General features: G+C 33.1%; 7 protein-coding genes across 11 annotated transcripts; 3 read left to right on the top strand and 4 right to left on the bottom strand.

The window, feature by feature from the left end:
• Positions 1-9,032: 9,032 nt before the first annotated feature.
• Positions 9,033-16,222, bottom strand: LOC145601554 (cyclin-D1-1-like). Of its 2 annotated transcripts, none has more exons than XM_081657591.1 (6): positions 15,790-16,222; positions 13,601-13,687; positions 11,385-11,483; positions 11,039-11,240; positions 10,781-10,914; positions 9,033-10,329 (listed from the first exon to the last, which is right to left on the bottom strand). In XM_081657591.1, exons 1-6 carry the CDS (start codon positions 16,096-16,098, stop codon positions 10,096-10,098), a joined length of 1,065 nt encoding a protein of 354 aa, XP_081513717.1. In that variant the 5' UTR covers positions 16,099-16,222; the 3' UTR covers positions 9,033-10,095. The 2 variants fall into 2 exon arrangements, with proteins under 2 accessions (XP_081513717.1, XP_081513718.1); XM_081657592.1 differs by having other exon boundaries at positions 10,781-10,911; positions 15,790-16,221.
• Positions 16,223-31,347: 15,125 nt separating this feature from the next.
• LOC145603040 (uncharacterized) lies at positions 31,348-39,925 on the top strand. Of its 3 annotated transcripts, none has more exons than XR_014104666.1 (10): positions 31,348-32,271; positions 33,609-33,767; positions 33,896-33,979; positions 37,078-37,146; positions 37,414-37,506; positions 37,591-37,734; positions 38,342-38,475; positions 39,176-39,227; positions 39,306-39,322; positions 39,450-39,925. XR_014104666.1 is itself a non-coding variant. In XM_081659170.1 (10 exons), the coding sequence occupies exons 1-10, from the start codon at positions 31,897-31,899 to the stop codon at positions 39,480-39,482; spliced, it is 1,134 nt and encodes a 377-aa protein (XP_081515296.1). In that variant the 5' UTR covers positions 31,348-31,896; the 3' UTR covers positions 39,483-39,922. The 3 variants fall into 3 exon arrangements, 1 of the variants encoding a protein (XP_081515296.1); XM_081659170.1 differs by having other exon boundaries at positions 38,368-38,475; positions 39,450-39,922; XR_014104665.1 differs by having other exon boundaries at positions 39,306-39,923.
• Positions 39,926-40,741: 816 nt separating this feature from the next.
• Positions 40,742-43,237, top strand: LOC145603042 (uncharacterized). Its single transcript, XM_081659171.1, has 3 exons — positions 40,742-41,203; positions 41,879-42,046; positions 42,789-43,237. Exons 1-3 carry the CDS (start codon positions 40,903-40,905, stop codon positions 43,010-43,012), a joined length of 693 nt encoding a protein of 230 aa, XP_081515297.1. The 5' UTR covers positions 40,742-40,902; the 3' UTR covers positions 43,013-43,237.
• Positions 43,238-43,598: 361 nt separating this feature from the next.
• Positions 43,599-45,536, bottom strand: LOC145602324 (protein PLASTID REDOX INSENSITIVE 2, chloroplastic-like). Its single transcript, XM_081658512.1, has 3 exons — positions 45,234-45,536; positions 45,047-45,142; positions 43,599-43,979 (listed from the first exon to the last, which is right to left on the bottom strand). Exons 1-3 carry the CDS (start codon positions 45,477-45,479, stop codon positions 43,785-43,787), a joined length of 537 nt encoding a protein of 178 aa, XP_081514638.1. The 5' UTR covers positions 45,480-45,536; the 3' UTR covers positions 43,599-43,784.
• A 712-nt stretch (positions 45,537-46,248) lies between these two features.
• Positions 46,249-55,611, bottom strand: LOC145603039 (DNA polymerase lambda-like). Of its 2 annotated transcripts, XM_081659168.1 has the most exons (14): positions 55,397-55,603; positions 55,138-55,275; positions 53,739-54,128; positions 53,328-53,403; positions 53,105-53,235; positions 52,471-52,533; positions 49,161-49,340; positions 49,001-49,054; positions 48,033-48,121; positions 47,693-47,783; positions 47,370-47,450; positions 47,098-47,165; positions 46,748-46,832; positions 46,249-46,654 (listed from the first exon to the last, which is right to left on the bottom strand). In XM_081659168.1, exons 1-14 carry the CDS (start codon positions 55,502-55,504, stop codon positions 46,556-46,558), a joined length of 1,653 nt encoding a protein of 550 aa, XP_081515294.1. In that variant the 5' UTR covers positions 55,505-55,603; the 3' UTR covers positions 46,249-46,555. The 2 variants fall into 2 exon arrangements, with proteins under 2 accessions (XP_081515294.1, XP_081515295.1); XM_081659169.1 differs by lacking the exon at positions 46,748-46,832 and having other exon boundaries at positions 55,397-55,611.
• A 1,815-nt stretch (positions 55,612-57,426) lies between these two features.
• LOC145601675 (DEAD-box ATP-dependent RNA helicase 22-like) lies at positions 57,427-64,155 on the top strand. The gene is made up of 8 exons (XM_081657730.1): positions 57,427-57,878; positions 59,418-59,705; positions 59,946-60,068; positions 60,159-60,598; positions 60,832-61,159; positions 62,619-62,771; positions 63,460-63,511; positions 63,969-64,155. The coding sequence occupies exons 1-8, from the start codon at positions 57,570-57,572 to the stop codon at positions 64,013-64,015; spliced, it is 1,740 nt and encodes a 579-aa protein (XP_081513856.1). The 5' UTR covers positions 57,427-57,569; the 3' UTR covers positions 64,016-64,155.
• Positions 64,156-67,764: 3,609 nt separating this feature from the next.
• On the bottom strand, positions 67,765-70,410 carry LOC145602304 (UDP-glycosyltransferase 74B1-like). The gene is made up of 2 exons (XM_081658494.1): positions 69,736-70,410; positions 67,765-68,612 (listed from the first exon to the last, which is right to left on the bottom strand). The coding sequence occupies exons 1-2, from the start codon at positions 70,393-70,395 to the stop codon at positions 67,839-67,841; spliced, it is 1,434 nt and encodes a 477-aa protein (XP_081514620.1). The 5' UTR covers positions 70,396-70,410; the 3' UTR covers positions 67,765-67,838.
• Positions 70,411-71,247: the final 837 nt, after the last annotated feature.

Genomic DNA, 71,247 nt, shown 5'->3' with positions numbered 1-71,247 from the left:
AAAATTTTTTACTTTCAGCCTTAAAGCAGTAAAAATTATGGAAACAATTTCGGAATAGGAAGTACTCGTATATAATTTTGTGGGGCAAAATTGTTTACAATGATGCCTTTCAAATTGGAAGCAAATTACTAAAGTCATGTACATGTAAATGTAAACGTACATGCAAATGATTCTCTTCGGCTTAATTTTAGTTTAGTTTAGTTCAGTTCAGTTCAGCTCAAATTAGTTCAGTTCAGTTCAGTTTAGTTCACTTCAATTCAGCTCTTAATTTCCTTCTCTCATAAACAATTCATTTAAGCACCATTCTGTTTAGTTCAGTCCAGCTCCAATTAATCCAATTCAGTTCATTTCAGCGCCAATCAGTTCAGCTCAGCTTCAATCAGTTTAGTTCAGCAAATCAGAATATGCCTTAACTTATACGTAGTATATATAATATATTGAGTAACAATGCTTCTCTTTTCATTTTTTTAGATTTGTCAATACGTGATTTCAATCAAAGTATCACATATATCTAGTCAATTATTGATAAGTAAAAATATAATTTTTGAAAGGATATTACTTGAGACAATTTTCACAGGACCCACATAACTAAATATATTCTTAATTATGTAAAAATCATTAATAAAAAGTCAAAGTTAAATATGAATAGTATATAAGAGTAAATCAACTCATTTTAATTTTAAAACTTGAAAAATATATACTACTCTACTACAGTACTATATATACTACCTCCGTTTCTTTTTAGTTGACACGTATTCCTTTTAGAAAGTTTTTTTTTAGTTGACACATTTCCTTTTTGGGTAAATTTTTTATATTGTATTTGCAAGCTACCCCACTTGCTTTTTCATTCTCTCTCACTCTCTCTCCTCTCGTTAATATATGTGCCTAAATTAAACGCGTCAACTAAATAGAAACGGAGGAAGTATCTCCTAATCTCTTATTGGTACTTCTTATTTTCCTTAAGATGGTGTGCTTTTAGTTGTTGATTTATTTCACCATTTCATCTTATGCCATAACTAACTTTATGAAAACACTGAAAAGTATACGTTCACAGGAATCACAACCCAACAACTTTTTTTTTTTGGTTTTTTGGAACAACATACTGTATATTAGTATATACTTAGAGAATTGTATCATGAGATGGGGACACAAAGTGCTTATATAATCACTGTATTGTGGTGCTGTCTTACATATCTATCTATATAATATATGATTCACGAACCATATATATTATTAATAGACATATTTTTTTTATTTTTAGACCTTTTTCTTTTTAAAGAATCATATCAACTTTTGAACTCTTTATTTGAGAATCTGACCTATTACAAGCCTTTCTTCCAAAACCCCACGAGATTTTTTTTTAATATTGTACAACCAAAATATAGTATATGTTTAGCTTTAAATGTTGTATTTTTTTTAATTAAGTGGACTGATCTCCCATCTTTTTCATGGCCAACTTATAAAGTTGATATATCTTGAATAAAGAAAAGTAACAGCATAGGAAAAGAACTAGATTATTCCCACTTTATAGAATATATATATTGACCTCTTTTTAAAAAAAATTAAAACAAAAACATTCTCTTATATATGTCGACTGAATAAATAATAGATAGTGTTTTTGGCATTTGGGTTAGTTTTTGTATATTCATAGGATTCCAACATAACTTTTGACTTTACAGCAATTTTTTTGTGAAAAAATAAAGTGAAGGGATAAATATAATGCTACAAATCCTATAATATAGAGTTAAGATTAGATGGATAAGGATTACATAATATGAGTTGCCCTTGAATATATGACAAGAGAGAATGTTTCCAATAAAATATAAAGTTCAATGTTGGAGTATGTTATGTGATCACATAAGGCAATAACTTAATTAGCCATCACCAATTCACCACCTATGTGTTTTTGGAATTAAAATTATTTAGTTATTAATGTTATTATATATACATTATTAATCTTCTCTTGTGTGTAGTAGAGTAAGATTGTTCACAATGTCGTCTTCAATTATGATTAATTAAAAGCTAAGAGCATCCACGTAAAATGGCTATCTACATGAATATGTTGCTTTGGGTTGCCACATCATAAATCTCCAGGCTACATGATTTAAGCTACAACTTCTACAATGATAAGCTACAATCTTTGTAATAAATAAACCATAAAAAAATAAAAATAATAAATTAAACAAACAAACAAATACATAAAATATATTAGACAAATGAATATAATATATAGCGGTGGTGGAGTGAAACTACATAGGTCTATAGAAAATAGAGATATGTTGTTTGGCTTAGCTACAAGAGGTTGTAGCTTCACAATGGCTAGCATGTAGCTATCAATTATTTAGAAATTGCTAGTAGGTCCTTATACACAACCATTCTGGATGCTCTAAGACAGCATACATGTTTGAGGCTGAGGCCATGTGAAACTGAAGCGTTATTATTGAATGGAGATTTTAATGTATTTTGTATATATATGGTTGCTAGTCAATACTATTTCATATTTGTATATCTGCTAGCTTGATTATTGACAGAATATTTTCCGAGTGTTTATTATTCTTTCATCCATTGAGAGTTTGTGATGGTCTTATTATAACATGTAATAATTGACAAGTTTAAATCAAATAATCCTAGATAATTCACTCATGCATAGCTTAGCTACAGTCATCCCAACTCCCAAGACCTAGCGTTTATGTATGTACATATGCTTAATTTTTTAGAGCTTATATACCAAAGTCATGAATCTCATGATCGTAAAAGAAACTACGTAGTACTTTTTGATTAAAAGTAATGAGACAACATGCAGTGAATTTATCAATTTAGGGAATTAAAGTATATTACAATTAAAGTGATATGGTTGAATCCCAAAAATTCTTTTATCGAACAGAAAGCAAAACCAAAAAAAATAAATAAATAAATAAATAATAATAAAGGGAAATAAAAAGGGTGTGATCACAATAAAGAGATCCAAGCCTTTACAACGGCATGCAATTACTTTAATTCCTTATGAGTTGTGATTTTATCTAATTACTTAAAAATTCATTAAGTACCCAACCCTTTTCATATTAAAAAAAAAAAAAAAAAAAAAGCCATTTTTGATATTCTAGAACATGATATAATTACTTAGTGCTTGTTCTTTTCAAATTATTCAGTTCAGTTCTTAATTTTCTTCTCTTATAAAACATTCAGTTCAGTTCAGTTCGATTCTTAATTTTCTTCTCTTATAAAACATTCAGTTCAGTTCAGTTCGATTCTTAATTTTCTTCTCTTATAAAACATTCAGTTCAGTTCAGTTCAGCTCCAATAAGTTCAGTTCAGATCAGCTTAGTCCAGTCAATCAAACAGGCCCTTAGGGCTTGTTCACTTCTGCTTAATTTCAGTTTAGTTCAGTTCAATTCAACTCCAATCAGTTTAATTCAGTTCAGTTCAGTTCAGTTTAGTTCAACTCCTAATTTCCTTCTCTCATAAAATATTCGTTTCAGCTCCAATCAGTTCAGTTCAGTTCAGTTAAGCTATAATCAGTTCATCTCAATTTAATAAATGTGAATAGACCCTAATTACTATAAAATACTACTTCATACTTCGTATAATGTAAAGCATACTATACACTCCGTATTATAATGACATTATGATTTATAAAATGTGTAGTTGAATTCAACACGTACAATATAAAAGAAAGAAATAATAATCTACATACTTATAAATCTATATTTTTTATTGTGGGAACCACATTATAAAAAATTTATGGGAACAAAACTATTGATTGATTACTGAAAGAGCTGCTACAAAGAAGTAATATTCCATAGCAGTATTGAGTCTTTGTCATCATAGATTACAATTTTGTCTCTGCAACACTTATTCATTTTGCCAATTCAGTGGTCCTCAAATAGTCAAATAAAACTTGAAATTAAAATAAAGAAAATTTAGAATTTGTGGAAATATATACTAGGTAGTACGGAGTACTGGTGTTTAAAGAAAGAAAAAAACTATAGAGTATTGATATATGTAATTATTTGGACAATGGTATAAGTTTCAATATTTGTGACAAAGTGCAAACAAACACATGCATCAATAATGTATCATAGTTAATGATTAATTATACTTAATTTTTTTTATATGTTGCTTAGGACTGTGTTTGTTATAATCGAAAACTAAATTTCAAGCATTATAATTTCTTCGATAATTTCCTATGTGCCACAGCAATTATTGCATCACTTTGACTAGACATGCAACATGTTTAGCTTGTCACTATACAATATAGACTATACATTATCTTACAGAATATATTTATCAATCTACACAACAACAACAACAACAACAACAACAACAACAACAAAAAATCATTTTCTAAAAAAACACTTCAAATAAGGCCTGATCATTTCAACTAAAATAGAAATATTCAGTAAAAATAATTTTAGACATGCAACATGTTTAGCTTGTCACTATACAATATAAACTATACATTATCTTACAGAATATATTAATCAATCTACACAACAACAACAAAATCATTTTCTAAGAAAACACTTCAAATAAGGCCCGATCATTTCACCTAAAATAGAAATATTCAGTAAAAATAATTTTAGTTCAGTAAAAAAAAAAAATAGTTTAGTAAAAAATCTAAAAATCAATATACGGTAAAAATAATTTTAGTTTAGTAAAATAAAAAAATTTGTTTAGTAAAAATCAGTAACTTTAAAGAAGAAATACAAAAGAGAATTTGTAAAAATAATTGCAGTTCATCAAAATAAATTTTAGTTTAGTTTAGTTTAGTTTTTTTTTTTTTTTTTTTGAGGAATTTTAGTTTAGTTTAAGTAATTTAAAAATATTTAAGTTCAGTAAAAATAATTTTAGTTCAACAAAAATAAGGTGAACTACAATAACATTTAATTTTTTTGATCACCTGCCCATGGGGCTCTCTATAGGGAAAAAAATAATAAAAATTAAAAACAAAATAAAAAAACAAAAAACTACTAATTAAGAATTACAAGTATGATTTACTATATAATTACTATGTATCTTGTGAACATAAAAAGGACGAAAATTGATGATGTCTTTGATTGTTAAGGATGAGAGATGCCAGATTGCAAGGAGGAATATCAAAAGCAAAATGATTTTATTGTTTGAAGAACTCGATATGCATGGAAAAAAATTGGATTTAATAAGAATTTTTATTTGAAAAAACACGCATGTTTGTTTGTCAATTTTTTTTTTCCGGTGTGGTTTTAACTCTATAGTAACCCTACGTGAACTAAAAGCAAAGAACATGTTGGTTACAAGCTCAAATAAAGAATATTTTGTACTTAATCCAAATGGTGATTATAAAGTTATTAACTAAATTTATTAACAACCCAAACTACCCCAAGATTGTTTGTTCCTTTAGTTTATCCCTATTTAGTTTTTATATATACTATGTATTTAATCCGAATTAGTTTGGTTAATACAAGTATAAGTATATGACTTGCACTTTATCTAAGAAACTTGGGTCTTTGCTCTATTATATGTTGTTATCTCAAATCTCATAGTTTAAAGGAAACACATAGGGATAAGTATAAGTGTTGCCAAAACATCCTTATAGAAATGAAGATCTATATACAACTTACTTTGTATAAAATAATGTCGACAATGAACAACTCAAAAGTGATGGTTCCATATAAACCAACTAATTCCCAAACAAAAATGATACTGCTGAATTAATAATGTAAATAAAATGAAGGGTAGGGCTGGCCAAATCTGATACTCAATCTAATCCAAATTTCTATATATGAATCTGAATAAATAAATCATATATTTAATTTGATGAACATCCAAATAGAGGTTTACTTTGATTTACAGTAAATATACACATAATTCGTTTCATAATGATCTTAAATAGAGGTTTACCATTTGAATATTTAATCATGAAATTATAAAACACGATCTGAATCTGATCTAAAAAATTACAAAACATTCATTTGATGTATCCAAATATATATAGAACTATACAAATAGATTGGATATATGTTTTCTTAAATTAAATCGACCGAATCACAGATTAGGTAGGCTAGATTGAAAAGATGAAGTAGGACCCTTAATCGTCCCTTGAATTGATTATCGACGAATTTTGCATGCATTATTTGGCGCTTCTTTAATTATTTTTAAAGTATTAATAATTTTATTTGTCACTTAGCTTGGGATAATTATTTGATAATAGTATGAAATAGGAAGTTTCATGTAAGGTTGTAACACATTTTTTGTCTCTCAAACTATTGACAAGTTAAAAAGATGTATCACTTGATCGTAAGATTACTAATGAATGGATGATATGATATAGTTGTATGTATCTATAATTGTTGCATTGCTTGGACGTTAACGATGTACGACATTATATTGGCTTGGTTGATTGTTGCTGGCTGGTAGGTGTATTATCAATATGCTAGCTAGCTTAGCTTCATGGTGCATTGGTTGCCTTGCTTCTTAGGGCATCTAAATTGTGGTACGTTGTTGATCTGACCTCGTTGTTCTGGCTTTGCCAAGTGAACATTTAAGGCTATTCTATCTTATAGCTCCAATTTACGCATACATTCATGTACTTCGTCATTGGTGATGTAACGGTATGGCGGTCCCTAGTACGGTAACTCGGATCTCCTATAGTTTTGATTTTCACTAGGTATATTCTAAAGGCGGGAACTGGAGAATTTAAAAAATAAATAAAAAATACAAAAATGAAAAAAGCTTTTTCAGTATGGCATGCTTTTAACAAAAATTATTAATAATTGATATATATGAAAGTATAACTCAAGGCGAATTTAGCAAGATTGTACATGATAATAATTTTATACTTGTATATAACATGGTATCAGAGCCAGCGTGACACAAAGGTTATGGGTTCAAATCTCATACACCCTTCACTTTCAAGTGGAATATTGAGCGCGGAGTATGAAAAGGGTGGCCCATGTTGCATCCACACATCTAGCCCAACGAGCTCTCGTGTGAGGGGGCATGATAGAGTATAAAACATATTCTTGAGGTTCAACTATCCGCTTAAGCTTTTAGTTGAAATAATCCACTAACAATTTATACATATATCACAAAAATTAGGATCCTCATAAAGGTAACAAATACTTTTCCTGTATGTCCAAAAAAAAAAAAATGAATCGTTAAAATAAAGGGATAAAAAAAAATACTAATGGTATATGATAGAGAGTCCACTTTATAAGTCCAAAGGAAAATCTATCCCAAAATCATATGACAGTAGGAGAGCAGGCCCTTAGCCTCTTATAAAGTGTTTAACTCACTTTTCTTTTAGGGTTTTTCTACACAGTAACCCTATTTTTTTTACTTTCAACGTTGTGCCCCAACATATATGACTTTCTACACGGTAACCCCAATATACCTTTTGTTTCCATACGGTAACCTTGCCGTTATCCTGCCGTTAAAAAATTCCGTTAGTGGGGCCCTCTCTCATTTATTGATATTATTTTTATCGAATTGGTATTCCGTCAAAGGTTTCGGGGCCTATTTTGGTCCTTAGGAGTCCAAATTGAGTTCAGATTTGGCAAAAAATAACATAGATGTCTCGTTTTGCTTATTAAGAAATGTCTCGATTTACGTGTTAACATTTAAACACACAAAACGAGGCATCTACGTTATTTTTTTGCCAAATCTGAGCTCAATTTGGTTCCCTAAGACCCAAAATAGCCCTCGAAACCTTTGACCGAATACCAATTCGATAAAAATAATATTAATAAATGGAGAGCGGGCCCCACTAACGGAATTTTTTAACGGCAAGGTTACCGTATGGAAACAAAAGTTATATTGGGGTTACCGTGTAGAAAGTCATATATGTTGGGGCACAACGTAGAAAAGTGAAAAAAAAAACAGGGTTACTGTGTAGAAAAACCCTTTCTTTTATTAATATGGGACTCTTACATGTATTATTTGATGGGATATAGTTCAACAGTGACACTACATTAGATGTATGTATTATTGTCTTGTACTCCGAGCTACTTTTTGAAATGACATTAATAATTCGAGAATGGGGAGGTCATGCACCAAAACCTAACTAACAATCCAAATTAGACTATGTTCAATCCGTTAGTCACCTCTCCAATAACCTCAAAACATCATAAGAATCGCACCTTAATTAATTAGATATAGACATTAATTAGCCCATTAGGTAGAGTTCATAATGATCAAATTAAAGTCATGAATTAAAGCTTACGATGACCATGTATCCTTAAATGATCAACTTTTAGACAGACGAGTTGTAAATCACCATCATAAAATCTAAATCATCCAACCTATTCATGCCAACTACATACATTATTATTATTATGATGTATATGGGGTAGTCCAATATATAGTTGATGTATTATAATTAACGTGGCCTACAAACTACATTGCATGTGCCATAACAAGTCATACTGATATTGTAGCAATGTAACTTGTGTACGTGTTTGTTGATGGAATGATGGGTTATACATACTTGCAGTTAGGAACATAGTCGGCATCGAGGAAACAATTTTAAAGTATCTCAGGCCAGTTTTGGTAGATCTTGAACACAAATTTAATATATTATTCGGGTCAGTTTTGATAGGTCTTGAATACATTATACATGACATAGAGATTATGTTACGTGGTTTTTTTTTTTTTTTTTTTTTCATTGTTACCTTATCTGAATATGATTTTGGTAAGAGGTTTGGAACACGAGTTTTACACTTAGTGAACGAGGTAGCACCAACCGAGTAGGCCTCGCTTGCAGGCGAGGAGACATGGTTACATGGGTAGTCATTCGGTCACGAGAAGGCATGTATACTCTCAAGCAATGTTAAAATTCTATTTCATCCTTTATTGTATGAGGGACCAAAATATGAAGTACTTCCTAGTTCCTACCAAAGTATTTACTGTAGAAGAAGTCGTTAGGTCACAAAAATCAATAGCAAACAATTGACAAAGCTACAAAAATTGCCATTGGGAGTTCACATGCATTGCAGGCTAAACTCAGAAAAGATAGTAAAAATCTAAAGAGAAATTGAAATAATAGAAAGATGATAAACCAAAAACAAATATATACGTCATATTGATGATTCCAAATACAAACATATTAGTAGTACATTAAAGGTCCCCTCCCTCTAGGACCTTTACATGCATTATGGTTTGTTGGCCACATTTTTTTGGGGCCATATTACATAAGGAGTACATAACAAATTGTTTCTTCCTTAACCAAAAACAAAAGAGTTAAATTTTTTTTTTTTAAAAAAAAATTGAAATCAAATGTACACGTGTGACCGTCACACGCTTCACAAATTACATCCCTAAAGGAAAAAAAAAATCAAAATTTATGATTGCTTTTCGCAATTCTCCCGCCAAAAAAATACAGCATACATGCGTCACACTGCTCCATCCATAGATATGTGTAACACATCACTCTAAAGAAGTTTTAGGTGAATTTTTTTTTCCTAGTGTAACAATTCTGAAATAATAATTGACGACCCATCTTATTCATTCTTTGCATATCTCCTTTCTTTTCAACTTTTTCCTCTTCTATCTTTCTTGATTGGATTATAGGCATTAATTGCAACCTAGGTAGAGATTGATATTGAGATTGAGAAAGACTCGGCTTATTTCTCCCAAAATAAAATAAAAATAAATATTTTAAAAAATCAACCAACTTGAAATTTATGAAATTTGGCCCTCACAAACCTCATTTTTCATCACCTATACATAGAAAAGGACCCACTTTCTTCTCCCAAGAGAAAAATCTTCATCTCATTCATTCAATAATCAATGCAACCTTTGAATTTGCAATATCAACACCCCCACTTCCATGACTCCCACTACCAAAACTCCTCCACCTTATTTTTTTTTTTGTTTTTATTATTTTTCTCTCCTAATCTCATCCACCACTATATTTTTTATTTGTTTTGTCACATAAAATCATGTATACATATACATTGTACTAGACAATCTCCCAACACCCTTGGGAGTGTGCAAAAGCCATTTTTTCTTGATTAAATAAATGGCAATGCAAAAAAAAAAAAAAATGCTAATTGAAAATTTACCTAAAAACCCATCCAAGGGAAAAAAAAAAAGAAAAAAGAAAAAAAAAAAAGTTTTTTAGAGATCATGATCATCATCCATCCATGGTTGATTATTGTTTAATCTTCTCCTTTTAATAGAGAAAGGTGATGGTGATGATGTGGAAGATGAAGATGGAGATGAGTCATTAAATGACCTGATTTTTGTGATTTTTGCTGTAACTCTGAGTTGTGGTATTACTTTGATGGATTTCCTTCTCCTATGATCAACCACAAATTGTTGCATTAATTTGTAGCAATCTCTTATCTTTTCCTGCAATAATATTGAAAAATTAATCAATTTATTGTCAAGTTTTTCATCATAATTTATTACAATTTCAATTTTATATAATAACGAAATAGAATGTACGTACTATTTTGTCCCAGATTAACCTATCTAATCCGATCACGAAGAAAAATACAAGTCTTTTAAAGTATCAGCTTTTTATATTGTTACAATATTACAATTACGTAAGCAATGGTACTGACATCGTGGAGAATCATAAAAGACACATAGACTGGGACACAATGAGTACAAATTTTAGAGGAGAGGTAAGGAATCATAAACATTATTATGTATTTTTGAATAGAGAGCTAATGAGGAATAGAATATTTGGGACATTAGAATGAGTAGTCATACATATGCATAGTATTTGTAATTTGTAAGCAGAAATTATTAATGTAGAGAAAATGAAACTAAAATAAAAACAAGTGAATGTGCTTACTTTACAAAGCCCATCACACCATGACTCAGCATGCTCAGGGGTGACAAAGGACAAACTTGGCATTTCACTTGCTGCACAAAGTATGGCAGCTGCTGCTATGCTTGATGGCCAGTATTCCACTAAGCTGCCCTCTGCTACACCCATAAGCCAAAAAATAAAATTAAATTACCTAATTATAATTATAGTCATAATCACTTTTTAAGCTTCATATAGATAAATTGTGACATTGTAACATAAAAAATGTAAATAAGTACGTACCGTGTATATTAGAGAGAATAAGATCAGTTGATCGTGAGATTAAAAGGCCTATGTACGATCCTGTTACATCAACCTTGTACGCGAAGAAACTAATGAAGTTAAAGGGTGTAACAAGTCGTAGTCTCCAATTCAAAACCGTAAGCACGAGGAGTTCCATACGTTGGATCGTCTTAGGCTTGAAAACGAATTTCTTACTTTCAACCTAATTAAAAATAAACCAATCATGATTAGTTAATTAATTAGCTTAGGTTGTTAATAATAGATATTCTTGAAAAGGATTGTTTTGAGGTAACAGAATTCGCTGGAGAAATATGGAAATATATGCTTCAAAAAAAATGATAGTGACCTGAATATCCAATAAGGAAGGAACAAGAGGTTCCTCCATCTTGGCAGCTAGTGACAAGCATGCAACTGATAAAAGTTGTAATGGCCACCCACCTGTTTGCTGCATTTCAAAAAAGCTTCGATCATTTCAATAATTCAACTAAATTTTTAGATTATGTACATATAATTAATTATAGTTAAACATCAATAAATTATTAGGTGCATTATAGAAGATATCGGTCTTAAATAATGTTAATCAATAATTAATCTTTAGGATAATTAATAAGTAAAATTAGAATTAAAGGTTACATGCAAATTATTACATACACTTGAGAATATGATGTATCAATAGCATCTGGGACAGGGATAGACCCCGGGCATACAACAAGCACACGCATGCATGTACACGCACATATACATGCGTATCGAAATGCATACAAATTAGTTAATTAAGGGCTTAAGGGGTATTAGAGTAGTACTATATTATTCTTTAAAAGTTGCTTTATTTGCATCAAATAAAATGTCACGTTTCGTTTTAAAAATTTTAAATGGAAGTGCATGGCTTTTTTTTTTTTTTTTTTTTTTTTTTCCTTTTTTTTAATGCAATTGAGAATTCCATTTACTAATCAATAGTAAGTTATCAACTCATCATCACCAACCAAAAGTCCTAAAAAATACCTACCATTAGTTTGTACGCCAATTATTTACTAGGAGAACATTTTTAGCAATGATTACCTTCATCATTTATTTATTAAATTAGTCAATAAAATGCTACTTTAAGGAAAAAGAACATCAAGTTTGAAGAACATATTTATCCGTTGTTTAATTTCCACTTAAGATCATATGAAACGTTATAAGAAAAAAGTAGTAATTATATCACACGATATGCATGTGAAGTCAAAAGTTCACTTCTTCAACCCTTTAAAGTCTAAAGTTTATGTACATTAACAAAGGTTGGGTATACTGTATAAAATTCATATATAGCAGCTAATATTGATCGTAAAGTTTAGGGAGGTAATGATATCGAGCCAACACCCTTTTGATCGGATATTATGAACTCTATCATTGAACTCTCACTTGATTCATTCTCTTTTAGAGAGTGTGTCTAATGTCTGGCCACTTAAGCATGTATGAATTTGATTGACAAACATTATATTTATGACTATATTTGTCGCAGATTAGGATAGACTTTGTGTAAATTTTGTATATTTATCGTAGTATGTTTCTTAACATGATCAGGATTAGTATTGTAAACACTATATATATATATATATATATATATATATATATATATATATATATATATATATATATATATATTGATTATTGATACATACTCCAATTTGAGAAATTTTCCCGATAATACTCATTAAGTAATGTGTTTTACATTTTTATCGGTCACTATATTGTATACAAGTTGTAGTCCCTAATGTCATAATGGAAATTGACATGTAGGGCAAAAAGACCAGAAATTTTTAAAAAGGGTCGGTGAGTAGCTAGCTCTTTTTCCATGAATACTCTGGTCATCCACTTAAATTCATTGCAGAGATTGGCATAATTGAGACAGATAATATTGGAGCGGGGGGAATTTAATTCAGGAGGAAGAAATGAAAGGGAAGTACTTCAATTATGACCTAGGTCCCATTTTTCGATAACAAATACTACGTACAAACTTACTCCGTCTAAAAATAATACTCATGACAATACTAATATGTGATATATACTTTCTCCGTTTCAAAATAGTTCGTCATGTCATGTACTATAGTATTTTGACCATATTGTACTGTTGCTAACTATAAATTGATGACAAATTAGAAACAGCACATTGAATTGAATCTAAGGAAATCCTACAACTTTGTACTAGTATGAATGTGAATCAATCAATGGTCATAGTTAATGAAATTTGACCAAGAGATAAATCATATAGGACGTCATATTGGTTTTGAAACTAGAGAGGTAGGACCTGTTCTCATACGTTGAAATTCAATTCAGTTCAGTTCAGTTCAGTTCAGTTCAGCTCCGCTCCTAATTTCCTTCTCTTATAAAATATTCATTTCAGTTCATTTTATTTAATTTTAGTTCAGTTCAGCTCTGTTCAGTCAATGAGAACAGGCCCGTACTCCGTACATGCTTGAACCAGTACCGTAGCAACTAAAATCCGACGAATTGAATGTATATATAGTGACAATATATACTTAGTTATATACGTTTGAATATTTCAATGACATAATAACTTACCGGTAAATGATGGCAACTTAGAAAGCGATCTAAGTAGTTGACAGCGAGGTATGCTGTCTCTGCCTGAAATCCATAGAACGCTCTCACCTGTTTATATTAACAAGAAAGAATAAAAACAAAATTAAGCCAAAGTCAATTTAATTTAGAATTATATAAATTAGTTCCTTAAAAACAGAATTGAAATTTTATGATTCAAAGAGAAAATAGATTGGCCACCAACCAATCCATTTCTATATTTGGTCATTTACGTAATATTTTCAATATTATAATTTACAACTAAACTAGCTATTTTTTTTTTTTTTTTTTTTTTTTTTGCATTTGTTCTATACGTTGTATTACTTTACCAACAAATAAATATACCCGAAATAAGTCATAATTAAGTAAAACATTATCAAAAAGTTTGATTGGTTACTTTTACCATCATAATTTAAAGAAATATTATATAAAACAAAAAATAAAAAATATTTACAATGACTTTAAATTATAACTAAAGTACTCGCATATACAAAGTATACTCCATGAATTCATTATCCATAATCAGTAAATTACTCCATAATTCGGAGTATCTACTTATCAAGCTTTGTTTTATAGGTGCCACGTAATTAGTAATTAACCCTCTAGTGTAAGCATTTTCATCTATCCTTTTCATTTCTAGTCAACCTTTTAAATTAAAAAAAAAGAAGTGTTTTTGTTCATATTCATCAAAAAAATTTACAGAGTACCTTTTAATGTATGTAGTACAAAAAAATACGGAGTATTATTGTGTCTATAGCTAAGAAAAACTTTTTCAAACTTTGACTATAACTTCGTGTTATTTTAAAAGCTGCATGTTAAAATATACTTGCAGCTACTCCGTAACATATTAAAAAATACGTAATATGTAGAATTAATAACTATCAAATTAATATTTCCTCCATACAACCATTAATTTAAAGAGACATAGAAACAAAATTCATGTAAAATCTTGTAAAATTAATTTTAATGTAGAGATGAAAATCAAACTTTTACAATCGAAGATATTGGCGATAATACGTCGTAGACTGTACAATGAAAAAGCGAAAACATTAAGTAGTCAAAGAGTAATCTTTATTATTTTTCTATATAAAAAAAAAGTAATCTTTATTATTATTATTAGTAAATATTTTATAATAAACCATTTATTAAAAAAGTATTGCTATGGATAAAGTCATTAAACAATAGGAATAATACTATCCGATAAAGTATTAATTCAACAATAAGTTTAACATCATGGATCAACAAAAATGTATTCATAATATCATACTTCGTACATGTTACTCCGTAACTTAATAGAGTTAATACCCTTTCTCCAAAAAAAAAAAAAAAAAAAAAGAGAGTTAATACCCACTAATAAAAAAAAAAATTAAAAAAAAAGAGTTTATACCCATTAATCCATTATTATAACTAAATTTTGTCGTTTACTAATCCATACTTTGAATTAATATAGAAATCTTAGGAAAGCATCAAAAGCATATTAGTGACAAGTTCTACATATCATACACTTAAATTTTTATTTTTTTTATTTAAAAAAACAAATGTAAAAAGAATATAGTATACTCAATCTTAAGGATACATAATATAAAAATTAAAAGTGGAAACCTTCCTTTCAAATTAAAGTTAATACAATCGTGTATTTATATTATGTATTCACTTATCTCTACTTATTTACGTTGGATCCAAAAAAAATTTACAATTCAAAAGGTTACTCTCGTATAAAGTTTAAATTGCTTAACTCTATTTAGAATTCATGGTTTAACAATTAACATACTTTTTTATTAAGTCGTTGAAAAAAGTAATGGATTAACACGGAAAACAAAAGTATAAATTTTTTTACAAAAAATCCATCTTTTTAGGAAAAAAATTAGGCATAAGTAATTATCATAAAAAAAACTATCAAAAATAAATTAAAAAAAAAAAAAAGCGAAAGTGTACTAAGGCGCGCCGCCACTTTCTCCGTAATCATTTTTTATACGCACGGCTCAACTTAACAGATCCACCTTTTTCCACCTATTTTAACTTTTTTTTAAATAATATATATTACGGTGTAATACCAATAACATGACGTGGCCATTACAACAGTAATCTGCCGTGCCGCCACCGATTCACTGGCTTATGCATTATACACGTCGATTTAATATGATCAAAAGCGGTTGTATATACTGCTATCGTACCTTGAAAATCCATGCAACTGATCGAGAGCGAGCGGAAGAATCCAAGAGGGAGGAGGAGTTAGACGTGGCGGTGGTTGAGGTGGTGGAGGGAGAAAGAGAGCCAGGATCGCTATCGCCGGAGGCAATAAAACTGGTGAATGAGTTCCGCTCTTCTTCGATGAATCCGGCGATTACCGATTCGTCGTCATCGATGATCACCGGAGATTCGCATTCCGATGAGATCTCCGGGGAATCTCCGGCGGAGATAACTTCGCCGGATTCCTCGGAACAAAGTAAGTCGGACAAACAATCAGCAAATGATATTGACATGGCGGCGATGGTGGCGGCGAAGAATCTATTTAACTGTCGTTTTTCATGGCGGAGAGGAGAGAGAGGTGGTGGTTTTGGGTGGATGGGGAGAAGTGAGAGTGGGAGAGTGAGGGTGAAGTTTGTAAGTGAATCTGATAGTCTATATATATGGAGAATATTGGTCTCCTTTTACCTTGAAATTTTAAAATTAAATAATTAAAGAAAAAAAATTAGGTATGTATTTCCCGTAATATTGTTGGACATTGGTCCCCTTCTAATAGTTTTTTGTTGGTGAATATAGTTCTCAATTTCTAATTCCTATTGTAAATAGAAAATGAATGAATAAACCTCAAATATTGTGTCCAACCAACCAATAATTCATACCCAAATTCGCTATATTGTGTCGAGTCATTTCGAGGCTCTGAGCCTAAGTGTGTGTGCGAGGTCATCAAAGTTTAAAAACAAATTTTAAATTGTCTAAATTAAACTTACACTGTTTTATAGACATTGATACTGTAGCTCATTGTAACTATGCGTCTAAGCCCTCCCATTCTGTTGAATGCCCTTAATATAGAGTATTAACTAACTAATGTCTAGAGAAGTATATACTACGTATAAGGTTTCAAAGACATCGGTTAGAATTTTTACTAGTCTAAAATACACCACAAATCAATTTAATGTGATTTTATGTTTCAAATTGTAAATCATATTACTATGTTAGACCATAAATTATTTTTAATATTATGTTGTATTTTATATGAACTAATAAAAGGTCAAAAGATAATTTTAAAGTTAATTACCAGCTAGCTTACCAGTTTACCACTATACATTGGTTTGGTCCATGCCACCATGATCGAGTCCATGACCATTTAGATAACGTTACAACACAATTTGTTAATGAGAAGTATTAAGCTCCTTTATTAGTTTAGATCATCGGACAACTAATTTCAAGCATTATAGAGAAAAGAATGTATTAATTTAACAAGTATTCTTGTTTCTTATAGGTGTTCACAAATTAATTGTTGTTTTTCTTCCCTAAATAATTTGGATGTCTCGTTAAATTGGGAAGAAAAGTAGGTGATTTTCGTAGTGGTAGGGTCTTCACCTTTGCAAGTCTAATAATATATAACGACTAATTTGCGCAAACTCTCATGCCATTTTGTCTTTTGGATCAAACCAAACAAAAATGATTATAAACTCCATAGAATTGGAGTGATTGATATTTGAATTATAAGGGATTAAGATTGAGGGAGAAGAAATATGGGAGCTGAGACAAGAGGATGTTTAAAAGTATAAAATCATTTATCCCGAAATTTTTCTACACCGTGAATGATTATTTCATATTGATGGTAATCTTTCGATAATTGGAAAATATGATTTGTTTCATGTACAAAACACAACTTAGGATGAACGGATTACTATGTAATTATCAATCGGAAGTTTTGGAGGGAACGAAATTACAAAAGACAAATGTGATGATTGTTGATCGTTTGGAATTGAATGATGAATATAAAGCATTTATGTTTGTATAAGCCTTCATCTTAAGAGGTACTTGAAGATTGGAGAGAACAAAACATATAATTCCTTCGTTTTCTTAATATTGTACCAGTTGCCTATTAAGAAAGTATCAAAAATATTGCATCATACCCATTTTAGGAAAAAAAAAAAATCACTATTCACGTTTTAAATACCCCAGGTGCAATAAATAATGAACAAAGGAAGTGTAGTAGCTTCTAGACCAAAATTTTCAATCTAAATTAGCTGAAATTTAATATCATGTAAAATTAATTTGTGGTAAATGAGTATGAGAATGAGGGTTTGGATCATTGAGAAGCCCAAAGAAAATATCATTCCAACTCACGTAATTTCGTTTCAGTATTGATATACAAAAATACAAAAAGTATTAATGTACTTCTTACATAATTTTCAGCTAAACAAGAAAATTCCAGGGAAAAAAAGTCTCACAAAGAGTTACAATAATCAATAGGTAATCAAACAAGAGACGAACTTGCATTGCTAATTAATCCTTAATTAAAAATGAAAATTAATCACTTTTTGCCTCAGCGAAAGGTGGAGGAAATTGCTGAGTAGCTCATCATATGCACATTGATCAAAAAAACCAATTAACATTACTATTAGATTAGCAATAAGGATTACTGTTTTTACTTGTTATTAGAAAAAAAAAGGACAACCAACTTAGTCTAGATTTTTTTTCAACCAATATATATTGATGGCACGTTGTGATTACAACATTGTCAACGGAAAACCCACTTGATTAAAATTCCAAAAATCATATGCTTAACACCTCACAACCAAAATCTAAGAACATGCATACAACAACATTTGTCATTTAGAACGTCAGTGAATTATACGGTGGTAAGATATATCAATGTAATATTACTTGTTTATTTGAAATTTCAAGTTATAACTATTCTCATTGTTTTACACATTTGTACTAATCTAAGCTTATACTTCATTTTAAATTTTTGGTTCTTTGACATAGTATCAATTAAATTGACAAAAAGATCACGAGTTTATGTCTAAAGAACTCTCATGTAAGGAGTGTGATAGAGTATAAAGCCAATATGGGACACTGACAATCACCAGCTAACTCCAAAATTAGTTTTATACTCTATCATTTCGTATAATTAAGAGATAGAGGAAATACGACGGAGTAGTTAAATATTGATTAATCTTGACTGAGGTGCCGGGGTGGGCTTAAAATTGTTTTGGCTTTATGTAGTGTCATATCTTTAGTTTCACACTAAAGTGCAAAGAATAAGCAGTGATTGCCAACTTTTGCCCGCTAAATTTGGTTGGCTTATTTCATTGCTCCTGCTTTTTGGTGCTAGAGCCAAACGTAGGACGCTCCTCTTACCCCTTTTTTTGCTTACTCACTTCCTATTATAAATATACTCTCTACTTGTGTTGTGTGGCTCAATTCTTGACCAATTCATGGGTGTTATAATCAATTTCTTGGCCCCTCTTCTACTTACTAATTAAATGACTATGCTCTAGTTTAATTAACTTGTATTAATCAATTATTTATATTAATTAGATAGACTATTAGACTAATATGGTAATATATTAAATTGAAGTGATAGTGACCACCATCACAAACAATTATCCAAGCTATACATTTTTTTATATAGGGAGTGCTTAATTTGGTTGCTTATAGCCATCGGAATGTGCTTAGTTTAGGTGAAAATTTGCCTAAACATATATTTAATTTGAGGTCATTTTTTAATTATTACTAAGCATCAATCTAATTTGCTATTTATCATTCATTGCATGATTAAGAGTAAAACAAAGGAACCGGAATCCAAAATCTAATATCCAATGGGACTTTTCATTGTCCGATCCATGAGTAATCAGTCATGTGAATCATCGAGATAAGATTAATCAAAGAACATTCTTTAATTGGATTTATATTCATCCTTTTTGTACGAATTTTCATAATTTCAGACGTTGCCTCTTATAATGCTCTTTTGCATCACAATTCAACACATTCCCTATTACCTCTTAACCTTTTCCTCCTACTTGATCTTACCATGTTATCAACCTCTTCCTTTATATTCTTTGTGTTCTTAGATGTGCCTATTAATTCTCAAAACCCTTTATTGAACTAAATCTTTGCTATCCAATTTATTTTCAACCTAGCTTTTCAATTTTTACCTAAAAACTACTAACAATAAATAGTCAGAGCAAAACTATCATGCGGTATAATTTAGGCAATTAAACACAACATCTATTCAATTAAGCTACATTATCAATTTATTATGGAGTGTTACTTTCAATATTGATTCTTTCGGTCATACCTTTGTTTTAAAATACACATTAGAGATTTATGTAGAACAATTTTCTACATAGTTGCAAATAGTAAAAACTTGAAAGTAATTTGTTCTTTACAAGAAGGTGCTTTGCATTGGATGCTTTAATATGATGATCACTATAGAAATTTGAAAAAACAGTCACTTTGGGCGACCCATGTTTTACACAACTAACGTCGTGGCTTTTGCTATCCAAATAAAGTAGAGCAAAAAAAGGATGGAATAACATGGTTGAGTCACATAACTTGTGCTTCTTTGTGCAGCATTCTTTTTGTGTCCAAGTACTTCCATGTTGCTTTTGGTGCATATTCTTGGTTATGTTATGCATATGATCATTGAAACTTTAGAACTTTAGAAAGGCTGTAAACAGTTTATGACAAAAAACCGAGGCGAATAATCATTCTCACTTTCTCAACAAAATTTAAATAATCCTTGAAGTAAGATAGATGTTATTCATGATCATGATATTTGCAAAATTAAGGAAAACATATTGTTAAACATTTAATACAAATTGATATGAATTTAGAAATGCATAACAAAAGCATACCACGGCGTTATTTATCAGGGTTTTGTATAGAAAAGAATGTCAAATTTTATAAAATAAGATTATCTAAGTTATAGCTATAAATTTCCAATATTAATTGAAGTAGTAGGAAGAGGATGTGAATGAAACAACTATACAATGGAAGTTGAATAAAATCATACTAATTTCTTAGTAAAAATAACAGCGGGTTCAACATGACTTTAAATCCAAACAGATACATGCTTGTTAAAATGATAAGTCTATCTGCTTTGTACGTAGCAAGGAGTTCACAAGTAATAGTTGATCATTCCCCATTCTTTAATCAAGTTATCCTACTAACCACAATTCATACTAAGGAACTACTTTTTAAGAAAATATACGGAGTATTATGTAACTCCATGGTAGTCACATTTCACATTTTCACACTTCAAACTTGATTTATTGAATTTGAACCTCCCCACGCTCCTCTAATAAAATAACTTTCTCATTAATAAGATTTGTTTATAGTTGGTTTATACAACAAAGTGGGGTCCAATATTGATTCAATTTTGTTTTATTATTTAATAAGGAATATACATAACATAATGTTTTAATTAAGTGTGTTGACTATTTTGAGTCAAGAGACAGTACAACTGTAAATGAGGTCAAGAGGTACGTGGTGCATGAAATCTTGCATGCATGTTGATCAGGATGAAGGACGGGTTAGTTTAATGACGAGGCACATGCCTTTGTTAATTATTCTACCATAATTTCATAACCATTTTATTTTTGCATGATGTTAAACTATTGTAACCTTTGATCTTGATATATAGAGGGTGTCAATACCAAGGTCTAGTGTTTGAGACTTGCTTCGGGCCACTTTCCCCACTGTCTTGGGGTGATCCGTCCTACTAACATTCTTGACATAGGACTCTAACAAGAATTTAAGCCAAACTATGGTATACATGAAAAAGAAATATTAATTGTATCTATTTATTAAGCTCTAGTGAAAAAAAAAATTCACCATAAAAATGATCAAGGATGATCAAAATGAGGATATTCACACTTCTATATTTGACTAAATTTGAGGTTTCATATTGAGCTAATAATGAAAAATACATTAGAAGTGAGGATTGTGAATAGGTTTTCATCTTCAAATCGAGTTGAATTTCTATATTGATCTCAATTCGTGATCACATTTAAAAACTAAGCTTCAAATAATAAAAGTAGGCTAATTAAACTTGCTAGCTAGTTAATTATACAGGAGAATGAAACTATTATTTCAGTACATGATGATTTTCTCAAGCAGGTTGATTCATATCTTTATTTATACAATGTATAACGTGTACATTACTTATCTTTAATCATGTCTTTTTTTACGAGTAGCATGGTATCGATCATATCGATCACTCTCATCAAGTCATCATGAATGTGATATGTCTAGGTGTGGCAATTCAATTCAAACGCCCAAGGCCCGAGGTTAGGTTTTCAACAAAACAATTTATTTTCTTTTAAGGTACAGAAAGAAGAGACTTGCATTGCATTGTTGTGTTTTCCAGATTAAATTTCTATCAGCTGACCCCTGCGACGTAGGTCCGAAGTATACAACTTTCAATCACTTATGAGCTATCATGCAGTCAAATGGGCCACTTACATTCAATACCATTTCTAAATATACTAGTACTTCAAAGATGATTTTAGAGTAAAAATTTTGAAACTCTAGACTTGTACAGCATATAAATCAATCCTAAACTTCAACTATCAATTTTAAGATTTTGGATGAGTTACTTCTTTAACATAGTACAAAGTGTCAAAAAATAAGATTTTTGTTAAAGTTTATTGATTTATACTTTGTTGAGTCTATGAACAATCCACATATAAGCATTCTCATGTCCCACACTAAAAGACTATAGAGGGAGTTTAGTGGTAATGGAATCCCACATTGAAAGAATTCAAGAGTTACTACCATTATATAATACTAAGGGGCTACTCGTTTTGAGGTGGAACCTTCTTCTTGTAAAGTGGTGGGCTTGCACACTCCCGTGATGGGTGCAGCCCACACTTGTATTTGACACTTTCTCTGTTTCATCTTATTGGACCTATAATCTCATGGCATACAATGTAAGGAAGAAATAAATAAAAACTTTATCTTTAATAGTTTAATCTCTTCCTTAAGTTGCGTGCAAAGGACTGTATAGGTGAAGTAAATAAAAACTGAGAAAATCATGAACAAATATAAACTTAATTATGGAGTAAGTTACTTTTAATAACCAAACAAATCTTTCTTTTTTTTTTTTTTTTTTTTTTTTTTTTTTTTTTTTTTTTTTTTTTATACGGATACACAGCCATGTTTTTTGTTCAACACATTTCAACAATTGAATGCATAGCTATTAGAGCAACTCCAATGGCAAGCTAATTGTCAAATTAGGTTGTCATGCCACATAAGCTTTCAAGCTAATTATCTTTGTAGCTTGTTTGATCCCCAATGGCTAGCTATTAGCTTACTATTTAAATTATCAATTTATTATTTTTAAGTTAATTATTAATTGACTTTTAGCATTTTCTTTTAAGCAAATTAGCTTGGCAAGGCTAATTTGCTTGACTAAGCTAATTATATATTTTTGCTCTAATGGTCAAGCTAGTAGCTAGGGATTATTTAAAATTGCAAGCAAGTCCCTAGCTACAACCATTGGAGTTGCTCTTAGTTGAGAAAACCATCAAGCATGGCTATAAAAGCCTATAATGTTGTACGATCGACCAACAAGTCAACAAAGACTAGCCTAAGTTAATTTTGTGGCTTAGCAAAACATTATATCAAGTTCTAAAGTTAATGATCATAAATATTTTGTCACCAAACACTTAGAATTAATTAGGTCAAGTTATGTTCAATTCATTTCAAACTCTTAAATGCTTAGATTAGATGGTCAAACAAGCTAAGCATGCTAATGCATATAGTTGTACCATAGATCCCAGAGAAGATTTTATATTGTTAGAGTATATACTTATTGCAATGTTATTATCTCATAACGGGCATAAGATAGTATAGACTGATTCTACAACATAAACAATAATATATAAGTACATATCAATATATCTTATTACGCATTGAATACTAACTATAAGTGCATTTCATCTAATCTTTTATAAGACCTAAAGGCAAGTGAGTTGGATTATTAGATCGAGCCACAAGCTAAGTTATGGCTTAACCACCTAAGTACGTATCGGAGGTCATACTTAAAATCTTGAATTAATTATTGGCGTATGCAAATATACATCATTGGCTTTTATAGTTTTATACCTCTATAGAAAGAATACAAAGTATCAATTTATCCGCCAGCTAACTATAGATTATAGAATACACTTGACATATTTGAAAAGTCAATAGAGAATATTTACTTCATTACTCAATTGATGATCTATTTATTCATTCCCAAGATCCCAAACACTCAGCAGGTAGATACACTATTAGTCTATACTTCAATTCGTACAAAAATATGAAATTGAGAATTAATAACTAGAATTGCAGCTTTTACGCAAGTCAATGTTGCAAAACAGTAGACATTAGGTATATATCAATATATGCAATTAATTTGGGTTATATACAATTATACATGAATATATTACTATTTCATGGCTCTAATAAACAGTCAAAGTATAGTATCACTACTTTTGACTTGCATCTAATTCTTTTTTTCTTCACCATCCAGCTAGCCAACAAGACTACAAGAGTACGTACAAATTTCCTATTGAATGTCACAATTTCTAACACATGAGACAGTTTGTGTTTTTTTCTTTTTCTTTGGCAACATCAGTCTCCATTGTTTGTTATCGATAGCTAACCTAATTAGCGTGTTCCCTTTATCAGAAATAAAGTGTTACAATTTGATTTTATTAAAGTATTGTATTGGTTGATCTAAAGTTTACAGCTATACTCTGGTATGATCTGATATACTTAGTTGTGTTACTGTGACTAGGCCTGTTCTCTTCAGTTTGAGTTTAGTTCTTAATTTGCTCTTCTCAAAAAATATTCAGTTCAGTTCAGTTCAGCTCGGTTCAGGTTATAAACATTTGTATTTTTTCAATAAAATATAAGAAAAATACTATGAAGGGATTGTTCTCTTCAGCTTAAGTTCAGTTCAGTTCAGTTCTAATTTTCTCCTCTCATAAAATATTCAGTTAAGTTTAGCTCAGTTTAGTAAATCAAAACAGGCCCTAAGTGTGATAGTATTAGATTTTTTTCAATGTGTACTTCTTCTAAATATATAGTTTATAAAATATTATTAATGTCAAAACTTGTAGTATGGATGGTTAAAAAAAAAAACAAAAACAAAAAAAAAAAAAAAAGAAAAAAAAGAAACAAAAACAAATAAAAAAAAACTTGTGGCATGGTTTGATTTGATCTAATCTAGTCCGATTTTGACAAAATGGAAAAATAAGTTAAAGAGAATTAAGTTTTTTAAATTTTAGTTTCAGACATTAATGGTAATTCAATTATATATGGTCCTATAATCATATAATTATATATAAACATTTTGACAGTGATGGGGAATAAGACAATTTACTCCAATAATTATATAATTATGCACATTTGACACTAATAGGGATTTAAGACAATTATACTCCTATAATTATATAATTATAGACGTTTTGACACTAGTTGCTCCTTGGATTGACTACCTCTTGTAAGAACAAAGGATGTTTTTTTGGAATGTGGTTGGTTATTATGTCACTCACTTCACTTGAATTATAATGTACGTACGCAAGTAATTAACACAGTATGTATGTTATATGAAGTTGAGTGCACCAAATCAAAATCAACCTATAAGCTAGCTCAAACGACTAAAATCGAGAAGCCAGATTTCCTTATAGAGTTATAGGTTGACATGATATCATTTAAATTGACTGTTGTTTAATTTAATAAATTGCGGAGTACTTCTTGTATAGATACTTATATTATCAGAACTCAATTTCAATATATATAGCATAATATTGTGAGTGTCTGAAATCAATATCATTAATTAGCTAAAAGTATTTTGTTTGAATTATTTTTTATGAATTTAATTTGTCTGAATTAACTTTTAAGTTAGACAAAAATGACCTACTTTGTGGAAACATTATTCTAAAGATGGAATTATAGCATGATATAAAATTTGTGGTGATGAAAGCAATATGATTACAATGATTTCAACTATGATAGTTGTAAATTGACTTAATTAATTTGCCAGATGAATAATAGTTGAAAGATGATGCCTAAATCTAGACGTATACCGTATAAAAGATGAGATGTCCTTCACAATACTGTTTATGCTTCATGTCATTCATTTCAACCTATTAAAACTCAGCAAAAATAAACCAAAATTTTAAAATATTGGCTACCTATTATGACAACAACTATCAATTCAAATTGAATGTAGTTTCAATGTAGTTCTTCCTAAGTAAGAAATATGAATTTTTACAATCAATGTACCTTCAATTGCAATTGTGAAAAGGACCAAAGATATTGATAGCTAAACTCTTAATTAAAAAAATGTATTGTTTAATTATATTCATTTGATTTTGATAGAAATTGTATGTAGCTACGCTCCTTAAAATCACATCTCTATATTTATTGCCCCACATACATTAGACTACAAAATAGTGAGAAACATATAGCAATTTTTAAATCCGTCCATACATACATGTAAATAGTCACAATTATGCAATTATGATCTCAATGCCTCCAAAATATCCCATCACCAAAAAATTATTATGCTTATATAAATAATTAAAATCAATAATATCAGTAATAATAATAATAATAATAATAATAATAATTTACGGAATAATCCATAAGTATAATATAATAATAATAGTAATAATAATAGTGGTCATCCTTTCCCTAAAAAAAATAGGAAGTAAAAGTAATTAATAATAACAATAACAATGGTCATTTCTTTGGCCATACCTATATTCCTATACTCCTATACCCTTACCCTTACCCTGAGGATGAGGGATAGGGTTGTGTTCAACCAATAATATTCATTAATCTTTAATTGTTTGAATAACCCAAACCTACTAAAAAAAAATTATTTATTTTATTTTAATTTTAGTTATACTTTTATGTGTGTCACATGGACTAGCTTGCTTAATTAGTTAGGTCTTTGGCAGAGCAATAATTTGTCACATACCATGATTAGGAAAACTATACTATACTTGTATATAATAGTAGTAATATATTTGGAACATCATTTTCAGCAAGTATAAATTTAAATCTACATTATTAATTTCCTATTGAAAAAGGCTTCTAATTTCAACACTCAAAAAATACAAAAATGATTGAATGACTGGTGGAGGGTGATTGAAGGTGGCTGAATTGCATCTTTCATTTCTTGTTTACTGTTTCAATACTTTTTCTAATTGTAGTAGGTAAAGTAAAGCCACTCAATTTAATTTTTAGACGCTCCGATGGTGAAATAAGTAGACATTTTTCGTTGAATTTTGTTTTGTTACATTCACTGAAACATATAGCTTCATACATGGGCCCAATTAAGTATACAACTTTTTCGAGTTGGGCAGCGTACGGCTTAATATACAACAGCTTGACGAATGAGATGTCAACTATCTTAGACTTCGTTGTTAGACATTTTTGTATCATTAATCACTATCAAAGTCTAAAAAGGTCTAAACCCGACTCCTTACCTTCTATGAAAATGTTTGGTAGGGAAATCGCGATGAGGGAACAAAGGAAATGAAGGACATTATTTTTTTTTTTTGGTGTTTAGAGAGCCACAAGGGCGGGTGATGAGAATTGATCCCAAGATCTCTTGGAATCGATTAGGGAGTTCTAACCACTTGATCTAAGCTATATCCCTCCCTATCAAGAAATGAAGGACATTATTATTATGGCAGGATCTAGTAGAGGGTAGATGAATTGTATACAAGGAGTTTAGTTATCCAAATTACATAAAAGATAAATTCATAAAGCGTTACACAATCAACATTTGTATAATGTTGGGTGCAACGTATATATGTAATTATTTGCTACTACAAGTTAGAACTACCTATTGAGTTTGATTTGTATAGTATTCATATTCCCATCAATATATTCACCCACGTACTTTACTTCAATAATCTCATTTTTCTAGCATATATAATGATACAAATAAATAATTATTTAGGAAATATCTAGTCCTATATTAACATCAATATATTTGTAGAGCAATCAAAATAATTCTTCGTTGCTTAAGACTACTTTGAAACAATACTAAATATCTAAATTTGCATTGAAAAAACAAAAAAGTGTTTGAATCATGTTAATTATTAATCAAAAGATTATTGGTGCAAATACTGCAATGTCAAAAAGTTACACGAGATCGATCCATGCATGCTAGCAAAATAAATTAAATTAAAATATTATCTAATATTTATTTTATATTATTTTGGTAATGCAAGTGGCCATATTGTTTACTTTGTTGATTTTATGATCACAAGTCTAGTAAAAATGAGCCAAATCATGCCATTTTATAGGCTATAGCTTTTAATTTATAGTATGAAATAGTGTAAATAATAATAAATCTAGAAGAAAAGCCAAATAGTGCAATGTGTTCTTGATCACCATATATTACACAAATAGCTAGGAGAGATCTTGTAAATGGAGAGCCTAGCTATATTAAGTTCCTTTAGGAGCTTCTCATGAAGGGATAAAGTTAGTTTTAAGTGGATTTAAGAGTTCACTTGTATTAATTATTTCTCCATAAAATCCCCTTTATTTTTAACAATTACGGAATAATACATTAAATATTGATATTGTACAATATTTAAGGTTAATTATTTACGTAACAATAAATCATTCATACATCTAATCTAAAGCCAAAATCGAATGATCTTCCCAACTTGGACATCATTTCTTCATTTTATCACAACACAAGTAGTGAATCTTTTTTGTTTTGTATTGCATATCCGAAGTTAGCTTGTGTGAGCATATACTAGCAAGATTTCCTTTCGGAGGCTAGAAAATTGAAGTTCAGGCTTGATCATGGATAAAAAATAAGTTACAATTAAAACACATTAATTTGCACATTATTGCTTGATACATTGGGTTCAAAAAAAAAAAATATTTTCCAATTCATTTTAAATCGGTGTGGACTAGATATTATATCATGTGCAAGAAAGTTTAAAGTGTCTATTCAAATCGAACCACAAATAAAGAAAACCCCAACCAATAGAGCCTAAAAATCTATTGTGCACTTTGTCTTAAATAACTAAATCAAATTTCTTGAGAAAAAGATAGAAGTTGTATGTTATTATTCGCATTATATTGTATACTAAAGTCTTGCTAAATGATTGTCTATTTGTCTTTAGAGTTTAGGATTAAGCACTATATTACCTACAAGCTACAACATATAATTATCATGAATATTAAAAGAGTTGAAAGCCAAGTTAATTAGGCAAATAAAATCCAATATAATGATTTATAACATATCAAAAAGATAGTTGTAGTTTTCTTACACTAGTGATGATCTAGTAAGTAGTGTCTACTGCAGTATAATGACATCTAAGTAGGCTAAGTTGGACCAATAGCTTAAAGTTCATGCCATGATAAAAAGCCTTGAAAGCACTTCCGTTATGATATTTTTTGATACGTAATAATTTTACCGATGACCATAAGCAAAGCTTAAGTTTAAACATTATGTTAGTTGATTGGTTTGTACGTATCACAACATATGTTACACAGATAACACTGTTTATAAGTGATTTGTCAAATAACTTACAAGTATTATGTAATTTTAATACAGTCAAATCAAATGCAACCGATCTTATTTGTGTTGTTTATTGTAAAACAAAATTAAAAAATTAAAAAAATTAATCCGAAAAAAATGGAGGGAATATATGTGTGACTTACATATTCATAAAAGTATAAAATTTTAATATTTGGAAATCAACATCTACTAGATAATTAAGGAATCAAGAATCCGGCACACAAGTCCAACACAGCCCAACTTTTTAAGAATTTTGGCTCGGCCTAGCCTGAAACATAACTCATGGGTCGAGTCTCGGGTGAGATGTGTCCCCAAAGCACATGGGCACGACACAGCCTAGAGCCTTCTTTACATGTCACAAATATGTACTCTGACTGGACTATAATATACTAGTACTAGTAAATAAACATGAGATCCTAAACAACCCAAATTAAAGAGTAAATACAAGTTTAAGCACCACTGTGAAATTGCAATTTTAAACAATATTATAAGGTTGGCAGGTGTATACGGAGTACATTTTACCTCTATCTAATGTCGCTAGTTTGTTAACGGGCGTTTGGTTTGAAGAATGGTATGGATTTGGAATCAAGAATGGGTTTAAGGTGGTATCGGGTTATGCAGAGAAAATACAAGCACTTACTGGAAATCGTTGGATTCAATTTTTTTTTTTTTGACAACAGTCAAGAAATAAGGCTATCTCCTAACAGACTCGAGACTACAAGTAAAAGAAGGAGAGGGTTTAGCTCTCTTAAACATACTACGAAGTAATATAAGAGCTATACCTGGGGGTGAAACTTCGGTGTTCGGTTTGGATTTTGACCCAAACTGAATTAATTCGGTTTTGAATTTTTTAAACCAAAACCGAACTAAATTAGATTTGAAACTGAACCAATAAAAACCGAAATTAAAAAATCTAATTCGAATTCGAACCAACATCGAAATTTGGAGGTTTTTTTTTTCAGATTTTAAAGTTAATTAATAAAAAAATAGCCAAATTTATAAATAATATATCTACAAAAATTTAGTAAACAAAAAAAGTAATACAACTATGATAATTAATAAATTATATGGATTACAACACTAAAATCTACAAGAATACTACAATTTCGGTGAGAGATCATGCAAAAACACATCTTGTTCTTCCCAATCGACCGTAGTTCATATATATTCCTAATTTCCTCTTCGTTCTTAAGCTGCTACTATAATTCCTTTAAAAAAAACCCAAAAATTTTATTCTTCAAAATTGGGTATGAAATCCAGAATATAGAAAATTAAATTTGAGACTTTGGGATGACGTACTTGAAAGACTATAGGAGAGAAGAAGGACAAAGAAGGGAGGCATGAAGGAGGGGTGAAAGAAGAGAGATAATGGAGACAAGAATTGAAGGAAGCGTGAAAGACCGAAAGAGGAGAGAGGAAGGAGACTAAGAGAGAGAAGGGAGGCGTGAAATGTGAACCTTCATTGATGTTTTCAGTTAGACGTGAGGACATCGAATCATCTAACTTCTCAGCGTCAATAGTGTAGGGCTTCCCAAACCCAACAACATGGGTGACCACTTCTGAGTCCGGAGAAGGCGTGACCCTTTTCTTTTTGTGACTTTTTGTCGCGTCTCTTCTCACCCAGACTCATTCTCCTGGTAAGCATGGACAAGGCAATTGGACTTTTTGAATCCATATCCTTGTAAGTTTTACAATGCCTACCCATAGTAGTTTTTTCCTTCATTTGTACATCCATCCACGAATCGACAGATTCATTGAATATGTTCAATGTCCTCCCTTGCTTGAGATACGAATAGGACGACAAGGTGGAAATATAGCAAAAGGGCATATATAGCAAATACGAGTAAACGACAATCAATCTAAACATTAAGGGTGTGTTCTCTTCAGATTATTTTTACTTTAATTCTTAATTTTCTTCTCTCATAAAATATTCAATTCAATTCAGCTCATTTCAATCAATCAGAATAGACCCTAATTTGAAATTCTGGTGGTTTGTCAAGACAAACCGAGCAGTGCCCGGTTAATATGCGTTATTAACTATGTTTGTCAATATAGTGGCAAAATCGCAATTATAAGAGGTTCCTTCCATTATTTTAATATTTTCTCTATTTGCAGGTGAGGTGGCACTTCACTTGGACGTTAGTCAAAGGTTAACGTTCATTTTGGATCCCGTTTTGACTTCATTTGGGCATCCATACCCACTGCGAAAAACCATTATTGTTGTCAGAGTTCTAGTTCTTCAATCTCCAGCAAATTTGAGAGGGCTAGACGAAAATTCGAGGTTCTAGTCTTCAATCCAGCTTGACGGAGATTATTTGGTGCGGAGTGGTGTTAGCGCTGTAGTTACTAGTAATTTTTTACAGAAATATTTTCAATCAGCAAATTGTTCAATCCAAACACAAAATTAACGAGTATTATCGTAACAATTTCATGATTAGTAACGCCTGTATTCACGATAGACAGACATCTTTACCCCTGCTTCAAACACGGAAATGACCGCTGTAACCCCATATAAACGCGGAATGTTAATATCGAGTATTTTCTCCGACAAACCCAAACCCAAACCCTCAAAAAAAACCTCAAACCCTTAATAAACCCAAACTCAAACCCCATCCCTGATTTTCTCTCTCCTCCGCCTCCGGCAACCCAACTCGCCGGAAACCCACCACCCCAACCTTCTTCCCTTTGTGGGTTATGCTCATTTCTCTAAAAAAAACCACCCATTTTTTGGTGGGTACAATACATTCTAATGAATAGCTTGTTATCCCAAATTACTTCTTCAATTCTACTCAAATCAGCTCGTTCTTTTCTGGGTACTAGCTCTTCTACATTGTGTGGGAGTTTTTCTTCTTCCAATTTGTCTTTCAAAAGGACTTTCAATCACCCACTTGTTAATTCGATTTCTTTGAGTTCTTCATCGTCTGTTTTCTCAAGGTTTGGTGCAATTCACTGTTTTTCTTCTAAGAGAAAGTCCCCCACGAAGCGAAAATCGAAACCGGAACCGGAACCGGTAGTGGAGGACGGTAAGGAGATGGAGAAGGATGCGTTTTTTGTGGTTAGAAAGGGGGATATTGTTGGTGTTTATAAGAGTTTGAGTGAATGCCAAGCTCAAGTTAGCTCTTCGGTAATTTTTCTTACTTGCCCTTGTTTTCAATTTTCAATATTATCAGTAATTTTTTGAAGGGTTTATACTAGTTTGTGTTATATATTTTATTTGGGGAATGATTATTTGTGTGTTGTTATGCAATTTGTTGGACTCTATTTAAGAAAATGCCTCGGATTATGGTCCAAATTTAAGTTCTTTGGCCATCTTTATATATATTTTGAATGCATTGGTGTTGTTATTGGCATGGGTAATTGAATATTTGTATAAGTATTATGAAATGGCTTATAATGTTGTATTGATGACATGTATTGATGCAATGTTATATGTTACTGTAAGTAATTAAACATACATCAAGTCCCATATCAAGAGGGGGTGAAAAGAGGGGGGGGGGGGGGGGGGGGGGGTGGGGTGGGGTGGGGTGGGGGGGGTGGGGGTGGTTTGAGTGGATTTAAGAGTCAGCCTTTAGTTCGTAATCGCAATTTGCAAGGCAATGTTATCCTCAATCCTGTTCAGTGTTGTATTGATATTTGTGGAAATGGGTTATATTTTGAATCAGAGTTTATTGATGCATTAAACTCTGCTTGTATGAAATGTGTGATTCGATAAGCTGATAGAATATAGCTTGCATTCTTGACTATGAGTTATATCTTAGAGAAAGCTGATTGTGTTAACTTGTTTGTTCTTAACATTAATTGTTGCTGTTCTGCAGTTCTATCAGAAGTTGACTTTACTAAGGCTTCAGTTTATTGATAAAGCTGGTTTGGGGAATTGGGGGTTTTACCTTGTGTTGGATTTCTTAAGTGGGCTATTAGTTGCTTAGTGCAGGTAGCTTTTGGGATCTGTAAACCTTCATTCGGACTATACCATGGAATCTAATAATGATAGAACGTACTAAGAAATGTGCATAATGAAGAATACATTGTTCATATATCTTAAGTAAGACTATCCACACTTTAACCCTTGACATATTGATAAGGTATATCTGACTTGCCTTCTGGAGATGTGGGATTAAGCTTTACAAAGGAGTTATGACTATGTGATAGTTGTAGGTAATTTAGCCTTGATGAGGCCCATAAGGGTGTTTGCCAGTGGTAAGCCTCGCTAGTTCACTTATACCTCAATTACGTTTTTTTGTATTTTTGAAGTTGCAATGTCTTATTGTATTCCCTTAGAGTGTCTTCACTTTAATAAGTTTTGTTTTTATGTTAGTTGCACAGATAATATTCTTTTGTTGTGACATGGACAAAATTTACCAATTTCTTACTTTACCTTTAGCTTTAGCTTTGCTAAATTCTTTAGTGACATTTCAAATGATAGTATAGTAATGTCAGTTTACCATTCTTTCTAATGTGCAGATATCAGACCCTCCAGTAAGTGTATATAAAGGGTACTCTTTGCCTAAGGATGCAGAGGAATATCTTGCCTCACGTGGGCTTCACAATGCTCTCTACACCATCAAAGCTTCTGATCTGAAAGATGATATCTTTGGCACACTTGTTCCTTGTCCTTTTCAGGTTAGATCAGTTTTCATTCAAAAGTGTTGTAGTGGATGTTTAGTAAACTTTTTTTTTTTTTTTTTTTTTTTTTTTCATGCAAATCTTTTTAGCTTCTTATCTACAATGTTATTTCCAATGCTATTTAGGAACCAACATCTTCCAAAGCTGAGACATCCAAAACTGATTTGCCGCAGAAGAGACCTCATGACGTGCTAGGTCCTGGAAATGTGGTTAGTTCTAGGCTTTCTAGCTGTTATTAAATTAAACTGCATTGGTAAATGGCTGTTTTAAAACGTTGTCTCACATTACTGGCATATCTTTAACATTTTCTTTGTGGAGTGATACAAATTGTCATAAGTCATGTCATATAGACTTATCATGATTATTTGTGGAAGATGGCTGTCGATAAAAAATATTTCTTCTTACTTATTTCCATGGACGATTCCTGCTTGTACTACAACATGTTTGTTTGAAGGGATAAAAAGAGAGAAATAGGGATGGAGGGGTGGGGATTTGATAAATGTTTTGTTTGTTTAAGTGGCTAGGGATTATGAAGGGAAGGGGGATAGGGATAAAATTGGCTTTTATCCCTCTATTTTAGTACCTTAGGGGGGGGGGGTGTTATTAGGGGAGGATAAAGATAGGGCATAAAAAGACCCTTTAACCCATACTGAAGTGAAAGAACAAAGGGAAAGGAAGAAAATAATGAGGGTGTTGTAGTAAGTTTATTCAATATCCCAATCTTATTCCCATGTTCATTCCAAACAAGGGATAACAAATATTTTATCCATTCAATATCCCAATCTTATTCCCTATTCATTCCATACAAGGGATAACAAATATTTTATCCTTATCCCTCATATTAATTGCTTATCCTTATCTAGCTAGTTATCCCTACCTCTTATTCTTCTTATCCCTATCCCTCTATCCCAGTCATTCTTGATCTTATTTGAACCTTTTTTCAAAAGTAAAGTGAAGCTTAAGTGAATGATCAGTAGTCTTGTGACTCTTGCCTCCATGCGTAGGATCTTCCCGTATCTGCATGACTGATTCTTTAGTCTTAACTAGCCATTTACATAGCACGGACCATCTCGGTTTGAATAGAACTATGAGTATACCGGTAGGTTTTCAATTCATGATTTTCACTTACAATAATTTAGAGTATATAGTTGATCATTCAACCAGGATAGGGGGGGGGGGGGGGTCTTATGCAGTTGCAGGATTGCGTAGTTTGCTCTGCACTCCCTTAAACTATGTATTTTCAATCTGGAATAGGATTTCCAGATCATTGGGTATGTATACGATGCAGTATATGATCTGTAACTCTCAGTCTGGTGAATTAGATTGCCTTGAAACACTAGATATGGAGTAGCTGGAATAGGAGAAACAATAGACAACTGCAGCATTTTGATCTAGGGTTTTGAAGAATATTCCCTTGATTGTTCTATGCTATATCAAGAGGTGATTTTATGAGCAATTGAGTACCTTATGCTTCTTTGCTAGGTGCTTAAGTCTGGCTTTATTCTGCATAAGAGTAGTCTTCTTGGTGCTAATATGGTGAGGTAGTTGGTTTAAATGCAAATAAGCATTCCATGGGTAGATGCTTTAAATAATGCCCCTTGTCATAAGTTCACATTTGTTAACAACTTTCTGGCTTGGAACAGAAACCCTTGATTGTAGAATGATCATAGTGTCGTTGAATTCCCTTGAACCCAGTGCTTTCTTATCTCTAGTCATTAGATCTTAATAAGTCACTATTGGCTGTATTTTGGTTTTAGGTTGTCATAGACTAGATTAAAACAACCATATAGATATTTTCTGTTATTTATTTCTTGTGATGTTGAAGCCAGTTTAAGCATTTCCATTTGAGGGTCTTATGCAAGTACACTTATTGTAATTGCAAGGATAAAGCTAAGTATTCTGTCCTTTTTCCTCTCTATGCTGGAGCCACAATTAGGACACTGGTTAACTGTCATTATTATGAAGTATTTTCTTCTGATAAATGTTTTGGGATGCTAAAATTGGTGTTTGTGACAAATACTTTATACTTGGACCTTGGAATTCATCATACAGTTATTGACTCAATTTGCTCTACTGGCTAAACCCAAGGTTTGTTTCAAGTGAATCAGGCTCTAGGAGAGTACTTGCAAGTGAGAGATCAGTGTTTCCCTGTTTGTTGCACCGTCTGTTTGTTTATGATGTTCATATCAGCTATTCATGTTGCAGGAAAGGATGTACAAGTGTCATGAATGTTACGACTGGTTTTTTTTTTTTTTTTCATATAATTGTGGGGGACCACAACATTCATAGAAACTTTTACCTGGTTTTGAAATTTCCTTTGCCTATGTTTTTCATGTTCAACGTAAATCTACACTCTTTTCAGATTGATTTGCTGCTCGTCCTTGTTAAACTCATGCTCTCAAGCTCATTTGTCAGCATATATTGCATAATTCTCTTCAAATTCCCTCACTTATAAAATGTTTCCTCATTTATAGTTAAAGATTTGTTAAGTGTGTTTGTGGGTGAGATTATAGTGCCAGACAAGCATTTCATACCCTTTTCGGAGTGTTGAGTGTCTAAGACGAGTTTATAATCTTTATATGACAACTACAATGACTAATGGCAAGACCTTTCATAAATTTCAATGGCTTCTATATGCATCCAAACTCCATCTAACATGGAAGTCTGAAGTTCCCCTGAACGTGGCATTTTTTGTGTAACTGTGATTCCAGTTGAATCTAACATAGGATTTGGAGGTGGAGAATAGGGTTGCCCTTTTCTTTGTACCTTTGTATGATTTGTGAAGGTAACAACAAGATTTGCTTGCACTTAATGCTTCACAGCATGGCTTCAGAATGTTTATGGAGAAGATTTTAAACGAATTATAGTGTTTTGGCATTTCTGGGAGGGATTTGGACAAAAAAAGCTGTTAAGGCGTTTTGGTTACCTGGCTTACCTATGAATAATATTTGGATAGAAATGGTCTTAATAGAAGGGTTTTTCTACAATTCTACCTACTGATTGCTTTGGAGACACTATAAAATCCAGCTTTCTTGTGATTTTCTGCCGCAGGGGTTGTTAAGCATTATTTCAGAAGGATGTATCAAAATGGGGTTGATCTGTACTCTACATTGTTTTTCCGTTATCAATTACTGGCTGTGAGCACGAATATATCAATAATTTTCTTTTTTAACACCCCCTTCTTCCTGGGAAAATTTTGACGTGTTGAAGCACAAATGGCTGCTTTGATGTGTTGCTGAATTTGAAAAGAATTCTAATTTCTTGATATTACCAGTACGAATAGTCACAAGTGTTTATCATATTGCAGGGGGATGTTGGAACCTCTACCGATCCATTGAGCAAGCTTCAAAAGTTGGATAGTGTGCCTTCTGATACTGTGAGTATGTTTGAGTTGCTCTGAACTCTGACATTTGTTTATTTGTTTGTTCTTATGTTTGCTTTTTTTTTTTTTTTTTTTCTTTTTTCTTTGTATTAAACAATAATTACATTTATGACTCTTTGGTGACGTATGTGTCCACTTTTGCTTCTTAAAACTCAAGACTGTCTTTATCATCCAGTGAGGGAATATTTGATGGTGCTTTATTGATTAGATGTTGCAGTGATTCCAGTAAAACCTTATCCCTTACTTGTTTGTGATTTACAGAAAACCTGTATTCTTCATTTTGATGGTGCTTCTAAAGGAAATCCTGGACAAGCTGGTGCTGGAGCTGTGCTTCGTACTAAAAGTGGAAGCTTGGTATAAATTTGTATCATTAATAATATATTTGAGATTCTAGCTATCAGATTTTACTTTTTCTAACTGATTTGAGAATCCATCTAGATTTGTAGAATACGCCAAGGCTTGGGAACTGCCACCTGTAATGCGGCTGAATATCGAGCTGTTATTTTAGGATTAAAGAAAGCTCTTGAGATGGGTTATACAAGTATTCAAGCGCAAGGTGACAGCAAACTTGTCTGCATGCAGGTTTTACCTTCTCTCTTTTTTCCGGGGAACAAATTTTTTCATGTTACCATTGGGAGAGCAAGTACAAAAGTAAATATTCAATAACGAATAAGAGGAGAGGGAAATTGGAGAATTACTCTTTTGGGACTATTAGGAGGATAGAAATTACCCAGCACTTGAAGCGTTTAATTCATTCACGCCATGATAGAGCAGAGGACTTGATGAGGGAGATGGAAGTAAATGAATGTCAAGGCCTGAGGGGTTATACGACTGGGAGGAAGAAGAAAGGAGAAAAAATGGAGAAATGGAAGGAAAAAGAGGGGGTGGGGGGGGGGGGGGTAGAGAAACGCTAGTTTAAGTGGTCATGTGAGGTGCACAAGTCATTGCCTAAAAAACAGGGTCAACTGCCTAATTTCAGCTAAAGGTGATGGCTTGCTAAAAAACATTTCAATCAACGGTCTGGTTTTACAAGTTTTATTTTTTATTTTTTCAACCCATAAATTTTATTTATTTATTTATTAGGTGTTTTCTGGCAAATATGCCTTTTTCTTACATATAGAAACTTTATTTGCTGAGACTTGTTGATGCATATTCTTGATTTTTTTTTGTGTGTACTTAATTTGTTTAGGATTTGACGTTGCCTCTGAAATGCAGCTTCAAGGTTTATGGAAAGTCAAGAATGAAAATATGTCTACCTTGCATGCAGAGGCAAAGCTTCTGATCGACAAGTTCTCTTCTTTTAAGATCAGTCATGTTTTAAGGGTGAGTGTGCCGCCCTGGACTGGCCTTAAAAAATATGACTCTACTTACATCTATTACTTTTGCTCTTCCTTGTACCTTTTGTCCTTTTGCATTCATTTATTTGGTTGATACTCTCATCTTCCTTTGAGTATTTGCTACTAAAGCAGCCATTAGCTCGATAAGTGGTAGTATGTGGTCTTGAAGCCCACTTGTGTGCTATCTTCCTCTCTATTCCTTCCCTTTTTCCTTATTTTTGCGCTTGGGGAGGGAGGTGTTTATCTTGAATGTGTCTTAACTTCTTTCGGGATCATCCCTTAAAAAATTATCTTAGAAGTCACAATTCATCACCTTTTTTTTTGAATAGGAATTACCTTCTTGTATTTGGGTTGCTTGGATGTGGTCCTATGGCTCATCTTAGCTGAGTAGAAAGTTTATTGATTGTGATAACTGATAAGGGTAGTTCTATTATTTTTTGTAGATGTGTTTACTTAATTTTGACATTATAATGTTTCGCAGCACGTATTCCTCAACTGGTTAAGGATTAACATTGCACATCTTGACTGATCAACCCTATCCCTTAGGGTATATAGTTGTGGGATCTTCAATGGCTCGTAGTTATATGTGGATGAGACGAGGACATAAATCATCTGTTTAAATACTTTACCATATTGCACAATGAAATTCATCGTATGTCTTTGTCATGACCAAGGATTACTTGCAGGAATTTAACTCTGATGCAGATGCACAAGCAAATTTTGCTGTTAGTCTTGCTGGTGAGTTGCACTCTTTATTAATTTACTCCATATAAAACCTTCCTACTCTCTGCCTGACCAGTTTCTCTGCTATAACAGATGGTCAAGTTCAGGAGGTGTTCTCTTAGCTTAAATCTTGTAAAGTCGGGTTCTGGAACCTCAATAGCAGAATCAGTTGGCTGCTGCATACCTTTTTGGCTTTCCATCTTTTATTTATCAACTTTCAAATAATATTGCATACAGGTGGATAAGAAATTGCACATGCTTTTGGGCTGAACATACGCAAGAAAAATCATCAACATCGTGGCCCTGTGAAATTAAACTTGTAGTTTTACATGTCAGCGAGAATTGACTTCATGAAAGCAACAGAAGTGAGGTATTAGTATAGAGAAACAAAGCCTGATACTGGAAAGGTATTCAGGTATTTCAGCATCAACAAGATCTAAGAGTAGTCAGTATACTATATACTCTGTCTGTTTTTGTAGGAGGTTCGGATAAAGTCGTCATATGTACTGAATTACTGATAGGTCATAGGTGGGTTGGTTTGGTTGATTTTACCATGATCCTAAGAATGAAATATCTATATAGGGGTTTTGATTTGACCATGGCATATAATGTGACTTATTTTTGGACGGAAGGAGTATTTTTTGATCTTTTTGAGCTTACGAAAGGTCAAATATTGTTAGGCTGATTGACAAATTGTCTAAATAATTATTGCCTTTTTTACTTTTAGTAATAGTTTCATGGGCAATTAGCCATGCCGCTATGATTCTAGAGGCAATTAGGTATCATCTCAATTGCACTCGGCCTTTCTACAATATGTAAGCAAACATGGACAAATTGACTTCTCACAATTAGTATCAAATGGTGATGGTTAGATGAATAGATGGGTTGTCATGGTAGAAACAATGATGACCATAAATGGGAATTGTGATTGTAAGATGTGTAACCAAGATAACCATTTTGTCATTAATTAAAAACTAACCTATAGGAGAAATGCCGCTGTAGGCGACCAACAACAAGTAACCCACCCCCGCAAAGCGACCCATCCCCTTCTTCGCAGGTCGACCCACCGCCCTCTCCCGTTGACGACAATCTACCCCCTCCCTTTCCCCTAATCCGCCCTCTCCTTATTACCGGCCACACCCAACCCCTCCCTTTAAACCTAAACCCCCCGCACCCTCTCCCTTCCCCACCACAAAACGACCTCCCATGGTCTTTCTGGGTTGGGGAAAGGGAAGGGGGCTGTTTGAGGTAGGGAAAGGGAAAAAGGGGGTGCGGTGCGAGCGGGGGAAGGGGTCGCCAACAAAAAACTTTGCCACATAGGATAGCTTACAATGACCATTTTTTTTTTTCTTGATTACCTTAAAGTTTTCAATGTTAAAAAACTTGTTCAAATCTCAACTCTTGTGGAATGTGGACACATATACATATTCAAATTTGACATTACTTGACCTAATCCGAACTAACTAAACCCGACCCAATAATCCAAATTGACGTAATGTCGACTAATATGACTGGGTGAGTAATAGAAGTAGAGAACCTTGTTGTTGTACTTGGAGACCAAGCAAAGGAAGCCATATAAATTCTGGTAAACAAAAACAGTGAAAATTGAACGTTTCCAATAAATTTCCCCTAATTTCTGTGTTCTCCCTCCATTTCTCCAGAGTTTTTCCAAATTCAAGGGTATGATCACATGACCTTTGTTCAAATGCGTAACCTTCTACTTCGATCCCTCATCCTCAAATCCAATCCACCGCCGATACCTTCGCCGGCGTCGGCGCCGGCAATCTTCTTCAGTTCGAAGCTTTCACCACCGCCTCCGCCGCCGCAGTCGTCCTACTCCGCCGGAGCAGTGGCTGATCTTGCCGCCGACGACGACGACGACGATGACCTCCATATTCCTACAGTTAGCGTCGTTAAACCTGCTGTTATGCCCACTCTTCTTCAGCCTCGTGTCGTCGTCTTTGACGGCGTTTGTCGTCTATGTCATACCGGTATTATCTCTCGAGCTTCACCTGGAATGTTGATGTTTTTTCCAATTTTGGTATTTTATGTTAAAAAATGATGGAAATGAAATTGTAGTTTGATTTTATAACTTTTGAATGATTTGAATTAGTTCTAAATTGAAATTGAGATAATTGCTTGCTCGATTACTTTCTGTTTGATTTGTTTTGATGATTATTTTTGGATATTGGTCCTATTTTTTTCCTAGAATTTTCTTTAATTGGTGTTTGAAGAGGTGAAATTTTCTGGTCATTTTGTCTAATTTCATATTTTCCTGTGTTGCCCCTAATTAATTCTTCATATTAGGTTCCGGTATTACCTTTTATAATTAAGGAGCTGCTACATATTTTCCGGCATAAGACTAAGGCAACCTGGCAATTAGCTGAATAATAGCTATTTGCGGGTTGTATTAGCTGGTTTGACTCTCGAATTAAAATGAATTTTTTAGATAATAAGACTGTACTTAATAGAATTGCATAATGTGATGTTACATCCCACAGACTAAGCGTGAATGTGTACATTTTAGAACCAAGTAAGATACTTGGTGACCCGAATTCAGTGTCATTTCTTAATTATTGACTGTTGTTCTATTACCCAACTTAAAATCAATGTAAAACTAGTGTGTTTTAGCAGTACCACTAATTTTCTTGTTCATTTGTTTGCAGGTGTGAAACTGATTATCAGGGCTGATAAGTATGAGAAGATTAAGTTCTGTTGCCTTCAGTCTAAGACTGCTGAACCATATATGGAACTTTGTGGTGTGGAAAGAAAGGATGTGCTTCGCCGCTTTATATTTGTTGAAGGTCTAGGACAATACCATCAAGCTTCCACTGGTTAGGACCCTCTTCTTCTTGTAGTACTTTAACTTGTAAGATATGAATTATTGATTTATTACTGTACTGGTTTTCTTGTTTAACTAGGCAAGTATTCGTCACTTTAATCTCCATTTCGATATGTAGAACTCTTCCTAGTGTTGTACATATACCATTTGTTTCCCACTCACACGTTTTTCTCCAGATGTGGCTTATTACTGGAATCGTTTTCCTACTTGTTTATCAAATTTCTGCATTGGGTTGAATCAGATTTATGTAATTGTAAAAGGATGAACGCATATGGCTTGTATTTATTGCAGCCTTTGGCAGTTGTCAGTTTTTCAGACAGAATTAGGTTATTCGTTTTGGTCATTGCTTGTTTGATATATATCAGGTAAATCAATTAGGATCACGACTCATTTGGTCTGTGGCAACTAGATTTATTCGAAACAAAGTCTTAAGTCTCAATTGGTCTGTGCAACTAGTATAAAAGTAGTCTTCAGAATTGGGGGTTTGAAAACACAAAAGCATGCTTGAAGATAGAACCTGGTATTGTGATGCTATCAGCCTCAAGTTCTTGTGATTTGTAAGGTGACAAGTTACAAAGTTTTTAATGTGTCACCTTGGACTTTGGAGATAAAATTGGTGGTGGTCTTCGGTTAAGTTAGTTTCTTAATTGCTTTCCGGTGTTGGTGTTTAAATTTATCTGCTACTGTTTGCAATTCAAATAGTTTCCTAACATTGGGGCTTGAATTTGTTGCAGCTGCATTGAAAGTTATGTCATACTTGCCATTTCCCTATTCAGCGCTGAGCTCTCTCTTGGTAATTCCCACTCCAGTAAGGGATGCTGTCTATGATTACATTGCTAAACGACGCTATGACTGGTGTGGAAAGGAGAAAGAATGTCTTGTTTTGAAGGAACCAGAGTTGCTTGAGCGTTTTATTGACAGGGAAGAACTTATGGAACGACCTCAGTCAGATATCTAGTTGGGTTTGCATAATGTAGTTGCACCTTATCAGTTATCACTGCATCTCTAAACAGTTTTCTTTTTTCACCTCTTTTTTGGGTTGATTGACTTGTATAAGTTGTAAATACTAAATAGTGGAATGAAAGGTAGGCCGGCCAACACCACGGCAGAGTATTTTGGTTGTAAATATGAGGTAAAATATCTGACAGTAACCTAGTGTGAAATAAAATTCTGTTTGAGTTAATTTGTGACTTTCTACCTGATTGAGGCTAAATACTATCTCCGGCTTATTTATTTGATCTAGCTTGACTATCAACACCACTCCCAAGTTCCCCAAGGTTTTTAAATTTTCATTTAACAATGCTGTATCAACTGTTAAATGTTGCAGGAGAACATCCAACGCGCAATCCTGCATTTAGTTGGCTCATTCTCAAATTGAACAGAGTAACATGATCACTTTTTTAAAACTTAAAGCATGCGATTTTGTGGGGGGATTGGACACAATTCTTTATACTATGTAAAAAATAATTATAGAAGAGAACATCATAGCTAATGATTCTAGCTAATGCTAAATGTCATTAAAAGTAATTACGAAGTATATGATTTTCCAATTTTTCTCAAGCCTGATGCCTAAACAGGAACAGTAAGTACACCCGCTAGCTCTACATTCCATAAGAGTAGCATCATATTTCAAATATTCTGATAACAAAGCTATATCAAAATTTCCTGCCTATAACTATCTCAAAATACTTTTACTCAGGCCCCAGAGGTCACTTTAGTCACTACTCGCACTACTTGCTATTCCCGCTTGTCCATTCCTCCCAGTCTTTGTCTATATATTTTTGAGCCCACTTAACAGCTATCCGTGCAGCTTGAGGTCCTCCCGGCAGTCCGCGTTCATTCAGAGTATCAGCCATATCAATGAAAGGAATCACTAGCAAAGTACCCGGTCCCCCATATTCTGTGTGCAAGAAGTTATCCAAGATCTGTCGACATTATAAGAAAGCAGTTACTTGCATAAGTACATTATAGCTTAAATGAAACTAAAAACACGTCACAGGAAACTGTCAAACGAGTATCAAAAGTACACAATGTCAGAAACATATAATCCTTCAGGATACATGTGAAACAGGGATTAACAGAAAGAGCTTCTAAGCAAATCCAGTGTTGGAATTTCAGATTGATGTTTATTAGTTGTTCATTGCGTATAGCAGGATAACCTTGAGTCATTTTAACCCCATCCCAGAGGTGGACAAAATCATCCAAACTCATGGGAATTTTTTACTCTACAAGGTATTTCATCGGCCAGATTCACTGAGCAGTCAGACCTTGCGCCTAGATATTATTTTGTTATCTCATACTTTCTGTCTCCATATGGTGCACATCTGGTGAACATTACAGAAGTACTATATACTACTTGGTTTGAAATTCCTCTACTATACTTTCTTTCTTTTAACTAAATAAATATTACATCATGCAAGTTGTACCATGTAAATCTGTGGCAACTGAATCGGATTATTGTTGAACTAGCACCTGAATCAATGTCTTCCATAAAGTAAAACAGTAGAGTATACAAGCACATGTAAAAGAACAAATTATAACATTTACACAAAGACTAATGCCTATCTTTCATCAACTAGAGATCCTACCTATAAACACTTTATGTGTAGCTTACGAATTGGAATACAATGATATGATGAAAAATCTTATTGATTAGAAATTTAGAATACTATTAAGATTTAATCCGCCTCGAACTTTTGATTAAGATAATTTATACACACAGCAAGCCTTCACAACAACAATTAACCAAATTATTCTTTCATCCTACTTGAGAGGCAGTGTATATAACTAGAGCATGCTCATAAGTTTCCAAGCTGTATGTAATCTACAACAATGCCATAGATTATCCATAAAAATTAAACTACCCAAAAATTTTCAGATAGTCACCTTAAATTACCCAGAAAAAATTTCAATTAATGAACATTCATAATCAATAGCACAAAATTCAACATTTTAAAATCAAAATTAACAGCTTGTTAATTGAGTTAATTACCTCAGTGCAGATTTCTACAACTTCATCTACTTTATCTCCAAAAATATCTTTGTTTGACAACTTCCTCAGTAAATGGGCCTTGAATTTCTCTATCTCCTGTATACCCCCAATTAAATTAAAGAAAATAAGACAACAATTAACATAAAAATGCCACAGAAAATGAACATGATAACAACAATTAACATACAGTATCAGCAAATTCAGGAATTGGGTCTGGGAATTTGTACTCAGCTGCCTTGCAAATTAGTTGTGTAGTAGAATGAAGTTTTTTGTGTAAGGGAAAAATCCATGGTTGCTTTGAGTTGGGTGTATAATTTTTAGAGAAATTAAGAGTTTTGGGTAAATTTGAAGAATTACAAGTAGCAGAAATAATGAAGAATGAGGATTTTTCTATTGCAAATGTTGAAAGAGTAGGAGCAAGGCTCCAAGCCATTTTCTTGGTTTTGCGCCTTATCTTTTAACTCTCCTTCATAGAATACAAATTTACAATATTATGAATAGATGAACTTCTTGCATCTCCTCCCTAAGCCCTAAGGTCCCTAGCCAACGAGTCCTTTCGGGAATCGCGGTACGTAAGTGTATTACTACTCTCCCTGTTCCAAAATAAATTTTGTACTCCGTATTGTAAAGGAACATAGGATAAGAATATAAGATAAATTGTTTAAATAATATTAATTAGACAAAATTATACTTCGAATGTAGTAGTAGTGATAGTGAGATTATTTTAGCCTATTATGACACGCACTAGTGTAAATGTTGGTGTTGAGGGAGATTACTTGGTGGTAAACACAATGAACTACACTAGACGTTTTTCATGGGAGACGATTCTCAATCTCATAATCGATACTAGTGTAAAATTAAACAAGCTTCCTTGAATCATTTTCGGCTTTGTCATTGTTTATGGGAAGCAAATCAAGCAGTAGACTCGGTATATTTTGGTGTGAAGGAGATTACTTTTAAGAAAGTCTTAGCCTTTCCCTTTGGCATATCATCACATTCGCTCCTCCCTACACAAATTTTAGTATTCCTGGCCCTTAGTTAGCATTTAATTTGACAAGGATGTAGTGAATGGATTGCCAAAAAAACAATTTAACAAGAGAATATGACAAACACCGAACTCAAAATAAAAAGGCAAGAGAAAATTTGACCCATATATATAAACTACCATCGCCAATTACTAAGAACAGTTGCAAAATTTCAAAAATTTCTCCTGGGAAAAGAAATGTAGAGAAGGAAGAAATTATATTGTATCGTTTGCTTGAACAAGCGTGTATATGCTACGCTGAGGAAAACCAAATATGGAGTACATACATTTACAGCTTCGCAGTACAATTGTGAAGATTCTCCTGTACGTTTATCTGGCAAAAACAAAAGATGTACTTTGTATATAGTATATACATACCAACTAAATTTCATCTCTTAGATGCTTATAACTAACATAACAACCGAATTTCCAAAGCTACAAAATTACACATGTACAAATAGTAATAGTACAACAATTGTTGCATATCAAAGGTTTCTCTCATGTGGTTCCAGCCAGGGAAATTCTAGGAAATCAAACACTTCCTTTTCTGTATCAAAGTGCAAACTCGTCGTTCCTTTTGAACCCTGGAACAATATTTAATTCACAACATACATAAATATACAAGAAAAAAATGATTAACATGAAAGTTTCAAACAAAGTAACAATTTAATCCTTACTCGCTGGCCACCTGAACTTTGGGTGGCAAAAAATAACCCCGTTTCATCAAGTCGATACCCTTTTGATGATGCCAGTATTCTCAGCCTAAACAGAAATATAACACAATGACACAAATACTGAGTTTTTTTTTTTTTTTTTTTTTTTTTTTTTTTTTTTTTTCCCGTGTTGAAAATTCTCCTTTACATGAAACATCCCACTCCTTGTGGACAAGTGTTAATACAAGTAAAACTTCTGACATTGATACCAGTCAAATTGAGTAAAGAAGGTGAAGATGAAGATGAAATTCGAGAGAAAGATGACATTAAAGATTGAAAATCTGAACATTGCATTTATGCACACCAGCACATACCTTCTATTCAATGTATCATTGCCTGTCCAATGTATCAGCCCAAACGGGTATATGCTTTTAGGAAACACCTAACCAGAGAGGAAAAAAAAACAAAAAAACTACCAACATTATCCACAACATCACATATCAAACCAATTTATAAGCTTGTATCAAAGATTAACAATAACTATTGGTGAAAAGTTGCTCATTTTCCGTTGCAATGTATGACGAGGACCCTAAACATCAGCACCACATAAAGAGAAAGGGATAACAGGAAACTATGCAATATATACCTTCAAATCTATCCGATGGCGTAGCTCTCGGCCAGGATAAGTGCACAATCCAAAATATGTGTCTACTCCAGAATCCTTACCCTGCATATATGTTTATGACAGATGCATAATTAGAAGTACTGTACAGCAACAAAGCCATGTGGTCCAAAACAACATTTCTTAACCTGGTCCTACTAAGTAAACCTCAAGCTTTATACATCAAATACTATCACAAGAGACATCGGAAGTTTTAATTGCTTGTTTTTTTTGAGGGAAGTTTTAATTGCTTGTTAAGCAAGAAAGATTTATGCTAAAGGTATTTGTCAAAAGACAAAAAGGTTTACCTCTTCACTGTGATAACTTACAGCCAAGTCTTCTCTCAGAAAATTCATTTCTTTCAAACGCCTAACCAACTTTGCTAGAAAACCTTTGTGACTGAAAAATTGGTGCACATTTCACAGTACCAAAATGTTAGCTAAAACAAAGAAAACAAACTAGGTTTTTGCAAACTAAACTTTCTTCTGAACTATTGCTGTTATTTATACGTTGGTGTATTTTAGTACAGCCTAAATACAGTTTGAAGTTGGCTAACATTTTCTTTAATTGAATATATTTATTTTATTTTCCAATAACTTATGCAGCTATGTAGTATACTGACAGGCCATACAAAAAACTACCAATTACCTCTGTCCATCAGGATGAGTAATTATGATGTCCATATCTCCACATGAAGATTTTCCACGTCTATAGGATCCACCGCACACAATAACCACCTTCCAGAATCCAAACAGTAGTTACCAGGGCAACATTAGTGTGGGACATAAATATTAATACAAGATATAAAAAATAAAAGACTAATGGCTAACTGATACATTGTAGTGGATAAGACTCTACCAACTAATGGCTAATAGCAAATTATTGAATTAATCTAAAGATCAGGTCACACAGAACACGTTTAATTGTACTTGTACCCAAAAATACAACTATACCATCAAGGAAAATTTACCACAAACCACCTTTTCAAGTTTGCATATTGAAAAAAAATAACCTTTGTATAAAATTATTGTCTAAAACCATCATTTAACTAATTATTTCACTTAACACCACCTTGTGCCAGAATCCGGCCAATCTTCAGTCAAGAGATCCCTTTTATTTTCTGGCCTATGATTATTTCTCCCTCTTAAACTTTGAAATTTTATTATACTACCAGAAACAAAAATTAACTAAACAACAATCCAGGTAACATCAATCATTAGATCAACAAATAAATAAAAAAAGACATGTCCTATTTTTCAAGCACACAAAATTTTAGAGAGAAAATACAAGTTTATAAGCATACTGTTAATCAGGGGGCAAAAGTGGCACAATTTGGGATAAAAAGGGTAAAACTGCTAACATGGGTAAAACTACTACGGGTAAAATCGTTACTGCCTGCTGGTGTTAACCATATTTTTCCCCCCTGATAAATAATAGTATCCACAAGAGGCAGGCCAGCAGATTCTCAAGAGGGCATTAACCATTAAATCAACTCCTCACTTGCCCGCCCACCCACCCACTAGTCCAATAAAAGAGCAAGGGGTGTAACACAAGTACATAGCCAAGTAAGCAAACAGTAAATTCATGGTATCCCAAGAGAAGATGAACAGACATACTCCTGGCAGAACTTCTTCTCCAATTTTCTGAAGCAGTTTCTCCATTTCTGAAACCTGTCAATTCATTAGTGTAAATTATTTATGAAACAGCGTAATAGCAATCTCAGAGACAGAAGCTAATTCTTGAGCATAGAAAAATCCACAAAGTACAAGATGGAACCTCATGCCGTGGAATTCTTGTCTTGATATCATCAAAATATTGTAAACCTAACTTTTGAGCTTTGGTCAAAGATGGGTCATTTTTCAAATCTTCCAAAGTACGGTGTCCTTTGTCATATAGTTTTTGAGCCGTAGTAGGACCAACACCCCAAACATCCCCAAACAAAGAGATTGTTTTCACCTACAAGGATTCATCAAATAAGGTCAAAGAGACACCACACACACACACACACACACACACACACACACACACACAGTTCAAGATATCTCAAAAGATTTGCTTTTAAATTCAAACCATGGAGAAGTGTGAATATAAAATAAGTTTTCTCAAAATGATGCCCAGAATGGCTATATTACCAATAAGTCAATAACACACTTTAAAATGGAATCATAGGACCCAAACGAATTGATCTGTGACTTCTCTCCCATCCTCAGCCCAGCAGAGGAGTGAACAAGAGAGAATTCAAGCATATGAAAATTATAATTACAAATGAAACTAGCAAAACAGACAAGAAAATAAGTGGAAATCATAATCCAACCTTCCCCCCACCCCTCTATCCTCTTACAGAATAGATGACACTAGTGGGCCAGTGGCTGAACACCTTGCAGCAAAGCCTAACATTATGATTTAGTGAGCATTATATGCAATACAACAACTAGGAAATCCAAGAAACTGAATAGGTAAAGCAAACAATAAGCCCTTTCTAATACCTTTATGAATTATTTATCACTGTGAGATACATAAATAAATTCAAACCAAACACTTTTATTAGGAAACCAGCATAGCATATTATCTTAAAACCACATATTTTCTAATTTTCTTTAGTCGTAATCAAGACTGGTTTTAAACCGTAAGACTTAAAGCATCACAAACACTGTAGAGATGTAGTTTGATGTACCTAACGACATAGATTATATAAAAAGATTAAAACATTTTTTTTCTAGTTTTAATCTCTTTAACTAAGCATCTACATTTATATTATCACTCCTCCCACACTTTGATTTAATGTCAAAAGATATATAAGGAATTAGCAATAGGTAGTAAATACTATAATATAGTTTGAAGAAAGAGTAAGTAGATCTTATTTTTAAAAGAAAAACTAAAGAAAATCTCATTGTTTTTTTCCCTTGGTATAGAAATACATTACCTATTCTCCACTACAATTTTATTTTACAAGACACTTTAGGAATTAGCAGATTCTTAGGGCTTGTTCTCATACGATTATTTTCAGTTCAATTCAGTTCAACTCTAATAAGTTCACTTCAGTTAACTGAGTTCAGTCAATGAGAACAGACCTTATACCCAGATTTGGTATTGTATAATAACATAAAAGTTCAAACATGGCTACAAAAAACAAATTCGAACTACATCTTCCAAGTTGAACTCAAAAGACTATTAGTCTTAAAAGACCAACTCAAACAAAGGCTTAAGCTATGGAGTAAACCATGATTGATTATATACTCTATCACACTCCCTTACATGCGAGCTCTCTAGGTTTGAAATGTAGATGCAACATAGGCCTCCTAATACCTAGAGCTAAATATTCCACTTGAAAAGAAGGGTGGATGGAATTTAAACTTGTGACCTTGTTATCACGCTCACTCTTAATACCATGTTAAATGACCAATTTAACCAAAAGCATTAGCGAATGCTTCAAGCCCATGATTGGTTTTCATACTCTATTAACGCCTCATCGCCACTGGGATGGATGAGACTTAAACTTGTAACCTTCTGTGATACTGGCTTTGGTACTATGTTAGAAGATCAACTCAATCAAAAGCTTAAGTCGATTGAAGTCCAAAATTAGTTTATATACTCTATCATTTATAACATTTATTTTCCTCCCAAATTAAAGGAATTTGATTTCCTTCCAAAAATCTTAGCTTCATGACATTGAAGGGAAAGATAAAAATAAAAGTTATAAACCAAATTTCCTTTCTCTCCCCTTCATTTCCTTTCATTAACCAAACATTAGTAAATAAAATCCCTTCCTTTCCCTTCTCTTCCCTTCATTTCCTTCCATTAACTAAACATTAGAAAACAAAATCCCTTCCATTCCTTCCTCTTCATTTCTGTTTCCTCATTTTCTTTCTCTTATTTTCCTTTACTAATATTGAACCAAATAAAGCCTTAAGAGTAAAAAGGGTATAAGAGTTCTCCATTGCATTCTATTTACACCTTTATGAGTTCTACGATTCTACTATTTGATTGTGACTCGATTTGATCTTACAAACAACCCATGGTTTCAAATCCTCCCTGTAGGCTTACCCTATGGGTACATTCTATCCTTGTTGACCTTGTTATCTTGATTTATCAACCCAATTACACTATTGTATGACAATGACTAATTGTGCCACTTATTGTACGGTTATCCATTATAGCATGATCATAGCAAGTACATTAAAATCAATTATCACTTATTCATAAGTGTGTTGCTCATGGAGATCTTTTAAATAAATATATACCTACTTACTAAAGTACTTTCTGGTCCTTAGATTGAAGGTACAATAAAAGAGCCAAGTGTAAAATGCAATTGTGTAACACAATAGAGAACCCAAACGTAGATATGTGATTGTATAACAATTTATTTACGGACTATCTAAAGGGTGGATTCAATATTTTTTGGGGGGCACAAAATATTATAAGTAGCATATTAGTGTACATCAATTCCATTAATTTCTTTATGGTCTTTTTTCACACATTAATATATATACCAAATATTGTTAAGTATTACCTGGTATATGTAATTTAAGTTAGTCAAAGTAGGTAGGAAACCTTCAGATTATATGACAATACCAAATTACCAACCACAAAAGTACTCTCATTCTTCATTAGCTTGTGCATAAATCCTAACATCATACTTTTTTCCTTTTATTATTATTATTATCATTATTATTATTAGTTGACATGTTTCTTATATCACATTACTAATGCACAAGTTCAATGATTAATATTTCTAATAATCGATACGTGAGCTATATAAAAAGTTTATGAGACAAACCTAATAAGATCATATGTTTTTTTTTTTTTTTTTAAACTATAAATCACAAAGGGTAGTCTGAAGTAGAATTTGTAACTAGTGTCAAAAGTCAAAACATGTCAACCAAAAAAAAGGAGGAAGTAGTACTTTGCAAGTCCTTTTTTGATCCAATTACCTAGGTCTGAATACATGCACCGAAAACCAAGCCATGTCGATTTAAGAAGATAAACTACTTAATTATATTTAAAACAGATTATGCAGGGTGAAGAAATCTTCAAATTATAAGGAGTGTAAAGAAGCATAAATTAAGGTACTAAAACGATAACTTACCTTTTCATTATTCTCAAAGTGCTCTAACTTAGACAATTTCCCAGTTGACACTATCTCCTGTATCTGAAACAGAAAAATAAAATAATAATAATAATAAATAAATAAATAAATAAAAGAAAAATTAAACTTGTATGCGTGACTTTCAGTCTAAAACCACAAAAAGTAAAAGAATAAAAGCATAAAATATCCTCCAAAGATCTGAGGATTTGAAAAATCACTAGATGTTATACAACAACATAACCCACAATGGTTCCCACCACTGGTGCAGAGCTCAACATAAATGAAGAGTAACCCTTTGACAACACAAAATCAAGGGGAAAACTGGTCCAGAAGGATTCCCGGAAGGGGGGGGGGGGGTTAGTGCAGACAGCAGAGTAATGTGCTCTAATAAAGCAGAAAAACAATTACACTATCAGATGTCAAATAATAGATGTCTAAATGATTACTTATATATGAACAGGAAACAGCTACTTGTATATAATAAGCAAAATAACTATTTCAAAATTGAAAATGCTCAGTAAAAATACAAAATCCAGTAAGGCTGCACAACTTATAGTCAGTGTAGGACAGCAGTCAATAGTCCATAAAATTACAAATTGAAAACCAAAAATTGTTCATGTTTCAGATCACTTACATGATCGCGCAATGACTTCCCAATATTAGGCAAGCCCTTGACTTGATCAGCACTCTCAATTTTAAAAGGCAACTTCTCAATCACAGGAATGGCCTTATAATAACTAAATGACCTTCGATCTTCACCTAATGCTGTTACATTCAAACAACCAAATATTAGCAACAGTAAATTAGAAATGTCTAAGGAAAGTACTTTTATAAACAGATCATTACGTCTAATTTACCTCTATACATGTCTATAAGCTTCTTGAAGATATCAGTGATATCCTTGTTTAAATCAGGAGGGTTATATGTGCTAACCTGAAATGGGTAGAAATATATATCATAAATTCCATTAGACAACTTCATGAGTTTGATTGATACAGCACTTTCTCTCAGGCACTCGATGCTTCTAATTTTTTATCTCATGCACTTCACCATGAGCAATAATAGAAACCTTTGATCATGCAAAGAGAGAAAAGGAGAAGCAAACTGAAAGAAAGATGAATTGAAAAAAGAAATTCGTAAAATTCATGACTAGAGGCATCCGCCTGAACAAACACAAGAACAGCATATACATCTATGTACGTGCATGTCTGCAACATACAAGATATCATCATAACATCAGGTTAATTATATAAAAGATAGAGATTTACTTTTTTATCTGTAAGACCAGCTGCAATATTGGAATTGGCAGTCTGTGAATCCATGGTGCTGCACAACCCGTCATAGCTCTGAGAGGTATATGATTCCTCATGTAGTTCATCACTTGTTCTGGTGCCCTTGCTCTCAGCACTCAAATCTCTTGAATCCTTAGGCAAAGATCTGGTTGAATCATTTGAATTTTGAGGGGAAGAAGATCTTGGCTTCTTGTGATGTGGAGGTTCTTCACTTCCTGAAGAATTTCCATTTGTATTACCAGAAACCTCCCCTGAGGGTTGATGGGAAACATTTTTACTAGGTTCCTCTTTGAGAAGGTAGAAATCCTCCGATACCTTTTCTCCTAATCTCAAACTATCTTCCAACCACTGGTACACTAATATACTCTGTGAATGAAAGCAAAATCTATAATAAGAGACAACATATTAACACTGCTGCAGCTCCTAATAAAGCCTGTTGATTGTATTCCTGCACAAAGGGCTATGTCGACTTGGAGATGCATGATGACAAAAGAAGTCAATGATTCTCAATTTATTATAAAATAACTGGAATTTGAATGGATTAAGTATTTTTATTGTCAGCACATTACTCTTAATGTCAAGGAGGACAAGAGAAAATGTAATATAAAAGTGCTACTCTGTGTCTCAACTAAGATTAACACATTGTTTAATCAAATTTCTCATTTGTAACCAAGGGAATGTCCATCACATTCTCATCAAGCATATGATGGGAAAGTGAGTTCAAATTAGATGACAAAAAGATGGAACTCACAGAAAGTAGATGGTTTCAATCTTGCATCCACATTCCACACCACTACCTGATCAGAAGATCCTCAATCAGAATTCGGGTGAGTAACATACAATGAACTCTCACTGTCTATAAAATATAATTTCAAAAATTTTGCAAGCTACATCATGGTAAAATATTAGAAAAATCCTTGCCACCAAGCTCTCTCGAAATAATGTTCTCAACAAAGAAGAATCGAAAGTCTCTTGATTATACTAAAATCTACACCTAAGTATTCACATAGGCCTAGCCTTCTGAATTCATAACAGCTAAAACATTCCACCTTTCTAAAATTACAGTGCACTTCTCTTTGCCATACTCTTCTAAAGCTAAAACTGAGCTGATAACCATTGTTGACAAAGTAGACCTTTAATTGCTATTAATTATGGACATGCATTGCACAAATTTTAAAGAAACCAACAGTCATTGAGAATTAAATATCATCATCATACCAACAATTGTGCAATTATTTTGTTTTTAACATTAATTTCACTTTTAAACACAATCAAGAATCCAAGAGACCAGGACCTGGAATCAAATTTCGTCTACATCATTGCCCAAAATAGCTCTCTATACACTAAAAAAAGAGGGAGAGATAATCAAACTTACTCCTTTAAATGTAGACAAGCGCTGAGAATCAATTTTCTGTTTAAGGGCATTCCAATTCATGGCAAAAATATGGGTCACTCTCTTTGACAAATACCCTTCAATTTTAGCACCCATTTGCTCCAATTTCTGCTTCCATATCTAACACCCACAATCATAAAAATGGAAACTTTAATCAATTAGTCATATATAATCATAAATTAAACGGCTAAAATTAGTTTTTTTTTATTTTTTTGGGGGAAATATAGAAAGAATGGAGGACCTGTAATCGGCGAGGTTGAACCGCAACATCAAGTAAGAAAACGAACATTCCAGAAAACATGCCATCTGAAGAAGCTGGTGGGGTGGTCTCCTTCTTCTTCGGCGCCATTTTTGTTGATTTAGTTACTGGTATTAAGGATTCTACGGCAAGGGAAGAAACTGAAGGCAGTTAAAGTGTTCTACGAAGTGGTAGAACTTGTGTAGTTGTTGCAGCAGTAATAAAAGAATAAAGATTCAGGTTTTAGTGTTTTACCAACAACTCAACAAGGCTCCATTTGGTATCCTTGAATCCTTGATGTTACAAGGTGGAAGTGTCCTAGATGCAATAGGGTTTTAGCCCTCTTGGCAATTTAGCACTGAAAATTCGAACATGTTTCGTGTTTGATTCGTAAGAAATAAATTAATAAGTATTTAGGATCGTTGCTATTTAAAAATAGAAAAAAGTCCTTAAGATCGTTTTTTTTATTAACGGGTTGAGATTTTAGAACGGGTTGAGGTTTTAGTTAAAATAATCGGTAATGTAATTAAGGCTTTCTTTTCGTCTAGGAGCATGCCCAATGGATGACCAAAAAATCTTGGTCATGGACTATTATACAATATCTCTCTCTTACCATTCATCCATGACCATTGACCACAACAATGACCAAAGACTCCCGATGGTTGCCCAGAATAACTTTGGTCATGGTTATTTTGTGTCGTTGAGGGAGTTGCAGGCGTGGAGTTGCTTTTCTTTTGTTTCCTCAATACAACTTGCAAGTTCCCATTTCCTTCCAATAGTATTTTGTCACCTGTCAACTATTATACTCATGACCAAAGCTTTGTCTTGGTCATTCCAATGACCGGGTGATCATCACCATCTCTCCTCAGGCTCGTCTAAGGCCCTGTGCAACCAGCCCTACTGCACAGGGCCCCGAAAGTTAAGGGGCCTCAAATTGAAGTTAGTCCTTAATAACTGATATACAACTTTGATATGTCAATAAGTAAACAAAATGGAATTTGGCAAATTGGTTAAGAGCTACATTACTTCAACTATCAATTGAAAACTAAGGTCGGGTGATCAAGCACTTGTGTTAGTTGTGTAACTGCAGTTTTTAATTTTTATTTTTTTTTTCTTCCATTTTTTATGTTAAAAATCTAAATTCTGTCAATTCATATACTTCAACTCTATCAAAACGGAGTAATGTAAGAGTTCTATTTTTTTTTTTAATATGTTAAAAAAACTAAATTCTATCAATTCATACACTTATAACTTATATTCTATCAATACGGAGTAATGTAGTATAGTTTTATGGATTGGAGTTCATGTTAATAATAAAGTTACCTTGAAAAAAAAAATGGTATACTATAACTTAAGTTAATAAAACGAGTACAGGTTTCCATATTTTAGCATGTTAAAAAGATCAAATAGCATAATTTGATAACAAAATTTGCGTGGTTTTTACGTTTAGAGGGCCTATAATTATTAATAGCACAGGGCCCCTAAATTGTTTAAGACGGTCCTGTCTTTCCTCCCTTATTTTCCTTCTTCTAATTTTTTAATACCAAAAGTTCTTTCTCTCTCCTCATGACCATGTCATTGGTTATCCAATGACCTCCAATAAGTTTTAGAAAAGATCATGTTCATTTATATATCCCTATATTAAATTGTAGGTTAATATAAAATATATAATATAATGATTTTATATTAACCTACAATTTATCACGAGTGGGGGTAAGTTGTATTTGGAAGGTGGGGATTAGGCGGGTCTGAGGTGGGGTGGGTATTAGGTGAAGGTGGATATCCAAGTGGGAGGTGGGCGAGGACGGGGATGGAGATGAATTTTAAACCTGTCGCAGGGATGGGGTGAGGTGGGGATGAGGATGAGAATTTTAGACAGGGAAGGTGATGGGGATGAGGATGAGAAAGCCATCATCCACCCCGCCCCATTGACATCCCTAATTATAACATCGAAATAATTTCTATTAAAATTTTAGTTTCCTTTTCTAAATTTAGTAAGATGAAAGTCATTCATTTATTCATCAAGGTCACAAAATTAACAAAGAGGGTTTAAGCAAGTTGCTCATTTCAACCCCATATCAAACCTAAAACCCTCAACTTATCATCATCATCAATCACTCAAACACTGAATGAAATTCATTCTTCATTCAAAACCCTAAATTAAAACCCCAGAAAAATGCAACAAGTTTGCAAATTCTACAGACAACCTTCAATACTATCTCCCTTATTTCTCTCTCCTCCACCGCCATTTTTGTCCTCCATTAAGCTTGTTTCTTTGAGACCTCTTTATCACAAGCATACCACCATCACCATTAAAGCTTTCGCAACTGCAACTTCTGAAGCTGTTAACAATGGCAGCAGCAACAGTAGCAGTGATGAAACCTTCTTTGCTAACGACGCCGTTTCGTGGGCTTCTCTTGGTGTATCTGAAAAGCTCTCTCATTCTCTCTCTAATGCTGGCTTTTCTAAACCCTCTTTAATTCAGGTTTTTCTGCTTTTCACTGTTATTTAACTTTAATTTGCGTTTTTGATATTTCGGAAAGTTTGTAGATTGTTAATTTTATATGTTATGGATGTGTATTTCAAGAATTTTTTTCTATTGGTGATGGATTTTATGTTACTCGGGCTATTCGTTTTATCCGAAAAGTACTCGTGTTGGATCCTCGACACTCTAAAATGGGGTACGGACACTTGTACACCTCATTTAAACCAAGAACATGGAAATTTTTCATTAAAAGTTATAATCTTACTCCAGGGGAGGGAATCATATAATCATGCTTCTCTCTTATTAGCATGCTTGAATCTTTGTTTATATATTTTAATTTTAGTTGGATTAAGTGTGGATGTAGATATGCAGAATGTATATGTTTGATTTTTGAGTAATGGACCTTATATATATGCATAGTGAATTAACTGATTTTTTTTTTGTAGTATTTTCTTCAATCAATGCATTTTCGAGTTATGTTTTTCAAGTGATGGAATTTTCAACATACTTTTAGTAAGACGCTAAGAACTGAATCACGAGTAAATGCCCCATAAAGTTTAGGAATGAAGAATGATTGTTGACCACCACTTATTGGTCATGAGATAGGGCGAGGCTCAAAGCTTTTGTGAGCTGTAGCCCCTATATTAATCTTAGTTCTTGCAAACTTTATTTAACTAGTAGATCATGTGTTTTTTTAATGCAATATTCGATGATTATGTTACCGGCTTAAAAAAAATTTCTTTCAATTTTTGCCACTTTATTCAGACACTGCATCATAGAGTATGGGTTCTTTTAAATTTATTGTCCTCACTGATGGGCGAAAATCAAGCTTTGCATTATAATGGACTAAAAAGGATGTCTCTGTGGCTATCCTGCCCTATTTGTTTTGAAGTCGCAAATCGCAATCTAGTCCAATTATAGGTTTTGCAACGAATTGTGATTGTTGGGGGTATTACACTTGACAACCTATTACCTATATGGCTATATGCTATTAGTTGGAGCCTTGTGATTGTGTAATTGTAGTTTACACTAAGATACACATGACAAATAAAGTCACTTTAGGTTAAACTAGTGTTTCTCTTTAATTAGCATCTATGTTACTTGGACTCGGATACCCATGTCCGACACGGATACGTGTCCAAGTGTCCGACCCTGCTATTTTGTGAAAATTTGTTATGACTTTGGACTAAAATGAAGTGTCAACTGTCTTACCCATGTCCTAGTGTCAAGGGTCCAACACGGGTACGTTAGGTGAAATGAAGAGTCGGTAAAATCTAGATCTTTAGATTGGGTTTAATACATTCATTTTGAATGATAAATCCTGTAGTATGAATTTGGGATGTAGCAAAGTTCCTCTCATTGAGTCATTGACAGGTATGTAATCCAAGTGTCATTCTTATATAAGATAGAGATACATTCAGGGGTAGAGAGTATTATGTGAGTCAAGAGAAACATAGAAAGTTCGTCTTCAGTTGTCAAACCTAGCCAAATACTATATGATGTATTCTATGTTAACTGGAATTTATCTTGTTTATTCAGGCTGCTTGCATACCATCCATACTATCAGGAAAGGACACAGTTGTTGCTGCGGAGACAGGAAGTGGTAAAACACATGGTTATCTTGTCCCACTGGCTGAGAAGCTTCTTCATGCACGCAGTGACCCTGGGCTAGGAGCTCCTGTTCTTGGGAAAAATCATCTCTCTCAGCTTTCTCTGGTTCTCTGCCCTAATGTTATGCTTTGTGAGCAAGTGGTTCGCATGGCTAACTCTCTCTGTGGTGACAATGGTGAACCCCTCCTTAGAGCAGCTGCAGTATGTGGGAAGCAGGTAATACTCTTGTATAGTTGTGTGTGGTTTTCTTCAGTATTTTGGCTGTCTGATGATTTTGAAAAATGTATATGTTGCTAGAATCTCAATAAATTGAGATCCCTTTGGTGATTTTAGGCTCACACTGCCGTGGTTATCTTTATGTGAGAAAATGGGGTGCTATATTAAGCAGCAAGGTTTCCTGGTTTGTGGAAAAGGTTATAATGGGATTACGCTCACATGTGAGAATTTCTCTTGTAGGGATGGCCTCATAAGAAACCTGACATTATTGTCTCTACACCTGTTGCTCTTTTGAATTATCTCTATGATGTTGATCGAGAAAGAAATCGTCAATTTAACTTTGTGCGTGGGGTGAAACATGTGGTAAGTTTATTGGTAGCTTTACTCTATCCTATCTAAAGTCTACAAAATCACTAAATATATCATATTTACTTTTGTTGCACTATATGACAGGTGTTTGATGAAGCTGATCTGTTACTTTGTGGTAGCTTCCAAAATCAAGTTGTTCGTCTCATAAACATGCTTCGTTTTGATGAGAAGCTGTTGTCGCGATCAAAGAAAAGTGCATCTGAGGAAACAAAGGAATTAAATTCTGACCTCCAGTTATCATTTGATTGTGAAGATGAAGATGATGAGGACATTGATATTTCCATGGAAGAAGAAATTGTTGAGGATGGTACAACATCGGTAGATTTGGTAGAAGAGGTACCTGTCTCTGGTGTGAGAAAGGGCTGGAGAAGAAGTCGTGAATATTATGAACGTAGTAAGCAGTATATCTTTGTCGCGGCAACTCTTCCAGTAAATGGAAAGCAAACAGCAGGTGGAATCTTGAAAAGGATGTTTCCAGGTGCTAGCTGGGTCAGTGGAAATTATCTGCATTACCACAACCCCAGGTAACACCTGTACAATTGACTCTTTTGTCTGTTTCCATCTTATTTTTCCTTATTAATTTCCTTTTTCTGCTTGTTAGTTAAACTTCTTCCTATTTGACTGGTTCAATTATGTCCTGTACTTAATTCTATAATGTGATCATTTGTCATTATTTAAGAGTGCCTAGTGTAGACTATATGTTTTCTTTATGACTCATTGTTAAAGTTTATCATACGATTGCTTTTCGGTGCTTCAGGTTAGAGCAGAAGTGGGTAGAAGTTTCTATCGATACTCAAGTTGACGCTCTTATAAATGCAGTGAATAAAGGTGTCAACTACAATTCGCATGCTTCTGATTCTGCTATAAATAGGACAATGGTGTTTGCAAATACTGTTGAGGCAGTAGAATCAGTCGCTAAGATTTTGCAGACTGCTGGGATCCAATGTTTCTGCTACCATAGGAACAGCTCCCTTGAAGAGTCTACAAAGAATTTAGTTGAATTCAGAGAAAGGGGTGGTGTGCTAGTGTGTACGGATGCCGCAGCTCGTGGTCTTGACATTCCCAAGATATCACACGTAATACAGGTATTTGGCTGTTTAGTAAGGGAAAATCTGTGATTGTTGTCCTTAATCTTTTTATACATGTGTGTGTATATATATATATATATATATTGATTTTTCCTCTTAACTTTCTATCACTTCATGCTGCTATTGCTATCACTTAGCTTTTATCAAATCTAGATAAATTATTATCATACTTTAATGATTTTAGACTTACTGTATAGAAGTGTGCATCTCTGATTTTTTGTTCTGAAAACCCATGTAAAATAAGTAGCAATATAAGATTACGAGATATCTCTGTGTTCTTCCTCTCCAAATCAGCCCAGAAAATTACCTGTTTAACTAGTCTAGTACCTTTGTATTTGTGGTTTGCTTTGTAGAAGTAATTCGTACTAGTATTTGATAAAGGTGGAAATTTTTTTGTTTTCCGTTTTTATAATACGTTAATGCTGTTTTGTTAATGCTGTTTCTTTCAAGTTATTGATATTTGTGGAATTGTAGCTAAGATTGAATTGATCTGGAGGTTTCCTTTTCAAAGTTTTATAGTTGTGGAAAGTGATAGATTGATAAGTTAAAATTGAGGTTCCTGGTGTAGAATTTCTAACTTTGGTGCTCAGTTCAAAATCTATTAAAGTTAATGATCTGATATAGCATGGATTCATTGAGGTAATGCTCTTGAAATCAGATTATGTTTTGCCTAGACCTCAATTTAGATAGTCTTGTGATAATCACATTTCCATACCAGCTCCAATAAGCATATTTTGAGTTGGTATGGAAATGTGATTCCCGTTAGCTGAATAAGAACATTTGCTTGAATCTCCAAACATAAGGGACTAAAGGTACGCATCCATTTGACTTCCATCAAAGTCTGCATTTGGGTCCTTCATAAACAAATGTATTAGCAAATTTTGTGCCCTTTAACTAAATGGTTAGAAACACCAGTTCATACTTCATACAGGACAATCCTGCATCAAATAGTCTTTATTAAACCTTTCAAAACTATGCTATTCAAATTTTTTGTTCCATTATGAGGTATGAGTGTATGGCCCTTGGACAATATAACAGATACCATAGTGACTGAAAACGTCAAACTTCCTCTTTAAGACCCATGTCTGATTCCACTTAGATCCATATACTATCCCATTGTATGAGGTATGACCTTTAGACAATATAACTTGGATACTTCAGTGACTGAGAACGTCGAAAATCCTCTGTGAGACCCCTGTCTGATTCCACTCAGATCCATGTTCTATCCATCAAATCCTTACAATTCATATTAGGAAACTATCTTTGCAAAAAAAAAAAATATTCCAGCTTACCTATAAGTTCTGATGGTTTTTCCTCTTCAATTCTTGGGTTGCCTTTCAAAAGCTGTCCAGTGCTGGTAACTTAGTATGCCAATGTAATGCAGATATATTCTTTTGAAGTGCCTTCTCCTTTCTCTCTCTCTTTCTATCAAAATTAATTTGTATTTTTGTTCCAGGCGGAATTCGCTTCTTCTGCTGTGGATTTCTTGCATAGAGTCGGTCGTACAGCCAGAGCAGGTCAACATGGTCTTGTGACAAGCTTATATAGTGAACAGAATTGTGATCTTGTTGATGCAGTCCGAGAAGCAGAAGAACTTGGAAAGCCAGTGGTATTCTTCAAACCATATATATTATGCTAATATAACAAACCCCTCTTGTGACCTTTAAAAGAAGGGGAAAAAAAAGAGGAGGTTTTCCATGTGATGTTGCAAAAAAATATAAGCCTGGCTGTGTGGAGTGTATCCATTACAATATTACATCAACATGACCTAGCAGACCTTGATGGCTTAATTTTCTAGTCAGATTTAGCAATTGTGGCCATTTGGGGTGGCAAACCTAGACCTTTGGGCTGAGGTGGGCTTGAATATAGATATCTATTTCAGGCCTCGATTCTCTACTAAATTTATAATGAGATGAAGGCCTAGTGGGACCTATCCTTACCACCAAGGCCACTGCCTTCAACACCACCCCTCACCCCCCCCCCCCCCCCCCCCACCCCACCCCCCAACACACACACAAAAAGAAGTGTTTTCTGGGAGGCATCTGCTAATCTGATATCAGTGTTGCCTTTTGTGTAGGAGGTTAGGGATCAGGTCTTGTGGCTCCCTTATTTCACTCTATACGGCATTTTGGGGAAAGGGTTCCTGTTTGCTTGGGTGTGGGAATAGTGGGTAGTGGGTGTTATTATTCCTATGCTAGCCCCATGCATAATTCCTAAAAGTTTAAGGTTTCTTTCAGTCTTTCAGATACATCTGTAACTGTTTTTTTTTTTAAAAAAAATTTTCCTTACTATTTCAGGAGACGGCATTTAGCAGGAAAAGAGGCTTTCGGAATAAGCTTAAGAAGAGAGGTGAGGTTTTCTTGCCTTGAGGCAGAGAGTTTGATTTTATTAACAAACCACTGCTGCCCAGTTATTATCATAATCATGCTTAGGATAGGGTATTGAAAAAGGAAATTAAGGTCTACCATATTTAGATTTGTCGATATTGTCGTAAACTGGTATGTATCCAGGTATCAGAGTCTCTCATTTTCTGAAAATTTTGTATGTTTATGGACCAAAACAAAATTTCTACACATGTTGTATCCATACTGAGTGAACTTGTGGTAAACAATCAGTATGGATACTCGATCTGTTGAAATTGGAAATAGATTGCATATTTGAGTGTAGTAAGCCAAATTGGATAGGCTATACCCATAATCACTTGGCAACAACATTACAATTTATCACTTATCAATGCTGTCATATTACGCTTTAGCTTCTTATTCTATCAGTTAAGCTGAAACTTCTATGTTTACATTGGAAGCAGGCCGGAACAAGGCTAGGGATGCATCCCCTGTTGCTGAGGTCCTGTAACATGATATCAAATTTTGGCGTAATAGAGAGGTGAAATTATTTTACCCGACCTTTTGATGTAACTTGTTCAATTCTCACTTTGTACATAATTTCTTTTCTGATAATATCAATGAAAAAGATAATTATACGATTGGGATCTCCTCTTTTTCTTTTTTTTTTTTTTTTTTTTTTTTTTTTCCTTTTCTTCTTTTGATAGTGAAAGGAAGATTTTGTTAATAACATCTTAATAGGCCCGACAACAAAGCATAAAACAGCTTTAAAAAACTTGATGAACAACTCTAACAACACTACAAGAGTAGAATTGATCGCAACCCAAGATTGGCCTATTCATAAAGATAGTACCTTTTAACTTGGAAGTTAGGGGTTTCCACCATTTTTAGAGGCATTTTGGGGATGGAAATTCCTTACCGTTCACCCACTCCCAACGAGCCTAGGCATGCTAGCCTAGATCAGGTTGACCCATGTGGGGTTTTCGTCTAGTATGGCAGTTTTGCTCCCCCCGCCCTCCCCAGAAAATAAAATGAAAAAAAAAAACACTGCAGGCAGACATCAGTGCTAAACATTATCACTGCATTGTTTTACTTGTAGTTAACTATATTATCCCCAGAATTTTACCTATACCAACGAAAGAGGTTCCAATTTCCAAACTTCCAGAGACCGTAAATTTATTTATGTATATGGTGTATGCACTGTATCTGGGAATACTCAGAATGGTACTACCATCCCGATGCATGCCAGGTGCGTGATGTGAAATTTAGACATCACGTCAGGGTGATGTCTATTGGTCGCCATAAATTCACAATTATATTTTGCAAAATTAAGTTCAATCACATGACTTCAAAACTTATGATAAATGAAACTAGATAATTCCCAAGCCATATGCTCTGTTTCATAAATTACATTAATGATTGAAATATAGAAACTTCTAGAGAAATATAACACAATACAGTAGTTCACTATAATAATAAATAAATAAATATAATGAATTTCCTAAGCTAAGTAATGTTTTTCTGGAAAAAAAGAAAAAAAGAGGAGGTTTGGAGGGAAAATTCCCCCCAAAAAGACTCTGCTTTGCCTTTAGTATAGAGTAATAGATTGTGCAAGTTCAAAAAAAAAAACCTCTTCTATCATACATCAATAGTTAATGCAAATGTAATAGCCAATTGCCCCATTTCCTAAAAATGGACATAATTCACAATGATTACATTAAACACCTTTTATAATAGATGTCTCTACATTTTCTCACCACATATGATTGGGGGTCTATAAGGAAACACGACAGATTTTCCTGTTGTTTCGTATGTGGGTATGTGACTATTAACTACGGAGTATTATTTGCAGACGGAAGGAGTTTATTAAATGTTTTCTTTTTCTCTTTTGTCTACCTTTATCATAGAAAGTTATGGAAGATACACCTTCATATTGATATATGGTGAAAATGGAGGGTAATTAAGGGTTGTTCTGTTCATAACTTGGACATGAATGTGTTATTTTTGCTAACTGTAAAGACCATTTTTCAGGGGAATTGGACAAAGCCAGATATTTTCATCTAAACAAAATACTTCCTTCGTTAACTATTATTTGCAACATATACTATAAATGAATGCTAACTATTATGTGCAACAAATGTTTTCTTTCCATTTTAAGTTATCATTTTACTCTAACTCTCTCCTCATCACATGCACCCAACTTTTTCTCTCTCCATTTTACACTCACAAACAAATTTTGCCTAGGAGTCCGCAAGCACCCCCTTTGTTGCAAATAATAGTTAACGGAGGAAGTAGCAAAAAAAGCGCCATTTTTGTAAAAGCCAAACGTTCATAACAAGGGAATCAATGCTCCATTATTTCCTACAAAGTTCATAGACAAAAGGATCACAAGGGAGCGACCCACAGATCAATAAGGGTCCCGGGTTAGACAATGATCACACTATAACAACCCAGCTTGATTATTTCAAATTCAAATCTGGCATGATGAACTTTCACATCATCATTTGGTTGGTACTTGGCCGCTGCAACATTGGCCAGTGCCATTCTAAAGGCGTTTGCTAGTTTTCGGATGGACATGTTTGCGGTGTTTTGTTCGTATATAGTCTATATACGTTCTTGTGCAGGTCTATAGCAACTTCAATAGTCCATTTGTTTTGCTATATTAGCTATGCAGTTCATTTGCTTCGCTTGGTATATCTTTTTTAATTTATTTATTTTTAGATAGTATAATCAATCTATTAATAAAAAGTCATATGACATCTACAAAGGATTATAAATTACGATTGTCGAGTAGATTTTGATCTGTATAACATCTCCTGCTTACATTGTTGGAATATCTAGTGAAACTGTGAAAGCATAAGCAAGCATCCTCCGTTAATAGTGTTTTCAGCCCCTTTTAAAATGATATTAGGCCTTGACAATAGATTTCACTTCGAAATTCATCATGCATCTCGGAGTAGGTAAAGTGGTGATGGGTAAATTACTATGCTACTACTTAGCGGTTAGTAATTACCTCCCGATTAGAGAATGTAGCTAATTTTCGATTACCAACGGCAAAAGCAGTAGGTGATTTTAAATTACATACCACTAATACAGTAGCCTATTTATATCTTTTTTTAATACAAAAATTTTCATGGTCTCTTTCGCCTACCTTTTTTCATTGCACATAGAAGATGATGCGCCGTTTATACGGACAATATGGTAAAATTGATGGCATATACCGCATATCCAAAGGGATGGTATTAAAGGGTTGTCCTGACCATAACTTAGGGCCTGTTATCTTCAGATTATTTTCAGTTCAGTTTAATTCCAATAAGTTCAGTTCAGTTCTTAATTTCCTTCTCTCATAAAATATTCAGTTCAGCTCAACTCAGTTCAGTTCAGCTCAGTTCAGTTCAATCAATCAGATTAGACCCTTGGCCAACAATGCTCTACTTTTCTAGCTGTAAAGACCTTGCAAAGTTATCAGATTTGTAAAGAGAGAAAAAACGTTTGTACGGAGGTTACATTATTTCATGCAAATTTTGTAGACATAAGGGTGACAAGCGGGAGACCCACGGATCGACCAAGGGGGCCGGGTTAGAATATGGTCACACTAGAACTACCCAGATTGATCACAGTATCTATTTCAAATCTTTAAGCTGATGAACTATTACAATGTCACTTGGTTGATAGCTGGTGCAACGTTGACAATCAAGCAACACCATTGGCGTCTGCGAGTATTTGGATGCTAGTATTTTTTGTTCATATGTATGTAATGTAGGTTCTTGTGCAGTTTATACTTCATAGCAACTTCAATGGCTAGCAGTTGAAACTGATGTCGCTGTAACAATATCTAATAGTAAATTATGGCCCATCATAACAGCCATTAGAAAAATTGTTAGTCACTTAGAGGGTGTGTAATCATCTAATTTTGAATTTGTTAAGATTTTATTAAAACTTATTCTCAATTATATTCAATAAGTACCTTATTCTCTATCTCTCTTTTCTAGAGCAAAATAAAGTACTCACATGTCACATTCCTAGTTTCCGTTTTCATTTTTCTTGATTTGCGTAGATACTGTCACTTTATATAACTCTGAAAAATGGAGAGAGTATATATCATTGAATATTATTGATTCAAAATAAAGAAAACTAGAGAGAGAAAGGAAGGTATACTTCGTAATAAGTTTAATATTGTTTGCCCGATTACAAGCTATCCACATACAGTATGGGATTCCATCACAACTTATCACTCACTACATTATTGGTAACATGGAGGCTTTATTTCACACTAAAATCATAAAATACAGCAATTAATCTCCAAAAACTAACTCAAAAGACAAAGACCTAGTCTAAGCTAAGCTAATTAAGCTACCATTTGGTTTTATTGTACTAAAATTACTACATTTCAAATGTTCAACAAAATCTTCAACATGATTATCTGAGCTTCCACCATCACTAACTGCTTTCTTAGACAACTCCTTCCATTTCAAAGCATTCTCTCTTATTTCTTCACTCCTTTTTCCTTCCATTACTTCCTTCAAACATTCACTAAGATATTCCTTCCTTACCACTCCCTTCTCATCTTCCTTTGCCCATACTCCCACCCCCCATACCTCCTCAATAAACTTCGCGTCAGGCAATTGATCACTCCATTGAGGGACTCCCACCATCGGGACCCCAAGGCTAAGCCCCTCCAGTGTCGAGTTCCATCCACAATGTGTCACAAAGCACGCAGTTGCTTCATGTGCCAATACCTCGAGTTGGTTGCACCATGTAACAATCATTCCTTTTTGTGTCATTTCAACTTCCTCTAGGAATTTTTTGGGGAGTTTACTAGCTTGGGAATCCCTAACTACCCAAAGGAAGTAATAGTTGCTTTGTTTTAAGGCCCATGCAATTTCCTCCGTTTGTTCTTGTGTTAGTGAAACCATGCTACCAAATGAGACGTAAATTACTGATTTTTTTGGCTTATTTTGTAGCCATTCTTTGCACTTCTCGCTTAAGGGTTTCCACAAACTCGCTCCGTATCCAATGTCTCCTTCTATTCTTCCATCTAAGTAGGATGACGGAACCATCGGCCCAATCAACTTCGCAGGCCATTTCTCAAATACACCTTCAATAACCTACACCATTAACATCTATGTTAGATATATGAGATATAAACAATTTATGGTAGAAAATAAATTAGTACGCGGCGTGTAATATTTTTCCTAATTAATGTTAGAGATATGAGTAACATAATTTCATATAACTTGTTAGAAATATCCAAAAATTAACTCAAAACACAGCAATTAATCTCCAAAAGGCAAAAAGGCAAAAACATTCTTTCATACAACTTGTTAGAAATATGAGTAACAATTTTTCATATTGATTATTGCAATAAATTATTTGCAATCAATTGTGTGAATATCAAATTTTAGTCAATATTTAATACTCCATGTAATTTATTGTGAAATTGAAAATTGTAGAGCTTTTTTTGGCCTCATGTTAAGAGGTTAAACACGATGATTAGTATATTCTCTAATTTAATGTCGGCAAAAGTATGACAAACCTAACAAGTTGGGCTAATAACTCGTTTTAACACGTACAATTATGATTTATACGTATCTTTTTTATTGCTGCACTAATAATAGTTGGGCCACGACTTTTAATTACTCGTACCTTTTTAATGCTGCACTAATAATGATTGGACCACGACTAATAGTCCCTTTTTATTGCTGCAATAATACTTTTTTTTTGAAGAATTTTTTTTTTTTTATTTTTTCCGTCAATAAAAAAACAAAAGTAGAAAGCAACCATTTTTGCTACAAAGTCAAACATTTTGTGTACCTTAAAAAAAAACTAAAAAAGAAGTCAAAAGTTTGCCAAATGTTTTACAATTACGAGTAGCAGGTCCCCTCAACAACACAAAAAATCTACTCGTATTTTATACGGGTACCAAAAATCTTATGTTAAGAATCTATAATTCCTAATGTATAATACTGTAATTTTTTTTTTTCCATATACTTATTTGCCACCTCATCGTTCATATTATCATATATGTACACATTAACACATCATATGTTATGTAGGATTGTGACATGTTTATTTTTGTCACAACTAGCTACCTTTAGCATTTTCGTACAATTTAAATGAAAATTGAATGTCTATACCCAAATTTAGGGGGATGGGTCTTTTTTAACGCTGATAAATAAAAAAAAAGTAAAAGGTAATACAAAAAGAAAAAAAAAATTAGATAAAAAATACCTCTAACTCCAAATCTTCGAAAGAGTTGCAAAATAGCCAATCAGCCAAGTCAATATTTGAGAATTGGCTCAACTTCATAGCCAAATAAGCCGGGTAACTTTCAGGCTTCCTTAGAAAAGTAGGCAAATCATTACCCTTAAACAAGGGCATTTTAGGCAAAGCACACCCGACCTCGACCGGCTTAAGAGGCAGCTCAATTAAGCCATTCCCCACACAACAAAAAATGGCGCAAACTGCAGCTGCGTTAGTAAAAAACGCGGCTCCAAGTAAGCCATAATCCTTAGCCACATCCAATGCCCACGGTAAAAACGCGTCGTACACCACACACGTCACAGGAAACGCCGTATTTTGATGGGTTTCAATAATACGAGCTAGAGAACTCGAACCATTTGATTTAAACGAGTTGAGGAAAACATCCTCTGACCCGACTTTAGGGGAGCCACCATCTTCAAACCCGTCTGATATCGCCTCCACGGCTACATCTCGGAGGGATGATATCGAGCCCATGGTTTGTTTGGTGGTGGCTAATGTGGCTTTGACTCCTTTAGAGGCTAAACGTTTAGCAAATTGAAGAAGTGGGTTAATGTGACCTTGGCTAGGGTATGGTACCACAACCACATGAGGCTTTGAGAAATTATTTTTATTACCTAGCTCAATCATATTTTTTTTTGGGTATATTATATGATTTTCTGATTTTCTCTCTTTATTTGAGTTTGATTTATATGAATGAAAATGATATGTGTTTATGAAGAGAACGAATGTAACGTTATATATAGGGGAGAATAATTGAAGGATGTGCGTAAGATTAGTGAGCAAACTGATGACGCATGTAGATGATTACATAATTAGAAAATGAAAATCAATTATACAATTCGTAGTCAATTTTATGTCCTCTTCATTATTTATTGGTGCTACGTAGCCTTACTTTTGTACGGATGCGCCGCAAAAGAAGTATTTTAAATTCAACTTATTTATTTATTTTAATTCAACTTCAAATAAACTAGTATGGTGTTTTTAAAGTTATTTACACGTTACTCTCTCTATCTCATAATATAACGTCTATTTATTTTACATTTAAATTTAAGATGTGGGTGCCGCATCTAGAAGAGGGCATAATGGATGAGCGACGTTGAGTGGTAAATAGCCTGAGTATTATTTTTTTAAGACAAAAAAAAAAAAATTAAATCTTATATATAATTTATGGGTTTTTTTTTTGCCAACTTTCATTCACAGCACTCCAAATTTCCATCCTTGCAATTCTAGCCCTTCTATTTTTATTTATTTATTTTTTTTTTTTTGAAAAAAATAACCAATAACCACCATCTTTACTACCCAATACCCATATCACTCAATCAAAATCCAGCCCTCTATTTAAAAAATATAAAACTAAATAAAAAAAAAAACAATAACCATCCTTTAATAACTATCACTTCTACTATTTTTTTCCTCTTAAATATATATACTACATATCCCGTGCATGGGCACGGGTACACTCTAGTAAAAATAAAAAAG

Source organism: Chenopodium album, chromosome 21 (genome assembly GCF_948465745.1).
Source record: "Chenopodium album chromosome 21, dcCheAlbu1.1, whole genome shotgun sequence".
NCBI lineage: Eukaryota > Viridiplantae > Streptophyta > Magnoliopsida > Caryophyllales > Amaranthaceae > Chenopodium > Chenopodium album.
The sequence above is the reverse complement of the archived record's forward strand: the minus strand, read 5'-3'. Positions and strand labels throughout refer to the sequence as shown.

Bases quoted from the DNA above. Each gene is read 5' to 3' on its own strand.
- LOC145603039 (XM_081659168.1), bottom strand. From the start codon at position 55,504: ATGGCGCCGAAGAAGAAGGAGACCACCCCACCAGCTTCTTCAGATGGC. The intron at 52,534-53,104 runs GTAAGTGATCTG...TTTCTGTTTCAG, and splicing joins GGAAGTCATTGCGCGATCAT to ATACAGGAGATAGTGTCAAC. The intron at 47,166-47,369 runs GTATATATTGCA...CTCTCTGGTTAG, and splicing joins GCCATCGGATAGATTTGAAG to GTGTTTCCTAAAAGCATATA.
- LOC145603040 (XM_081659170.1), top strand. From the start codon at position 31,897: ATGAATAGCTTGTTATCCCAAATTACTTCTTCAATTCTACTCAAATCA. The intron at 33,768-33,895 runs GTTAGATCAGTT...AATGCTATTTAG, and splicing joins TTGTTCCTTGTCCTTTTCAG to GAACCAACATCTTCCAAAGC. The intron at 33,980-37,077 runs GTTAGTTCTAGG...ATCATATTGCAG, and splicing joins TGCTAGGTCCTGGAAATGTG to GGGGATGTTGGAACCTCTAC.
- LOC145601554 (XM_081657591.1), bottom strand. From the start codon at position 16,098: ATGTCAATATCATTTGCTGATTGTTTGTCCGACTTACTTTGTTCCGAG. The intron at 13,688-15,789 runs GTACGATAGCAG...TAATATAAACAG, and splicing joins CAGTTGCATGGATTTTCAAG to GTGAGAGCGTTCTATGGATT. The intron at 10,915-11,038 runs GTACGTACTTAT...TTATGGGTGTAG, and splicing joins TATTCTCTCTAATATACACG to CAGAGGGCAGCTTAGTGGAA.
- LOC145601675 (XM_081657730.1), top strand. From the start codon at position 57,570: ATGCAACAAGTTTGCAAATTCTACAGACAACCTTCAATACTATCTCCC. The intron at 62,772-63,459 runs GTATTCTTCAAA...TTACTATTTCAG, and splicing joins AAGAACTTGGAAAGCCAGTG to GAGACGGCATTTAGCAGGAA. The intron at 63,512-63,968 runs GTGAGGTTTTCT...CATTGGAAGCAG, and splicing joins GAATAAGCTTAAGAAGAGAG to GCCGGAACAAGGCTAGGGAT.
- LOC145603042 (XM_081659171.1), top strand. From the start codon at position 40,903: ATGACCTTTGTTCAAATGCGTAACCTTCTACTTCGATCCCTCATCCTC. The intron at 41,204-41,878 runs GTATTATCTCTC...ATTTGTTTGCAG, and splicing joins TTGTCGTCTATGTCATACCG to GTGTGAAACTGATTATCAGG. The intron at 42,047-42,788 runs GTTAGGACCCTC...AATTTGTTGCAG, and splicing joins ATACCATCAAGCTTCCACTG to CTGCATTGAAAGTTATGTCA.
- LOC145602324 (XM_081658512.1), bottom strand. From the start codon at position 45,479: ATGGCTTGGAGCCTTGCTCCTACTCTTTCAACATTTGCAATAGAAAAA. The intron at 45,143-45,233 runs GTATGTTAATTG...GGGGGTATACAG, and splicing joins TTCCTGAATTTGCTGATACT to GAGATAGAGAAATTCAAGGC. The intron at 43,980-45,046 runs GTAATTAACTCA...TAATGTCGACAG, and splicing joins TTGTAGAAATCTGCACTGAG to ATCTTGGATAACTTCTTGCA.
- LOC145602304 (XM_081658494.1), bottom strand. From the start codon at position 70,395: ATGATTGAGCTAGGTAATAAAAATAATTTCTCAAAGCCTCATGTGGTT. The intron at 68,613-69,735 runs GTATTTTTTATC...TTAATGGTGTAG, and splicing joins TCGAAGATTTGGAGTTAGAG to GTTATTGAAGGTGTATTTGA.